The sequence below is a fragment of the Atractosteus spatula genome, chromosome 5, assembly GCF_055471065.1.
Source record: "Atractosteus spatula isolate fAtrSpa1 chromosome 5, fAtrSpa1.hap1, whole genome shotgun sequence".
Classification (NCBI taxonomy): domain Eukaryota; kingdom Metazoa; phylum Chordata; class Actinopteri; order Semionotiformes; family Lepisosteidae; genus Atractosteus; species Atractosteus spatula.
This window is the reverse complement of record NC_142710.1, coordinates 448,793-519,373: the sequence shown is the minus strand read 5'-3', so window position 1 is coordinate 519,373 and position 70,581 is coordinate 448,793. Positions and strand designations below refer to the sequence as shown.

The window sequence follows — 70,581 nt, the reverse complement described above, 5'->3', positions numbered from 1 at the left end:
ACAGAGTGAGCCCTGATTGGAGGAGCAGGGTGTCTCTCACTGACAGAGAGAGCCCTGATTGGAGGAGCAGTGTGTCTCACTGACAGAGTGAGCCCTGATTGGAGGAGCAGGGTGTCACACTGACAGAGTGAGCCCTGATTGGAGGAGCAGGGTGTCTCTCACTGACAGAGTGAGCCCTGATTGGAGGAGCAGGGTGTCTCTCACTGACAGAGTGAGCCCTGATTGGAGGAGCAGTGTGTCTCTCATTGACAGAGTGAGTCCTGATTGGAGGAGCAGAGTGTCTCTCACTGACAGAGTGAGCCCCGATTGGAGGAGCAGTGTGTCTCTCACTGACAGAGTGAGCCCTGATTGGAGGAGCAGTGTCTCTCACTGACAGAGAGAGCCCTGATTGGAGGAGCAGTGTGTCTCACTGACAGAGTGAGCCCTGATTGGAGGAGCAGGGTGTCTCACTGACAGAGTGAGCCCTGATTGGAGGAGCAGGGTGTCTCTCACTGACAGAGAGAGCCCTGATTGGAGGAGCAGTGTGTCTCACTGACAGAGTGAGCCCTGATTGGAGGAGCAGGGTGTCTCTCACTGACAGAGTGAGCCCTGATTGGAGGAGCAGGGTGTCTCTCACTGACAGAGTGAGCCCTGATTGGAGGAGCAGTGTGTCTCACTGACAGAGTGAGCCCTGATTGGAGGAGCAGTGTGTCTCTCACTGACAGAGTGAGCCCTGATTGGAGGAGCAGGGTGTCTCTCACTGACAGAGTGAGCCCTGATTGGAGGAGCAGTGTGTCTCACTGACAGAGTGAGCCCTGATTGGAGGAGCAGTGTGTCTCTCACTGACAGAGTGAGCCCTGATTGGAGGAGCAGTGTGTCACACTGACAGAGTGAGCCCTGATTGAAGGAGCAGTGTGTCTCACTGACAGAGTGAGCCCTGATTGGAGGAGCAGTGTGTCTCACTGACAGAGTGAGCCCTGATTGGAGGAGCACTGTGTCTCACTTCACTAACAGAGTGAGCCCTGATTGGAGGAGTAGGGTGTCTCACTGACAGAGTGAGCCCTGATTGGAGGAGCAGTGTGTCTCACTGACAGAGTGAGCCCTGATTGGAGGAGCAGTGTGTCTCACTGACAGAGTGAGCCCTGATTGGAGGAGCAGTGTGTCTCACTGACAGAGTGAGCCCTGATTGGAGGAGCAGGGTGTCTCTCTGACAGAGTGAGCCCTGATTGGAGGAGTGAAGAGGCCTCAGCACTGCTGAGGGTTCGAGAGACGGGTTCAGGCTGTGTGGCGCAAGGGCGAGCCGCTTTATTTTTTTTCAGAAAAAAGTCTTCAGAAAACCTTAAATACTTCCCGAGCAGAATTGCTTGAACCCCCGAATAATAATAATAAAAATAATAATTATAAGAATAATAAAAAAAAACACCCGCAAGAAAAAGATGAAACTAGGACGCCTCAGGCGATCTCCGCCAGTCTCTGCAGCAGGCCCGAGAAGCCCGCGGCATGCTGGGACAGCTCGGCCACGCGGTCCACCATCTCCTGCGCGGCGGGCACGGAGGGGTAGCTCTGGGCCGCGCCCTTGGTGGCCACGACGACGGCCTTCAGGGCCTGGCACAGCCGGCCGCCCGCGGCCGTGACCTTGGCGCGCAGGTCGGGCGAGGCCAGCAGGCGGGACAGCGTGTCGCCGATGAAGACCAGCTTGTGGGCCGTCACGATCAGGCCCTTGCCCCGCGACACGAAGACGCGCGGCGGCTGGCTGCCCCGCACGCTGGAGAAGAGGGCGTCGATGGCGTCGGCCAGGCTGGACAGGTGGGCCAGGCTCTGCGAGGAGTAGAAGGCCAGGAGCTCGGAGTCCTCCAGGGACAGGGACACGGGCAGCGGCGGGGACGGGCTGGGCTGGGGGGGACATGAGGACAGGGTCAGCAGTGGGACTCTTCATTCTGCTTGTTGCTCTCTTGCCACTGTGTCACTGTCTCACTGTGTCACTGTGTCTGTCTGTCAGTGTCAGTCTGTCACTGTGTCACTGTCTCACTGTGTCTGTCTGTCAGTGTCTGTCTGTCACTCTGTCACTGTGTCACTGTCTCACTGTGTCTGTCTGTCAGTGTCTGTCTGTCACTGTCACTGTGTCTGTGTCTAACTGTGTCTGTCTGTCACTGTGTCTGTCTCTCACTGTCTCACTGTGTCACTGTGTCTGTCTGTCAGTGTCAGTCTGTCACTGTGTCACTGTCTCACTGTGTCTGTCTGTCAGTGTCTGTCTGTCACTGTGTCAGTGTCTAACTGTGTCTGTCTGTCACTGTGTCTGTCTCTCACTGTCTCACTGTGTCACTGTGTCTGTCTGTCAGTGTCAGTCTGTCACTGTGTCACTGTCTCACTGTGTCTGTCTGTCAGTGTCTGTCTGTCACTCTGTCACTGTGTCTGTGTCTAACTGTGTCTGTCTGTCACTGTGTCTGTCTCTCACTGTCTCACTGTGTCACTGTCTCACTGTGTCTGTCTGTCACTCTGTCACTCTGTCACTGTGTCACTGTGTCTAACTGTGTCTGTCTGTCACTGTGTCAGTGCTCGGTCATACAGGAGCTCCTGCAATAATCTCTCAGACAAAAGAGTTTCATCTCCTTGACCCAGCAGTGAAACACACACACACACAGCCCTGAGCTCTGCTGTGAGCCAGCAGTGAAACACACACACACAGCCCTGAGCTCTGCTGTGAGCCAGCAGTGAAACACACACACACACAGCCCTGAGCTCTGCTGTGAGCCAGCAGTGAAACACACACACACAGCCCTGAGCTCTGCTGTGAGCCAGTGAAACACACACACACACAGCCCTGAGCTCTGCTGTGAGCCAGCAGTGAAACACACACACAGCCCTGAGCTCTGCTGTGAGCCAGTGAAACACACACACACACAGCCCTGAGCTCTGCTGTGAGCCAGTGAAACACACACACTCACAGCCCTGAGCTCTGCTGTGACCCAGCAGTGAAACACACACACACACAGCCCTGAGCTCTGCTGTGAGCCAGCAGTGAAACACACACACACACAGCCCTGAGCTCTGCTGTGAGCCAGTGAAACACACACACACAGCCCTGAGCTCTGCTGTGAGCCAGTGAAACACACACACACACAGCCCTGAGCTCTGCTGTGAGCCAGTGAAACACACACACTCACAGCCCTGAGCTCTGCTGTGACCCAGCAGTGAAACACACACACTCACAGCCCTGAGCTCTGCTGTGACCCAGCAGTGAAACACACACACACACAGCCCTGAGCTCTGCTGTGAGCCAGTGAAACACACACACACACAGCCCTGACTCTTACCCTGTGATCTGCAGAGGGGGGATCAGGCATCAGAGGGACACTCTCTGTCTGTACAGCTGGTACAGGTTCTGGTTCTGGCTTCCCCTGAAAGACCAGACGATACCAGCGGTTCAGACCGACACACTGCCTGACTGGACACTCCAGCACACGAACGAGACTCGGCGTCCGGCTCACCTGCAGCTTGACGTATCCCCCGCTGTCTCCCGCCGCGGGAGGAGGGGGAGCAGAGGACACTCCCACTGTCCCGATCCCAGCGTACTCGTTCCCGGCCTCATCCTCGGCCTGCCCGTCCGCGGGGGCGGCGGGGGGCGGGGCGGGGGGCAGGGGGAAGAGCGGGGGCGGCGGCGGCGGCAGGGGTCTCTCCTGGATCCAGCTGCCCTTGCGCCCCCCCAGGGTGCCCCCCGCGCCCGCGCCGGCGCCCAGCGGCCGCACCTCGGCCACGGGCAGCGCTGGGAGGGGCCGGCGCGACAGGGACTCCTGGGAAGGGAGGCGGGGCCGGGCCGGGCCCCGGGCCGGAGGGGCGGGGCCCTGCAGGAGGGCAATGGTGTCCTCCAGGGCCTCGCGGACCAATGAGAGCAGGGCCTCGGGGGGAGGGGCGGGGCCACAGGCGGAGAGGGCGGGCACCAGGTCGGAGAGGCGGGACCTGGCCTGGACGAGCGGCGGCGGGGGGGAGGGGGAGGGGCTCGGGCCCTCCGGGGGGGCCGGCGGGGCCGGGTTCCACACGGACAGGATCTCTGTCAGCAGCCGGGCCAGGTCCTGCGGGGTGGGGCTGAGCGAGGCGGAGCTCAGGGCGGACTGCAGCAGCGGGGCCAGCGGGGGCCTCCACGGGCCCTCGGCCGAGCCGGTGCTGGACACGGAGGGGCGGCGCGGGCCGGGCGCGTCGGGGAAGGCCAGCGCGGGCATGTCGTAGATGCCGCCCTCCTCCTCCTCCTCCGGCTCCAGGTCCGGGTCCGCTGGCGCCCGCGCGGAGGACGGGGGGGGCTCCTCGCGGACGAGCTCGGGGTCGGGGCCGGACCCCCCGCCCGGGACGGAGTACAGCTCGGACGCGCTGCCCTCCGTGGGGCTGCAGGGGCTCACCGAGATGCCCGGCAGGCTGGGGACACTGTAGACGTCCTCCTCGACCTCGTTCTGAGCCACACCGGCTGCCCCCGCCAGGGATGATGGGATATTGTAGGTGTCCTCCTTCAGGTCTGAGGTCACAGCTAGAGCAGGAACATCATAGACCTGAGGGAGAGAGAGGGGTTCATACAGACACACTGACTGACTGGACACTCCAGTACATTAACACTGCACTGAGAGAGAGGGGTTCATACAGACACACTGACTGGCTGGACACTCCAGTACATTAACACTGCACTGAGAGAGAGGGGTTCATACAGACACACTGACTGGACACTCCAGTACATTAACACTGCACTGAGAGAGAGGGGTTCATACAGACACACTGACTGGACACTCCAGTACATTAACACTGCACTGAGAGAGAGGGGTTCATACAGACACACTGACTGACTGGACACTCCAGTACATTAACACTGCACTGAGAGAGAGGGGTTCATACAGACACACTGACTGGACACTCCAGTACATTAACACTGCACTGAGAGAGAGGGGTTCATACAGACACACTGACTGACTGGACACTCCAGTACATTAACACTGCACTGAGAGAGAGGGGTTCATACAGACACACTGACTGACTGGACACTCCAGTACATTAACACTGCACTGAGAGAGAGGGGTTCATACAGACACACTGACTGACTGGACACTCCAGTACATTAACACTGCACTGAGAGAGAGGGGTTCATACAGACACACTGACTGACTGGACACTCCAGTACATTAACACTGCACTGAGAGAGAGGGGTTCATACAGACACACTGACTGGACACTCCAGTACATTAACACTGCACTGAGAGAGAGGGGTTCATACAGACACACTGACTGACTGGACACTCCAGTACATTAACACTGCACTGAGAGAGAGGGGTTCATACAGACACACTGACTGGACACTCCAGTACATTAACACTGCACTGAGAGAGAGGGGTTCATACAGTCTCAGTTCATGCCTACCTCGGATCCCAGATTGAGCATTTTGTCCCTGTTGCCAGTGGGGATTGGTCGCGGGATGTTGTAGATGCTGTCGCTGTTGTCCTGGCTCGTAGCTGTAGAGACAGCACACTGCCACCTGCTGGAGGGGGGGGTGTCATACACCTACAAATAATAAAATCCACACACATTACAAACATTGGACCATAAGAAGTATCATGAAGAAAACCACTAGGTCCTCCTAAATATCTCTCTCTCTCCTGCTCTCTGCTCCTCTCTCTCGATTCAATTCATTTCACGGTGCTTTACTGGCATGACCAATGAGTAAAATCAGTGTTGCCAAAGCAAAACAAATACGATCAAAATAAAACAAAAATCTACATTAACGGACAATTACAATAAAACCACAATCATAACATATTTACATATAGACATAAGGACATTACTGAGAGACAGGCTCACTGTTCCTCAGGCTGTGACAGGAGATCACACACTGTATTATTATTATTGAGAGACAGGCTCACTGTCTGTTCCTCAGGCTGTGACAGGAGATCACACACTATATTATTATTATTGAGAGACAGGCTCACTGTCTGTTCCTCAGGCTGTGACAGGAGATCACACACTGTATTATTATTATTGAGAGACAGGCTCACTGTCTGTTCCTCAGGCTGTGACAGGAGATCACACACTGTATTATTATTATTGAGAGACAGGCTCACTGTTCCTCAGGCTGTGACAGGAGATCACACACTGTATTATTATTATTGAGAGACAGGCTCACTGTTCCTCAGGCTGTGACAGGAGATCACACACTGTATTATTATTATTGAGAGACAGGCTCACTGTCTGTTCCTCAGGCTGTGACAGGAGATCACACACTGTATTATTATTATTGAGAGACAGGCTCACTGTCTGTTCCTCAGGCTGTGACAGGAGATCACACACTGTATTATTATTATTGAGAGACGAGCTCACTGTTCCTCAGGCTGTGACAGGAGATCACACACTGTATTATTATTATTGAGAGACAGGCTCACTGTCTGTTCCTCAGGCTGTGACAGGAGATCACACACTGTATTATTATTATTGACAGACGAGCTCACTGTTCCTCAGGCTGTGACAGGAGATCACACACTGTATTATTATTATTGAGAGACAGGCTCACTGTCTGTTCCTCAGGCTGTGACAGGAGATCACACACTGTATTATTATTATTGAGAGACAGGCTCACTGTGTGTTCCTCAGGCTGTGACAGGAGATTACACACACACTGTATTATTATTATTATTGAGAGACAGGCTCACTGTCTGTTCCTCAGGGTGACACGAGATCACACACTGTATTATTATTATTGAGAGAGGCTCACTGTCTGTTCCTCAGGCTGTGACAGGAGATCACATACTGGGCTGCCAGTTCAACTGAGTTCCCTCCTCCCTCTCCCAGTAGGATTGGGACCTGTTGTGATTCTGGCAGGTGTGGGAACTCTGGGACTAAATTTCTGAGTTTAGGGAAGAATGTTTCTCTAATCCCAGAGTATCTGTCACAGTGCAGTAGGAAGTGCACATCTGTCTCTATTTCTCCCCGCTGGCAGTGGGAGCACAGCCTGTCCTCTCTGGACAGCCAGGTCTGCCTCTGTCCAGTTTCTATGGCCAGGCTGTGGTCACTGAGCCTGTCCTCTCTGGGCAGCCAGGTTTGCCTGTGTCGCCCAGTTTCTATGGCCAGGCTGTGGTCATTGAGCCTGTCCTCTCTGGACAGCCAGGTCTGTCTGTGTCCAGTGTCTGTGTCCAGGCTGTGGTCACTGAGCCTGTCCTCTCTGGGCAGCCAGGTCTGCCTGTGTCGCCCAGTTTCTATGGCCAGGCTGTGGTCACTGAGCCTGTCCTCTCTGGGCAGCCAGGTCTGCCTGTGTCGCCCAGTTTCTGTGGCCAGGCTGTGGTCACTGAGCCTGTACTTCATCAGGGTCTGTTTCTGTTTGTTGTTTCTTATCTTGGTCAAATATTCGGCTAGTGTGTATTGTCTGTTTAGGGTTCTGTAGCATTCCAGTTTATGTTGTGTTTGTGTGTGTGTGTCCCAGTGTGTGAGATATGGCTGTGTGATCTGTGCAGTGATGTGCTTGATTCTAGCAGTGCTGTCCTGAGGCTGGCTGGTGTCGGTGTGGCTCAGGTCAGTGAGTCTCAGGACCAGCTGGCTCAGGGGGCTCCTCTCTCTGTGTGTGTCTCAGTGTGTGAGGTAGTGTTGTGTGTGTGTCCCAGTGTGTGAGGTAGTGTTGTGTGTGTGTGAGATATGGCTGTGTGATCTGTGCTGTGCTGTGCTTGATTCTAGCAGTGCTGTCCTGAGGCTGGCTGGTGTCGGTGTGGCTCAGGTCAGTGAGCCTCAGGACCAGCTGGCTCAGGGGGCTCCTCTCTGGGCTCAGCTCTTGGCTCAGCAGGGCTTTGTGGTGGTAGGAGTTTTGGTCGCTGTTTTTTAGGTGTAGCCAATACTTTAATACTCTTTTCTGTATGTTTATCAATAGTGGGTACTGGCCTAATTCGGCCCTGCACCCGTTGTTAGGTGTCTTTCTCTGCACACGGAGGATGTTTCTACAGATCTCCATGTGCAGAGTTTCTGTGGGGTGTTTGTCCCATTGGGTGTACTCCTGGTCTGTGAGGGGACCCCACACTTCACTGCCGTACAGGGCAATGGGTTGGATTACACTTTGAAATATTTGGAGCCAGATCCTTGTTGGTGGGTTGATGTTGAAGAGCCTCCTTCTTATTGTGTAGAAAGCCCTGAGTGCCTTCTCCCTCAGTGCCTTCACTGCCAGGTCAACACTCCCAGAAGAGCTGATGGTGAGACCGAGATGTGTGTAGCTGGATGTGTGCTCCAATGTGTTGTTGTTCAGTGTGAATTTGTACCTGTTTCCCTGAGGTCTGGCTTTCTTCTGGAAAACCATAACTCTGGTCTGGTCCAGATGGGCTGGCGGCGCCCAGGTGTGACAGTACTGCTCCAGCAGGGCCAGGTTCTGCTGCAGCCCCTGTTCTGGGTCCAGATGGGCTGGCGGTGCCCAGGTGTGACAGTACTGCTCCAGCAGGGCCAGGTTCTGCTGCAGCCCCTGTTCTGGGTCCAGATGGGCTGGCGGTGCCCAGGTGTGACAGTACTGCTCCAGCAGGGCCAGGCTCTGCTGCAGCCCCTGTTCTGGGTCCAGATGGGCTGGCGGTGCCCAGGTCTGACAGTACTGCTCCAGCAGTGCCAGGTTCTGCTGCAGCCCCTGTTCTGTGGGCGACAGCAGGACCAGGTCATCTGCGTAGAGCAGGAACTTGATTTCTGTGTCGTGTAGTGTGAGACCAGGAGCTGCAGACTGCTCCAACATTCCTGCTAGTTCATTGATATAGATATTGAACAGTGTTGGGCTCAGGCTGCAGCCCTGTCTCACCCCACGGCCTTGGGTGAAGAATTTAGTCCTTTTGTTTCCAATTTTCACTGCACATTTGCTCTCTGAATACATTGATTTAATGATGTCGTACACTTTGCCCCCTATGCCGCTTTGGAGTAGTTTGTCAAACAATCTCTCATGCCAAATCGAGTCAAATGCTTTTTTGAAATCGACAAAGCAGGCAAAAATTCTTCCTGTGTTTCTGGTGGACGTGTTTGTCTATCAGGGTGTAAATGTGATCAGATGTGCGGTGATCTGGCAAGAAGCCAATCTGACTCTTGCTCAGGACACTGTGTTCAGTAAGGAAGGCCAGTATTCGTGTGTTCAGGATACTGCAGAATACCTTCCCCAGGTTACTGTTCACACAGATGCCCCGGTAGTTGTTGGGATCGAGTTTATCTCCACTCTTATAGATGGGCGTGATCAGTCCTTGGTTCCAGGCCTCAGGGAAACATCCGGCTGTCATGATGAGATTGAGGAGTTTGAGATTGAGCAGGGCTTGTTGCAACTTTGGGCTGCTGTGTCTCAGCATCTCATTGTTGACTCCATCATGGCCACAGGCTCTGCGTGGTCTGAGAGCCTGGAGTTTGTCCAGTAGCTCCTGCTCAGTGATCGGGGAGTCTAAGGGGTTCTGGTTGTCTTTGACAGCCAATTCCAAACTTTCGAGTTTTTCTCTCTCTCCCTGCTCTCTGCCCCTCGTCTCCCTGTCTCTGTCCTCCTATCTCTCCTCCTCTCTCTCTGCCCTGCTCCCTTCCTCGTCTCCCTGTCTCTACACTCCTGTCTCTGCTCCTTTCTCTATCCCCTGCTCCCTTACTCGTCTCCCTGTCTCTGCTCCTCTCTCTCTATCCCCTGCTCCCTTCCTCGTCTCCCTGTCTCTGCTCCTCTCTCTCTATCCCCTGCTCCCTTCCTCGTCTCCCTGCTCTCTGCTCCTCTCTCTCCCCTGCTCCCTTCCTCGTCTCCCTGTCTCTACACTCCTATCTCTGCTCCTCTCTCTCTCCCCTGCTCTCTGCTCCTCTCTCTATCCCCTGCTCCCTTCCTCGTCTCCCTGTCTCTACACTCCTATCTCTGCTCCTCTCTCTCTCCCCTGCTCCCTTCCTCGTCTCGCTGTCTCTGCTCCTCTCTCTCTCTCCCCTGCTCCCTTCCTCGTCTCCCTGTCTCTGCTCCTCTCTCTCTATCCCCTGCTCCCTTCCTCGTCTCCCTGTCTCTGCTCCTCTCTCTCTATCCCCTGCTCCCTTCCTCGTCTCCCTGTCTCTACACTCCTGTCTCTGCTCCTCTCTCTCTCCCCTGCTCTTTGCTCCTCTCTCTCTCCCCTGCTCCCTTCCTCGTCTCCCTGTTCCTGTACTCCTATCTCTGCTCCTCTCCTTCGCTCACCTGGCTAGCGAGGTTCTCGTCGTCCGGCTCCTCGTACTCCCCCTCCTCCTCGTCCTTCTTCCTCGTCTTCCTCGTCCTGTCCCGCGCCTCTCTCCTGCTCGGGGTGGCCTCCCCGCGCCCCCCGGCCGCCGCAGCCGGAGCCCCCGGGCCGTCCTTCCTGGGGACCCCGCGGACGGGGGGCGCGGGGGGAGGGGGCTTGCGGGCAAACCTCGGGGAGCCCTGGGCCGTGCCGACCTTTGACCTGGCGCTGGGCGGGGTGCCAGGGCCGGCCTGGGGCTGGGGTCTCGGGGAGCCCCGGCGCTCGCTCCTGGGGGTCCGCGCGGCGCCCGGCACCGCGGGGGTCTGGTACAGGCCCGGGGGCTCCTGTCCCGGCCGGGGCGGCGGGGTCTGGTACGCCCCCACGTCGCCGGCGGGGGGCGCGCGGGGCACCAGGTACAGCTCCTCGGGGTCCCCCGCCGGCCGGCCGCAGGGCGCGAGGTACAGGGGCTCCGGCGCCGGGCCCCGGGCCCGCAGGGCGCCCGCGGGGACCAGGTACTCGCCGGCGGCCGGCCCCCGCAGGCCCAGCGACGGGGAGCGGGCCCGGCTGGCCCCCGCGGGGGCGCCCCAGTCCGGGCCGGGCCGCGGGCAGGAGCCCGAGCGGGAGCGGGGCCGCCCCGCAGGGGGACCCTGGTGCACCCCCACTCCTCCCCTCCCGGAGCCCTGCTGGCCCGGGCCCTGGTTCTGCTCCTGGCTGTGGGTCAAGCCCTGGCCCTGGTTCTGGATCGGGTTCTGGTGCAGGCCGTGGGTCAGGCTCTGGTTCGGGTTGAGGCCCTGGTTCTGGTTCTGGTGCAGGCCGTGGGTCAGGCTCTGGATCGGGTTGAGGCTGTGGCCCTGGCCCTGGTTCTGGTTCTGGAGCAGGCCGTGGCCCAGGCTCTGGATCGGGTTGAGGCTGTGGCCCTGGCCCTGGCCCTGGCCCTGGTTCTGGTTCTGGTGCAGGCCGTGGGTCAGGCTCTGGATCGGGTTGAGGCTGTGGCCCTGGCCCTGGCCCTGGTTCTGGTTCTGGTTCTGGAGCAGGCCGTGGCCCAGGCTGTGGTTCGGGTTGAGGCTGTGGCCGTGGCCCTGGCCCTGGCCCTGGCCCTGGTTCTGGTTCTGGGGCAGGCCGTGGGTCAGCTTGCCCGGGCCTGGCGGGGACAGATACACCGGCGACACGGCCTCCCCGCCGCTGCCCCGGGGGTCCGGCTCCGCGCCGGCGGCGCGAGAGGGGGCGCCGGGGCACAGGTAGACGGGGTCCAGCTCGCCGCTGGGATGCGCGGAGGAGGCAGGCGGGCAGGGCTGCGTGTGCAGCAGCCGCAGCCGGTTGCCGGGGGCGATGCCCTGCCGCCCGTGCAGGGAGCACAGCCACCAGCCCGGGACGTCCCCCCGGTCCCGCTCCAGGACCATCAGGATATCTCCCTTCCGGAACGCCAGCTCGTCCGGGCTCTCAGCAGCGTTGTCAAAGAGAGCTTTCGCCAGCACTGTCTGAGGACAGAGAGTACACACTGACTGAACACTGCAGTACATGAACACTGCACTGAGAGAGAGGGGTTCATACAGACACACTGACTGACTGGACACTCCAGTACATTAACACTGCACTGAGAGAGAGGGGTTCATACAGACACACTGACTGACTGGACACTCCAGTACATTAACACTGCACTGAGAGAGAGGGGTTCATACAGACACACTGACTGACTGGACACTCCAGTACATTAACACTGCACTGAGAGAGAGGGGTTCATACAGACACACTGACTGGACACTCCAGTACATTAACACTGCACTGAGAGAGAGGGGTTCATACAGACACACTGACTGGACACTCCAGTACATTAACACTGCACTGAGAGAGAGGGGTTCATACAGACACACTGACTGGACACTCCAGTACATTAACACTGCACTGAGAGAGAGGGGTTCATACAGACACACTGACTGACTGGACACTCCAGTACATTAACACTGCACTGAGAGAGAGGGGTTCATACAGACACACTGACTGACTGGACACTCCAGTACATTAACACTGCACTGAGAGAGAGGGGTTCATACAGACACACTGACTGACTGGACACTCCAGTACATTAACACTGCACTGAGAGAGAGGGGTTCATACAGACACACTGACTGAACACTCCAGTACATTAACACTGCACTGAGAGAGAGGGGTTCATACAGACACACTGACTGACTGGACACTCCAGTACATTAACACTGCACTGAGAGAGAGGGGTTCATACAGACACACTGACTGACTGGACACTCCAGTACATTAACACTGCACTGAGAGAGAGGGGTTCAGACAGACACACTGACTGACTGGACACTCCAGTACATTAACACTGCACTGAGAGAGAGGGGTTCATACAGACACACTGACTGACTGGACACTCCAGTACATTAACACTGCACTGAGAGAGAGGGGTTCATACAGACACACTGACTGACTGGACACTCCAGTACATTAACACTGCACTGAGAGAGAGGGGTTCATACAGACACACTGACTGGCTGGACACTCCAGTACATTAACACTGCACTGAGAGAGAGGGGTTCATACAGACACACTGACTGACTGGACACTCCAGTACATTAACACTGCACTGAGAGAGAGGGGTTAATACAGACACACTGACTGACTGGACACTCCAGTACATTAACACTGCACTGAGAGAGAGGGGTTCATACAGACACACTGACTGGACACTCCAGTACATTAACACTGCACTGAGAGAGAGGGGTTCATACAGACACACTGACTGGACACTCCAGTACATTAACACTGCACTGAGAGAGAGGGGTTCATACAGACACACTGACTGACTGGACACTCCAGTACATTAACACTGCACTGAGAGAGAGGGGTTAATACAGACACACGGACTGGACACTCCAGTACATTAACACTGCACTGAGAGAGAGGGGTTCATACAGACACACTGACTGACTGGACACTCCAGTACATTAACACTGCACTGAGAGAGAGGGGTTCATACAGACACACTGACTGGACACTCCAGTACATTAACACTGCACTGAGAGAGAGGGGTTCATACAGACACACTGACTGACTGGACACTCCAGTACATTAACACTGCACTGAGAGAGAGGGGTTCATACAGACACACTGACTGACTGGACACTCCAGTACAGTAACACTGGAGAGACAGAGTGATCTCTAGGTTTTAACACAAAGAGAGACGGGGGTGGGGGGGGGAGGGGTACACTCAATGGCACATCTGTCCCCCTCTGTACAGCAGCTTCTGGTCCCATTGTCTTCCCATCCTCCCTCTCCCTCCCCTGGGGGCTGAACAATACAGCCAAGCTGAGCCCCTGTCCTCCAGAGAGACCTGGAGCTCCTCACACAGACACACAGCCTGCACCTCCTCACACAGACACACAGCCCCGCACCTCCTCACACAGACACACAGCCCGCACCTCCTCACGCAGACACACAGCCCCGCACCTCCTCACGCAGACACACAGCCCCGCACCTCCTCACGCAGACACACAGCCCGGACCTCCTCACACAGACACACAGCCCGGACCTCCTCACACAGACACACAGCCCGCACCTCCTCACACAGACACACAGCCCGCACCTCCTCACACAGACACACAGCCCGGACCTCCTCACACAGACACACAGCCCCGGACCTCCTGCACAGACACACAGCCCGGACCTCCTCACGCAGACACACAGCCCGCACCTCCTCACGCAGACACACAGCCCGCACCTCCTCACGCAGACACACAGCCCGCACCTCCTCACGCAGACACACAGCCCGCACCTCCTCACGCAGACACACAGCCCGCACCTCCTGCACAGACACACAGCCCGGACCTCCTGCACAGACACACAGCCCGGACCTCCTCACGCAGACACACAGCCCGCACCTCCTCACGCAGACACACAGCCCGCACCTCCTCACGCAGACACACAGCCCGCACCTCCTCACGCAGACACACAGCCCGCACCTCCTCACGCAGACACACAGCCCGCACCTCCTCACGCAGACACACAGCCCCGCACCTCCTCACGCAGACACACAGCCCCGCACCTCCTCACGCAGACACACAGCCCGCACCTCCTCACGCAGACACACAGCCCGCACCTCCTCACACAGACACACAGCCCGGACCTCCTCACACAGACACACAGCCCCGGACCTCCTGCACAGACACACAGCCCGGACCTCCTCACGCAGACACACAGCCCGCACCTCCTCACGCAGACACACAGCCCGCACCTCCTCACGCAGACACACAGCCCGCACCTCCTCACGCAGACACACAGCCCGCACCTCCTCACACAGACACACAGCCCGCACCTCCTGCACAGACACACAGCCCGGACCTCCTGCACAGACACACAGCCCGGACCTCCTCACGCAGACACACAGCCCGCACCTCCTCACGCAGACACACAGCCCGCACCTCCTCACGCAGACACACAGCCCGCACCTCCTCACGCAGACACACAGCCCGCACCTCCTCACGCAGACACACAGCCCGCACCTCCTCACGCAGACACACAGCCCCGCACCTCCTCACGCAGACACACAGCCCCGCACCTCCTCACGCAGACACACAGCCCGCACCTCCTCACACAGACACACAGCCCGGACCTCCTCACACAGACACACAGCCCGCACCTCCTCACACAGACACACAGCCCGCACCTCCTGCACAGACACACAGCCCGCACCTCCTGCACAGACACACAGCCCCGCACCTCCTCACACAGACACACAGCCCGGACCTCCTCACACAGACACACAGCCCCGCACCTCCTGCACAGACACACAGCCCGCACCTCCTCACACAGACACACAGCCCGCACCTCCTCACACAGACACACAGCCCCGCACCTCCTCACACAGACACACAGCCCGCACCTCCTCACACAGACACACAGCCCCGCACCTCCTCACACAGACACACAGCCCCGCACCTCCTCACACAGACACACAGCCCGGACCTCCTCACACAGACACACAGCCCGGACCTCCTCACACAGACACACAGCCCGGACCTCCTCACACAGACACACAGCCCCGCACCTCCTCACACAGACACACAGCCCGCACCTCCTCACACAGACACACAGCCCCGGACCTCCTGCACAGACACACAGCCCGCACCTCCTCACGCAGACACACAGCCCGCACCTCCTCACGCAGACACACAGCCCGCACCTCCTCACGCAGACACACAGCCCGCACCTCCTCACACAGACACACAGCCCGCACCTCCTCACACAGACACACAGTCCGCACCTTCTCACACAGACACACAGCCCCGCACCTCCTGCACAGACACACAGCCCCGCACCTCCTCACACAGACACACAGCCCGGACCTCCTGCACAGACACACAGCCCCGCACCTCCTCACACAGACACACAGCCCGGACCTCCTCACGCAGACACACAGCCCGCACCTCCTCACGCAGACACACAGCCCGCACCTCCTCACACAGACACACAGCCCGCACCTCCTGCACAGACACACAGCCCCGCACCTCCTCACGCAGACACACAGCCCGCACCTCCTCACGCAGACACACAGCCCGCACCTCCTCACGCAGACACACAGCCCGCACCTCCTCACGCAGACACACAGCCCCGCACCTCCTCACGCAGACACACAGCCCCGCACCTCCTCACGCAGACACACAGCCCGCACCTCCTCACACAGACACACAGCCCGGACCTCCTCACACAGACACACAGCCCGCACCTCCTCACACAGACACACAGCCCGCACCTCCTGCACAGACACACAGCCCGCACCTCCTGCACAGACACACAGCCCCGCACCTCCTCACACAGACACACAGCCCGGACCTCCTCACACAGACACACAGCCCCGCACCTCCTGCACAGACACACAGCCCGCACCTCCTCACACAGACACACAGCCCGCACCTCCTCACACAGACACACAGCCCCGCACCTCCTCACACAGACACACAGCCCGCACCTCCTCACACAGACACACAGCCCCGCACCTCCTCACACAGACACACAGCCCCGCACCTCCTCACACAGACACACAGCCCGGACCTCCTCACACAGACACACAGCCCGGACCTCCTCACACAGACACACAGCCCGGACCTCCTCACACAGACACACAGCCCCGCACCTCCTCACACAGACACACAGCCCGCACCTCCTCACACAGACACACAGCCCCGGACCTCCTGCACAGACACACAGCCCGCACCTCCTCACGCAGACACACAGCCCGCACCTCCTCACGCAGACACACAGCCCGCACCTCCTCACGCAGACACACAGCCCGCACCTCCTCACACAGACACACAGCCCGCACCTCCTCACACAGACACACAGTCCGCACCTTCTCACACAGACACACAGCCCCGCACCTCCTGCACAGACACACAGCCCCGCACCTCCTCACACAGACACACAGCCCGGACCTCCTGCACAGACACACAGCCCCGCACCTCCTCACACAGACACACAGCCCGGACCTCCTCACGCAGACACACAGCCCGCACCTCCTCACGCAGACACACAGCCCGCACCTCCTCACACAGACACACAGCCCGCACCTCCTGCACAGACACACAGCCCCGCACCTCCTCACGCAGACACACAGCCCGCACCTCCTCACGCAGACACACAGCCCGCACCTCCTCACGCAGACACACAGCCCGCACCTCCTCACACAGACACACAGCCCCGCACCTCCTCACACAGACACACAGCCCGCACCTCCTCACACAGACACACAGCCCGCACCTCCTCACACAGACACACAGCCCCGCACCTCCTCACACAGACACACAGCCCCGCACCTCCTGCACAGACACACAGCCCGCACCTCCTGCACAGACACACAGCCCCGCACCTCCTCACGCAGACACACAGCCCGCACCTCCTCACGCAGACACACAGCCCGCACCTCCTCACGCAGACACACAGCCCGCACCTCCTCACGCAGACACACAGCCCGCACCTCCTCACGCAGACACACAGCCCCGCACCTCCTCACACAGACACACAGCCCGCACCTCCTCACACAGACACACAGCCCGCACCTCCTCACACAGACACACAGCCCCGCACCTCCTCACACAGACACACAGCCCCGCACCTCCTGCACAGACACACAGCCCCGCACCTCCTCACACAGACACACAGCCCGCACCTCCTCACACAGACACACAGCCCCGCACCTCCTCACACAGACACACAGCCCGCACCTCCTCACACAGACACACAGCCCCGCACCTCCTCACACAGACACACAGCCCCGCACCTCCTCACACAGACACACAGCCCCGCACCTCCTCACACAGACACACAGCCCGCACCTCCTCACACAGACACACAGCCCGGACCTCCTCACACAGACACACAGCCCCGCACCTCCTGCACAGACACACAGCCCCGCACCTCCTCACACAGACACACAGCCCGCACCTCCTCACACAGACACACAGCCCGCACCTCCTCACGCAGACACACAGCCCGGACCTCCTCACGCAGACACACAGCCCCGCACCTCCTCACACAGACACACAGCCCGCACCTCCTGCACAGACACACAGCCCGCACCTCCTCACACAGACACACAGCCCGCACCTCCTCACACAGACACACAGCCCGGACCTCCTCACACAGACACACAGCCCGCACCTCCTCACGCAGACACACAGCCCGGACCTCCTCACGCAGACACACAGCCCGGACCTCCTCACGCAGACACACAGCCCGCACCTCCTCACGCAGACACACAGCCCGCACCTCCTCACACAGACACACAGCCCGCACCTCCTCACGCAGACACACAGCCCGCACCTCCTCACGCAGACACACAGCCCGCACCTCCTCACACAGACACACAGCCCCGCACCTCCTCACACAGACACACAGCCCCGCACCTCCTCACACAGACACACAGCCCCGCACCTCCTCACACAGACACACAGCCCGCACCTCCTCACACAGACACACAGCCCCGCACCTCCTCACACAGACACACAGCCCCGCACCTCCTGCACAGACACACAGCCCGCACCTCCTCACACAGACACACAGCCCCGCACCTCCTCACACAGACACACAGCCCCGCACCTCCTCACACAGGCACACAGCCCGCACCTCCTCACGCAGACACACAGCCCGCACCTCCTCACACAGACACACAGCCCGGACCTCCTCACACAGACACACAGCCCCGCACCTCCTCACACAGACACACAGCCCGGACCTCCTCACACAGACACACAGCCCGCACCTCCTCACACAGACACACAGCCCGCACCTCCTCACACAGACACAGACACATCCTGGGTGTCTTCAGACAGAAAGAGTGAGAGAGACAGAAAAGAGAGTCTCACATTCTTAACCAGCCTGGTTATGCAAAGTTAGACTCCACTCATATACAGCAGGAGGACAGGCTCTGTCCTGTCAGTCTAAAAGACAAGACAGAGCCCAAATTACCACAGACAGGGCAGAGCCCAGATCAGCACAGAGCCCAAATTACCACAGACAGGGCAGAGCCCAGATCAGCACAGAGCCCAGATTACCACAGACAGGGCAGAGCCCAGATCAGCACAGAGCCCAGATTACCACAGACAGGGCAGAGCTCAGATTAACACAGATGGACAGAGCCCAGATCAGCACAGACAGCCAGCACTACGATTACCACAGACAGAGCCCAGACTAGCACAGACAGACAGAGCCCAGATTAGCACAGACAGACAGAGCCCAGACTAACCGGATGAGAACCCAGAGACGAGTGACCACAGTCAGACAGATTGCCCAGGCAGACAGAGACAGACAGGCCGTGTGACAGACACACACACCCCGACGACAGGACGGACAGACAGACAGGCCGTGTGACAGACACACACACCCAGACGACTGGACGGACAGACAGACAGGCCATGTGACAGACACACACACCCAGACGACAGGACGGACAGACAGACAGGCTGCATGGCCAGACACACAGAAGTGGGGTACACACACCCAGATGACAGATTCTGGACAGACAGATGGAGACAGACAGGACGGGTGAGGGACACACAGAAGTGGGGTACACACACCCAGACGACAGGTTCTGGACAGACAGGACGAGTGAGGGACACACAGAAGTGGGGTACACACACCCAGACGACAGGTTCTGGACAGAGACAGACAGGACGGGTGAGGGACACACAGAAGTGGGGTACACACACCCAGACGACAGGTTCTGGACAGACAGGATGTGTGAGGGACACACAGAAGTGGGGTACACACACCCAGACGACAGGTTCTGGACAGAGACAGACAGGACGAGTGAGGGACACACAGAAGTGGGGTACACACACCCAGACAACAGGTTCTGGACAGACAGGACGAGTGAGGGACACACAGAAGTGGGGTACACACACCCAGACGACAGGTTCTGGACAGACAGGACAGGTGAGGGACACACAGAAGTGGGGTACACACACCCAGACGACAGGTTCTGGACAGAGACAGACAGGACGAGTGAGGGACACACAGAAGTGGGGTACACACACCCAGACGACAGGTTCTGGACAGACGGGACACACAAAAGTGGGGTACACACACCCAGACGACAGGTTCTGGACAGACAGGACGAGTGAGGGACACACAGAAGTGGGGTACACACACCCAGACGACAGGTTCTGGACAGAGAGAGACAGGACGGGTGAGGGACACACACACCCACCGACAGAGCCATGGCGACGCGCTGCTCCGGACCCGGGTCGGCAGGTCAGGTTCGGGTCGTCCTCAGTTACAGGGGTGCCGGGAGTGGGGGACAGGAGACGGCTCTGCTTCACCCCGACACGGGGCGGGTCGTTTGGGAGGAGAGAGAGAGTCTGGAGGCGCACCCCACGTCACGTCACCCCACCTCACACACACACACACACACACACCCCCACACGCTAGGCCCTCAGCGCACCTTTCACGGGTCAGAGGTCAAGCGCCACGCGGCGGGACCCCCGAACCCCGGCCTGCGCGGACACCCCTCAACACCGGCGGGGCGGAGAAGAGAGTCGGGAAAGGGGGCACCCCGGCTTCTCCCCCCCCCCCCTTTTCGAAAAGAAGGGGAGCTGGTGTGAAGTACTTGGGCTTAATCCCGGGAAAACAGCTTCTGTTCCTGTGGGATTCTCAGGAATTCAAGGAGAGAGGCGCGAGAGCGGAAATCAGACGAATATCAGAAAGAACCGCCACCGAACAACAAAATAAAATAATAATAATAATAATAATAATATGAAGGAATAACCACCACACAGCAACGGTGATCGTACTTTAGAAAACCACCCTCCCCAAAAACCACAAGGGGGGACCGTCGTTATGTGGACGAGACGGAGCGCACGGCTCCTACGAGCTCGCCCCACGCAGCGTGGGGTCTCCACACCGGGGCAGACCGCGGCGCAGGGCGGTCAGAGCCGGTCCTGCCGGTCCGGGCCCGCATCCCTGCTGGCCCCGCAGGCGGGGGAGCCCGGTCCGGTGGACTCGGGCCTCGTTTCTGCCCGCAGCGCGTGTGCAGGCGCCGGGTCCGAGCCCCGACCTCCGACCTCTGACCCCCGACCCCCTCCCCAGACTCCACTCCACTCGCTCTCGCGCGTTTCTGTCCCCTTTTTTTGGGGGGGGGGGGGGTTGTTTTCCTGCACCGACCGCAGGAATCACAGACAGGACACGACACGACACGACACGCCACGCCACGGAGCCGCCAAACCGGGCCAGCGGCTCGCTCTCCTCAGCTCTCGAGGTGGGGGGGCACCCCGGAACAACTTTTTCTCCCAGGCAGAAGAAGCACCTAGCGGCCGCTTCAGTGAGCCCACGCACGTCCCCTCACTCCTCCGGCCGGCACAAGCGTGGAAAGCCAGCCGGGGTTATTTCTCGCCCGTGGAACCCGAGTGTCACCCCGGGCTCCCCGCGGTGGTGTGCGGGCGGAGGGACCGGGACAACTCGGGCTCGGCGCCCCCCGACCGCCCGGACCGCCGGTCCCCACGGCGAGCTCGTCCCTGTCCTCGGGTTCCTGTGTGTTTGTCCCAGGCGCGCCGGGACCGTCCACCCCCCCCCCTCTCCCCAACAACACACACACACACTCCCTCAGAGAAACCGAGCCACGTCTCCCAGTTTCGGTCCAGATCCCGCAGCCCGCCCAGCTGGCCGCTCACACACACACACACACGGCCCGGGACCGAGGAGTAGTGTCTGGGGTGTGTGTGGCGGTGGGGGGGGGGTTCCTGTGGTATTTTCTCTTTTTCTCACCCCCCTGAGTCAAGTCCCGAGTCCTTCAACGGGATCTTTTTCTGTTGTTGTTGTTAAATACCCCCAAAAAAATTCACCCCGCAGAAGTCGGCGTTTCCAGAACAAAAACTATTTCTTCTTCTTCCTCCCGCAGGTTTTGTTTTTATTTAAAAAAAAATAAATCACACACTGTTTCCCCAAACTGTCGACGCTCGGTGGCTTTTTCTGGGGGTGAAAAACAAAAAACACCGAAAAACAAAAGACCAAAGTCTCTCCTTATGTCCGCAATTACCCTCCGTCTCTCTTTCTCTCTCACGCAAAAAAAAATCCCGAGTGTCCTTTTCTTCCCCGCTCGTGTTGAAAGAGCACCACCACCACCAACAACAACAACAATAACAATAATAATAATAATAAGGAGGAGAAGACGATTCGGGACGCTGATCAATAGGTCCCGACGAGAGAAGGCTCCGTCCGGCGCACGCGAGCCGTCCCGCGGGCCCACTCCACGCTCCACGCTCCACGGCGTGTTTCCTCTCGCTCCCGTCTCGCTCTTTTTGTCCGTGTCCGCCGCCGCTCTCGGCTCCCTGCCTGCGAGCCGGGGGGAGCGGCGGTGTTGTGTTACAGGACGGTCGGGACACACGGAGCGGCGCCGTAACACACCGACAACAGGCGCCCCGAGATGTGTCGCCGGCCGGGCTCCGCTCGCGGTGCTGGGACCGAGCCCGGGTCCGAGTCCAGGCCGAGCGGGCGGCTGGGGCGGGAGGCGAGCCCAGCTCCTCTCGGGGGGGGGGGGTGAGTGATGAAGGTGATGATCATCTCTCCCCTCTCTCTCTCTTCCTCCTCCTCTCACCGCCAACCGCGCAGACGCTCACGGGGAAGGAGATCGAGATCGATATCGAGCCCACAGACAAGGTGAGGCTGGTGTGTGTATTACTGTGATCTCCTCTCTCTCACTGTGTCTCCTGTCCCGTTGTGTGTGTGTATTACTGAGGGATTCTCTGTGATCTCCTCTCTCTCACTGTGTCTCCTGTCCCGTTGTGTGTGTGTATTACTGTGATCACCTCTCTCTCACTGTGTCTCCTGTCCTGTTGTGTGTGTTTATTACTGAGGGCTTCTCTGTGATCTCCTCTCTCTCCCTGTGTCTCCTGTCCTGTTGTGTGTGTTTATTACTGAGGGATTCCCTGTGATCTCCTCTCTCTCCCTGTGTCTCCTGTCCTGCTGTGTGTGTTTATTACTGAGGGATTCTCTGCGATCTCTTCTCTCTCACTGTGTCTCCTGTCCTGCTGTGTGTGTTTATTACTGAGGGATTCTCAGTGATCTCCTCTCTCTCACTGTGTCTCCTGTCCCATTGTGTGTGTGTATTACTGTGATCTCCTCTCTCTCACTGTGTCTCCTGTCCTGTTATGTGTGTTTATTACTGAGGGCTTCTCTGTGATCTCCTCTCTCTCACTGTGTCTCCTGTCCTGTTGTGTGTTTATTATGGAGGGATTCTCAGTGATCTCCTCTCTCTCACTGTGTCTCCTGTCCTGTTGTGTGTGTTTATTACTGAGGGCTTCTCAGTGATCTCCTCTCTCTCACTGTGTCTCCTGTCCTGTTGTGTGTTTATTATGGAGGGATTCTCAGTGATCTCCTCTCTCTCACTGTGTCTCCTGTCCTGTTGTGTGTGTTTATTACTGAGGGCTTCTCAGTGATCTCCTCTCTCTCACTGTGTCTCCTGTCCTGTTGTGTGTTTATTATGGAGGGATTCTCAGTGATCTCCTCTCTCTCACTGTGTCTCCTGTCCTGTTGTGTGTGTTTATTACTGAGGGCTTCTCTGTGATCTCCTCTTTCTCTCTCACTGTGTCTCCTGTCCTGTTGTGTGTGTATATTACTGAGGGCTTCTCTGTGATCTCCTCTCTCTCTCTGCGTCTCCTGTCCTGTTGTGTGTGTTTATTACTAAGGGATTCTCAGTGATCTCCTCTCTCTCACTGTGTCTCCTGTCCTGTTGTGTGTGTGTATTACTAAGGGCTTCTCAGTGATCTCCTCTCTCTCTCACTGTGTCATCTGTTCTATTTGTCTCTCCTTCATTTCTCTATACTATTATTTATGAGATCAGACAGATAATTATCATGCCACGCTGTTGACACACGGAGTAACTAAACGCAAACAAGGAAACCAACTGACCGCACTCGCGGACGTTACATTACAAAAAACAGATGATATAACACGTAGTTCAGGTGGGGAGCTGCGTCAGCAGGCGCAGGCTGCAAAGGAACAAGTAGTAGGTTTATTCCCTACTGAAAAGAGAAGAAAGAAAACACAACGTTTCGGCCGTGGAGTTTCTTCACACGCTCTCTCAAGAAATATTTTTTTAGCTACGCATGTTTTATAGATGTTACGGTAAATCCCACCGCGCAGGAAGGCCATCAGCGCGCGGGGCTGCCGAGGTCCTAAAGCCCGCGAGCTTCCTCCCTGTCGCGCGGCTGCCGCTGCGCTGGAGGCTCAGCTGCCCCACCCGCCGCGAGGCAGCTGTTCAGCCCAGGCACGAGGCTCGTCCCTGGGCACGCCCAGGTCAGCACTACTACTGCACTACTACTACATTACTGCTGCACTACTACTGCACTACTACTACATTACTGCTGCACCACTACTAGACTGCAACTGCACTACTGCTGCACCACTACTAGACTGCAACTGCACTACTACTGCACTACTACTACATTACTGCTGCACTACCACTGCACTACTACTACATTACTGCTGCACTACTACTGCACTACTACTACATTACTGCTGCACCACTACTAGACTGCAACTGCACTACTACTGCACTACTACTACATTACTGCTGCACTACTACTGCACTACTACTACATTACTGCTGCACCACTACTAGACTGCAACTGCACTACTACTGCACTACTACTACATTACTGCTGCACTACTACTGCACTACTACTACATTACTGCTGCACCACTACTAGACTGCAACTGCACTACTACTGCACTACTACTACATTACTGCTGCACCACTACTAGACTGCAACTGCACTACTACTGCACTACTACTACATTACTGCTGCACTACTACTGCACTACTACTACATTACTACCGCACTACTACTGCACTTCTACCACACTATTACTACTGCACTACTACTGCTACTGCTGCACTACTGTTGCAGTGCTCGTCAGACTCGGCGGCTGGCCAGCTGTAAGTACCGGGGCGTGATCCCCCTTCTCTCCCCCTCGCGCCTGTCTTTCTGCCCCCCTCCTCCACCCCATCTCCCCCCCTGCAGCTGCCCCCGCCCAGGCCACCAGGCGGGAGAAGACGGACTTCGCTGTGGCTCCCCCCCCCCCGTCACGATCCTCACGACTCCTCTCAAGGGGGCCCGGACCCTTCGGGTTCCAGCTGATCTCGTGCGCCTGCCCCCCGTTTACTCCCTCAGTAGTTAAGCGCGGCGCTCCGGGGAGCCCGCCTACCAGCGGCTCCAGCAGAGGCCCGACGGCCAGCGCCCGGCCTCGTCACCCTGCTGCTATCCCCCGGGCCCGTCCCGGATCCCGCTCCGCATCCGAGCATCAGTGAGTTGATCAGTGGGATGGATCCCCTGGAGCCCCCCCTTTGGACCATCTGGACCTGTTTGGCCCCCCCGAGCACCGGATCACCCCTGATGTCCTTCTCCACTCACTCACTCCCGGATGAGACCTACGCCCCAGACCGCCCCCCCCCCGGGGTGTTTAATTCCTGGGCGCGGTTAGTCCTCGTGACGCCAGACCCTCCCAGCCAGCCGCTGAAAAACCCACCCCTGTCGCCCGGTGGGGGGCCAGAGCCGGCCCCCCGCAAGCTGGAGCTTCCCGGCCTGTCTGTGGGCGCGGAGGAGGAAAGTCTCGCCAGCGCCAGTATCGCCAGTATCAGGCTCCGAGAACACGGGAAGGGAGCTCTTCCCGCAGATCCGGGAGAGAGGCAGCGCCCCCCCCCTGCCCCCCGCGCCAGGGTGCAAACGCCCTCTGCCCCAGCAGGCAGTGCTCCGCCCGAGCGCTGCCCGGGAAATCCCACCCTCGCCACCAACGCAGCGACCGTTTCTGGCCCCCTCTGCGGAGGGAGGGGGAGAATCCCGTGGGCCCGCGACGACACGGCACCCCCCCAGCGCGTTCGGTTCATCTAACGTGACCACGTCCGCCTGGTGGGGGTACTGCGCGTACCCCCCGAGATGTGTGTACAGAGCGTGTCTGAATGCTTGCTGTGAGGACGCGATATGCATGTGTCTGTCAACAGGGGCCCCCAGTCCTGGCCCTGGGAGCTCACACAACTACTACACAACTACCACACTACTGCTGCACTACTACTACTGCTACCCCCCCGAGATGTGTGTACAGAGCGTGTCTGAATGCTTGCTGTGAGGACGCGATATGCATGTGTCTGTCAACAGGGGCCCCCAGTCCTGGCCCTGGGAGCTCACACAACTACTACACAACTACCACACTACTGCTGCACTACTACTACTGCTCCCCCCCCGAGATGTGTGTACAGAGCGTGTCTGAATGCTTGCTGTGAGGACATGATATGCATGTGTCTGTCAACAGGGGCCCCCAGTCCTGGCCCTGGGAGCACACACAACTACTACACAACTACCACACTACTGCTGCACTACTACTACTGCTACCCCCCGAGATGTGTGTACAGAGCGTGTCTGAATGCTTGCTGTGAGGACGCGATATGCATGTGTCTGTCAACAGGGGCCCCCAGTCCTGGCCCTGGGAGCTCACACAAATTCTACACAACTACCACACTACTGCTGCACTACTACTACTGCTACCCCCCTGAGATGTGTGTACAGAGCGTGTCTGAATGCTTGCTGTGAGGACGCGATATGCATGTGTCTGTCAACAGGGGCCCCCAGTCCTGGCCCTGGGAGCACACACAACTACTACACAACTACCACACTACTGCTGCACTACTACTACTGCTACCCCCCGAGATGTGTGTACAGAGCGTGTCTGAATGCTTGCTGTGAGGACGCGATATGCATGTGTCTGTCAACAGGGGACCCCAGTCTTGGCCCTGGGAGCTCACACAACTACTACACAACTACCACACTACTGCTGCACTACTACTACTGCTACCCCCCCGAGATGTGTGTACAGAGCGTGTCTGAATGCTTGCTGTGAGGACATGATATGCATGTGTCTGTCAACAGGGGCCCCCAGTCCTGGCCCTGGGAGCACACACAACTACTACACAACTACCACACTACTGCTGCACTACTACTACTGCTACTCCCCCGAGATGTGTGTACAGAGCGTGTCTGAATGCTTGCTGTGAGGACGCGATATGCATGTGTCTGTCAACAGGGGCCCCCAGTCCTGGCCCTGGGAGCTCACACAACTACTACACAACTACCACACTACTGCTGCACTACTACTACTGCTACTCCCCCGAGATGTGTGTACAGAGCGTGTCTGAATGCTTGCTGTGAGGACGCGATCATGTGTCTGTCAACAGGGGCCCCCAGTCCTGGCCCTGGGAGCTCACACAACTACTACACAACTACCACACTACTGCTGCACTACTACTACTGCTCCCCCCCCGAGATGTGTGTACAGAGCGTGTCTGAATGCTTGCTGGCACCCTTCCCTCCTCCGTTTGGGGACCCGGGAGACGCAGCGGTCCGCAAGCCGTGATCAAGTCAGCCGAGGGCTCGTCGGGAACAGAAACGAGGAAGGGGCGAGGCGCCGGCCCGAGGACTGGAAACCGCCGCCGGCGAGGCGTCTCCATGTCAACAGATGTCAGAACAAAGGCCTTGCACGGGCTTGAACGAGCCTTTATTGCCCCTGAGGGAACCGACCCGTCAGGGGCTCACACAGACAGCACACAGCGCGAGCGGCAGTGACACAGTTCCGCGTTCGGCATACACCTGGAAGAATCGCCACGCAGCGAGGTGTGTTTATTGAAGACCCCCCTGGGTGAAGCTCGAGCTGCCTTGCCCCCCCCCCCCCCCGCGGCGCGGGAAGTCTTCTGCGCGGGCACAGTGCGCCGACAGCGATCTGCATCCTGCTCGTCTCCCGCCAGGCGCCGATCGGGACAGGAGTCTAAGTCAGGGCAGCAGGGAGGTCACCTCTGACGGCTGGCAGCGCTGACCTGGGCTCACTTTCCGGCCCGGGGGTGCCGTCTGTGTGGAGTTTGCGCGTTCTTCCCCTATTCACGTGGGTTTCCTCCCCCTGCCCCGAAGAGATGCTGGTGGGCTAACGGGCGTGGTGCGAGTGTGGGCATCTGGTGGGTGGGTGTGGGTGTCTGTGCCTCTGTCTAGTGTGAGTGTATTCGTCTGTGTCTGGTGTGAGTGTGGTGTGAATCTGTGCGTCTGTAGGAGTGTGTGAGTGTGTGTGTGCTTGTGGCTTTGTCTGTGTCTGGTGCAAGTGTGTGTGTCTGGTGTATGAGTGTGTGTTTCACTGTGTCTGGTGTGAGTGTGTGTGTCTATGTGTGCTTGTGGCTTTGTCTGTGTCTGGTGTGAGTGTGTGTGTCTGGTGTATGAGTGTGTGAGTGTGTGTGTGCTTGTGGCTTTGTCTGTGTCTGGTGTGAGTGTGTGTGTCTGGTGTATGAGTGTGTGTGTCTGTGTGTGCTTGTGGCTTTGTCTGTGTCTGGTGTGAGTGTGTCTGGTATGTGAGTGTGTGTGAGTGTGTGTCTCCTGGGCATGTCTGTCCCTCTGCTCTGTGAAGGACAGGTGTCCTGTCTTGCCCCTGTTGCTTGCTGGGATGGACTCCAGCTGCCCGTGACCCTGTACTGGACAGGGCAGACAGAAGATGGCTGTGTGCGAGTCCCAGTCATGAAGGTTCTCTACGGGAGAAGCCTGACTGCAGCATTAGACTGCTCTTTCTGACTGTCACTCTGACTGCAGAAATGTATCATTTGTCTTCGATCTCTCACTGTCCAGAACCCGTGCCTTGTAGATCAGACAGTGCAGACTAGACGACGGACTCCTTCGTGCTCACAGGAACTCTCTCACTGACTCGAGCCCGGGGAGGGGCGACTGTCTGGCATCGAATACCAATACCCTGGCGGTGGGAGAGACGCGGAGAGGACATGCAGACTCCACAGAGCAGGACACGGATCCGGGATGCAAGCAGGGGACCTACGACCTGTGAGGGACGTGTAAAGAACGCGCGGACTCCACCCAGGAGGAGCCTCTGGCTGGAATAATAATAATTATAATAATTGCTTACACTTATATAGCGCTTTTCTGGACACTCCACTCAAAGCTCTTTACAGGTAATGGGGATCCCCTCCACCCCCCCCCAGTGTGCAGCCCCACCTGGATGATGCTCCAGTACTCTCCCCACACTCCAGCTCTCAGTGGGGAGGAGAGCAGAGTGATGAGGCCAGTTCAGAGAGGGGGGTGATCAGGAGGCCATGACTGGTAAAGACCAGGGGGAGTCTGTCCAGGACACTGGGGTCACACCCCTACTCTCTTCGAGAAACGCCCTGGGATTTTTACTGACCACAGAGAGTCAGGACCTCGGTTTTACATCTCATCCGAAGGACGGATTTTGATGGAATCAAACCCCGGAGGTATCCTCCGGAGTTCGGAGGTATGCCGAACGTGGACAGAACACGCAGACTCCACACAGCCGGGGGCCCCAGTCTAGAATTGAAGCCCGGAGCTGCTGAACGCCCGAGCCTCCCCGCAGGGGGAGAAACAAAGACTTCGAGATTCAGAAATCACGACATGTCTCTTCACACGAGGATGGGAGAGAGGATCACATGAGGGCCTGGACGCAGGTGCAGCCCACGGTCACGGAGAAGAAGCCCTGCTCCAGCCGGTACTGCCCGCCGGCACAGCTGCGCCGGAACACCACCGGGATGCTGTGGTTGAGAGGAACGGAGTTGAAGTGGCGCAGGCCTCCGCAACTGGACAGCGTAGAGGATCTGTCCACACAGCGCGTGGTGTTACACACCGCCACCTGCACGCGGCTGGGGAACATGTTCACGTCCTTGTGCACTCTGGACAAGACAAAGACACACACAATGAGACAGGCGCAGGGCTGGGGAATATGTTCACGTCCTCGTGCACTCTGGACAAGACAAAGACACACACACTGAGACAGGCACAGGGCTGGGGAACATGTTCACGTCCTCGTGCACTCTGGACAAGACACAGACACACACACTGAGACAGGCGCAGGGCTGGGGAATATGTTCACGTCCTCGTGCACTCTGGACAAGACACAGACAGACACACTGAGACAGGCGCAGGGCTGGGGAACATGTTCACGTCCTCGTGCACTCTGGACAAGACAAAGACACACACACTGAGACAGGTGCAGGGCTGGGGAACATGTTCACGTCCTCGTGCACTCTGGACAAGACACAGACACACGCACACTGAGACAGGCACAGGGCTGGGGAACATGTTCACGTCCTCGTGCACTCTGGACAAGACACAGACACACACACTGAGACAGGCACAGGGCTGGGGAACATGTTCACGTCCTCGTGCACTCTGGACAAGACACAGACACACACACTGAGACAGGCACAGGGCTGGGGAATATGTTCACGTCCTCGTGCACTCTGGACAAGACAAAGACACACACACTGAGACAGGCGCAGGGCTGGGGAACATGTTCACGTCCTCGTGCACTCTGGACAAGACACAGACACACACACTGAGACAGGCGCAGGGCTGGGGAATATGTTCACGTCCTCGTGCACTCTGGACAAGACACAGACAGACACACTGAGACAGGCGCAGGGCTGGGGAACATGTTCACGTCCTCGTGCACTCTGGACAAGACAAAGACACACACACTGAGACAGGTGCAGGGCTGGGGAACATGTTCACGTCCTCGTGCACTCTGGACAAGACACAGACACACGCACACTGAGACAGGCACAGGGCTGGGGAACATGTTCACGTCCTCGTGCACTCTGGACAAGACACAGACACACACACTGAGACAGGCACAGGGCTGGGGAACATGTTCACGTCCTCGTGCACTCTGGACAAGACACAGACACACACACTGAGACAGGCACAGGGCTGGGGAATATGTTCACGTCCTCGTGCACTCTGGACAAGACAAAGACACACACACTGAGACAGGCGCAGGGCTGGGGAACATGTTCACGTCCTCGTGCACACTGGACAAGACACACACACACACAGTGAGACAGGCACAGGGCTGGGGAACATGTTCACGTCCTTGTGCACTCTGGACAAGACAAAGACACACACAATGAGACAGGCACAGGGCTGGGGAACATGTTCACGTCCTCGTGCACTCTGGACAAGACACAGACACACACACTGAGACAGGCACAGGGCTGGGGAATATGTTCACGTCCTCGTGCACTCTGGAAAAGACACAGACAGACACACTGAGACAGGCGCAGGGCTGGGGAATATGTTCACGTCCTCGTGCACTCTGGACAAGACACAGACAGACACACACACTGAGACAGGCGCAGGGCTGGGGAACATGTTCACGTCCTCGTGCACTCTGGACAAGACAAAGACACACACACTGAGACAGGTGCAGGGCTGAGGAACATGTTCACGTCCTCGTGCACTCTGGACAAGACACAGACACACACACACTGAGACAGGCACAGGGCTGGGGAACATGTTCACGTCCTCGTGCACTCTGGACAAGACAAAGACACACACACTGAGACAGGCACAGGGCTGGGGAACATGTTCACGTCCTCGTGCACACTGGACAAGACACACACACACACTGAGACAGGCGCAGGGCTGGGGAACATGTTCACGCCCCCGTGCACTCTGGACAAGACAAAGACACACACACTGAGACAGGCGCAGGGCTGGGGAATATGTTCACGTCCTCGTGCACTCTGGACAAGACACAGACACACACAATGAGACAGGTGCAGGGCTGGGGAACATGTTCATGTCCTCGTGCACTCTGGACAAGACACAGACACACACACTGAGACAGGCACAGGGCTGGGGAACATGTTCACATCCTCGTGCACTCTGGACAAGACAAAGACACACACACTGAGACAGGCGCAGGGCTGGGGAACATGTTCACGTCCTCGTGCACTCTGGACAAGACACAGACACACACACTGAGACAGGCGCAGGGCTGGGGAACATGTTCACGTCCTCGTGCACTCTGGACAAGACACAGACACACACTGAGACAGCCACAGGGCTGGGGAACATGTTCACGTCCTCGTGCACACTGGACAAGACACACACACACACACACACACACAAACACACACTGAGACAGGCACAGGGCTGGGGAACATGTTCACGTCCTCATGCACACTGGACAAGACACAGACACACACTGAGACAGGTACAGGGCTGGGGAACATGTTCACGTCCTCGTGCACACTGGACAAGACACACACACACACTGAGACAGGCACAGGGCTGGGGAACATGTTCACGTCCTCATACACTCTGGACAAGACAAAGACACACACACTGAGACAGGCACAGGGCTGGGGAACATGTTCACGTCCTCGTGCACACTGGACAAGACACACACTGAGACAGGAGCAGGGCTGGGGAACATGTTCATGTCCTCATGCACACTGGACAAGACACACACACACACTGAGACAGCCACAGGGCTGGGGAACATGTTCACGTCCTCATGCACACTGGACAAGACACACACACACACTGAGACAGGCACAGGGCTGGGGAACATGTTCACGTCCTCATACACTCTGGACAAGACAAAGACACACACACTGAGACAGGCACAGGGCTGGGGAACATGTTCACGTCCTCGTGCACACTGGACAAGACACACACTGAGACAGGAGCAGGGCTGGGGAACATGTTCACATCCTCGTGCACACTGGACAAGACACAGACACACACTGAGACAGCCACAGGGCTGGGGAACATGTTCACGTCCTCATGCACACTGGACAAGACACAGACACACACTGAGACAGGCACAGGGCTGGGGAACATGTTCACTTACTCATACACTCTGGACAAGACAAAGACACACACACTGAGACAGGCACAGGACTGGGGAACATGTTCACGTCCTCATACACTCTGGACAAGACAAAGACACACACACTGAGACAGGCGCAGGGCTTGGGAACATGTTCACGTCCTCGTGCACTCTGGACAAGACACATACACACACCGAGACAGGCACAGGGCTGGGGAACATGTTCATGTCCTCGTGCACTCTGGACAAGACACACACACACCGAGACAGGCACAGGACTGGGGAACATGTTCACGTCCTCGTGCACTCTGGACAAGACACATACACACACCGAGACAGGCACAGGGCTGGGGAACATGTTCATGTCCTCGTGCACTCTGGACAAGACACACACACACACACACACACCGAGACAGGCACAGGACTGGGGAACATGTTCACGTCCTCGTGCACTCTGGACAAGACACATACACACACCGAGACAGGCACAGGGCTGGGGAACATGTTCACATCCTCGTGCACACTGGACAAGACACACACACACACACACACACACACACACACACACACACACACACCGAGACAGGCGCAGGGCTGGGGAACATGTTCACGTCCTCGTGCACTCTGGACAAGACACAGACACACACACTGAGACAGGCACAGGGCTGGGGAACATGTTCACGTCCTCGTGCACTCTGGACAAGACACAGACACACACAGTGAGACAGGCACAGGGCTGGGGAACATGTTCACGTCCTCGTGCACACTGGACAAGACACACACACACACACAGTGAGACAGGCACAGGGCTGGGGAACATGTTCATGTCCTCGTGCACACTGGACAAGACACACACACACACTGAGACAGGCACAGGGCTGGGGAACATGTTCACGTCCTCGTGCACACTGGACAAGACACACACACACACACACACACACACACACACACACACACACACACACACACACACACACACACACACAGTGAGACAGGCACAGGGCTGGGGAACATGTTCATGTCCTCGTGCACTCTAGACAAGACAAAGACACACACACTGAGACAGGCACAGGGCTGGGGAACATGTTCACATCCTCGTGCACACTGGACAAGACACAGACACACACAGTGAGACAGGCACAGGGCTGGGGAACATGTTCATGTCCTCGTGCACTCTAGACAAGACAAAGACACACACACTGAGACAGGCACAGGGCTGGGGAACATGTTCACGTCCTGGTGCACACTGGACAAGACACACACACACACCGAGACAGGCGCAGGGCTGGGGAACATGTTCACGTCCTCGTGCACTCTGGACAAGACACAGACACACACAGTGAGACAGGCACAGGGCTGGGGAACATGTTCACGTCCTCGTGCACTCTGGACAAGATAAAGACACACACCGAGACAGGCACAGGGCTGGGGAACATGTTCACGTCCTGGTGCACACTGGACAAGACACAGACACACACACTGAGACAGGCACAGGGCTGGGGAACATGTTCACGTCCTCGTGCACTCTGGACAAGACACAGACACACACAGTGAGACAGGCACAGGGCTGGGGAACATGTTCACGTCCTCGTGCACTCTGGACAAGACACAGACACACACATTGAGACAGGCACAGGGCTGGGGAACATGTTCACGTCCTCGTGCACACTGGACAAGACACAGACACACACTGAGACAGCCACAGGGCTGGGAAACATGTTCACGTCCTCGTGCACACTGGACAAGACACACACACACACACACACACACACACACACACACACACATACTGAGACAGGCACAGGGCTGGGGAACATGTTCACGTCCTCGTGCACACTGGACAAGACACACACACACACACACACACACACACACACACACACACATACTGAGACAGGCACAGGGCTGGGGAACATGTTCACGTCCTCATGCACACTGGACAAGACACACACACACACACACACACACACACACACACACACACACTGAGACAGGCACAGGGCTGGGGAACATGTTCACGTCCTCATGCACACTGGACAAGACACAGACACACACTGAGACAGGTACAGGGCTGGGGAACATGTTCACGTCCTCGTGCACACTGGACAAGACACACACACACACTGAGACAGGCACAGGGCTGGGGAACATGTTCACGTCCTCGTGCACACTGGACAAGACACACACTGAGACAGGAGCAGGGCTGGGGAACATGTTCACATCCTCGTGCACACTGGACAAGACACAGACACACACTGAGACAGCCACAGGGCTGGGGAACATGTTCACGTCCTCGTGCACACTGGACAAGACACACACTGAGACAGGAGCAGGGCTGGGGAACATGTTCACATCCTCGTGCACACTGGACAAGACACAGACACACACTGAGACAGGCACAGGGCTGGGGAACATGTTCACTTACTCATACACTCTGGACAAGACAAAGACACACACACTGAGACAGGCACAGGACTGGGGAACATGTTCACGTCCTCATACACTCTGGACAAGACAAAGACACACACACTGAGACAGGCGCAGGGCTTGGGAACATGTTCACGTCCTCGTGCACTCTGGACAAGACACATACACACACCGAGACAGGCACAGGGCTGGGGAACATGTTCACGTCCTCGTGCACTCTGGACAAGACACAGACACACACACTGAGACAGGCACAGGGCTGGGGAACATGTTCACGTCCTCGTGCACACTGGACAAGACACAGACACACACAGTGAGACAGGCACAGGGCTGGGGAACATGTTCACGTCCTCGTGCACTCTGGACAAGACACAGACACACACAGTGAGACAGGCACAGGGCTGGGGAACATGTTCACGTCCTCGTGCACTCTGGACAAGACACAGACACACACACTGAGACAGGCACAGGGCTGGGGAACATGTTCACGTCCTCGTGCACACTGGACAAGACACAGACACACACAGTGAGACAGGCACAGGGCTGGGGAACATGTTCACGTCCTCGTGCACACTGGACAAGACACACACACACACACAGTGAGACAGGCACAGGGCTGGGGAACATGTTCATGTCCTCGTGCACTCTGGACAAGATAAAGACACACACTGAGACAGCCACAGGGCTGGGGAACATGTTCACGTCCTCATGCACACTGGACAAGACACAGACACACACTGAGACAGGCACAGGGCTGGGGAACATGTTCACATCCTCGTGCACACTGGACAAGACACAGACACACACTGAGACAGGCACAGGGCTGGGGAACATGTTCACGTCCTCGTGCACACTGGACAAGACACACACACACACTGAGACAGGCACAGGGCTGGGGAACATGTTCACGTCCTCGTGCACACTGGACAAGACACACACACTGAGACAGGCACAGGGCTGGGGAACATGTTCACGTCCTCGTGCACACTGGACAAGACACACACACACACACACACACACACACACACACACACACAGTGAGACAGGCACAGGGCTGGGGAACATGTTCATGTCCTCGTGCACTCTAGACAAGACAAAGACACACACACTGAGACAGGCACAGGGCTGGGGAACATGTTCACGTCCTCGTGCACACTGGACAAGACACAGACACACACAGACACATTAAGACAGGCGCATGGCTGTCGAGACAAACAGATCCCCTTACACAATGACTCAGCTGTTGCATACACACACTTAACATGAACAAGAACATGAACATGCGCATACTCACCGGTAGGTCCAGGGCGAGAGGGACCTATTGAACGGGTTGAGGAGCTGAGGTGGTTCTGGGAGGGTGAGCAAGGAGCTCATGGTCCGATTCAGATCCTCACCAGAACAGCAGCTCTCCACACAGGTCTCATTCTGGTGAGAGAATGACCACAGGGGGCAGACCAAGAGCAGGGCACACTGGAACACAGGAACAGACAGATACTGTCAGTGGAGCTACAGTACAACCATCCTGTTACAGTATGAGCTACAGTCCTGTACAGTAGACCAGTCCTGTTACAATAGGAGCTACAGTCCCAGTACAGTAGAACAGTCCAGTTACAATAGGAGCTACAGTCCCAGTACAGCAGAACAGTCCAGTTACAATAGGAGCTACAGTCCCAGTACAGTAGAACAGTCCAGTTACAATAGGAGCTACAGTCCCAGTACAGCAGAACAGTCCAGTTACAATAGGAGCTACAGTCCCAGTACAGTAGAACAGTCCAGTTACAATAGGAGCTACAGTCCCAGTACAGCAGAACAGTCCAGTTACAATAGGAGCTACAGTCCCAGTACAGTAGAACAGTCCAGTTACAATAGGAGCTACAGTCCAGTACAGTAGACCAGTCCAGTTACAATAGGAGCTACAGTCCCAGTACAGTAGAACAGTCCAGTTACAATAGGAGCTACAGTCCCAGTACAGTAGACCAGTCCAGTTACAATAGGAGCTACAGTCCCAGTACAGTAGAACAGTCCAGTTACAATAGGAGCTACAGTCCAGTACAGTAGACCAGTCCAGTTACAATAGGAGCTACAGTCCCAGTACAGTAGAACAGTCCAGTTACAATAGGAGCTACAGTCCCAGTACAGTAGACCAGTCCAGTTACAATAGGAGCTACAGTCCAGTACAGGAGAACAGTCTGTTCCAATAGGAGCTACAGTCCAGTACAGGAGACCAGTCCAGGACGCGCATGAAGGAAAGATCAGGAAGAAACCCTGAGCAGTAGAAACTCCCGCGGGGTCTCACCTGTAAAGTCCTGTCTGCCATGGCAACGAGACGCTCGCACGAGGACGGAAGCGCGGAGGTCGGAGTGCAGCGGTGGGGCTCGCGCTCGCCATGGCCGGCTTTTATGCTCCCGGCGCGAGGCCGTGCTCCGGAGCAGTGACGTCACGCGGGGGGAGGGGGGGCTCGAGGCGGCTTTCCAGCGCGGAGCCGCGGCGTTCCGGGGCTCGCGCGCCCTCACGTCACGGCCGCCGCCGCCCCGGCCCGCGCGAACACCAACGCTCCCGGGACCCACGCAGTGGAAAAAGCAACAGCCCCGCTCGTGCCGCTCGTGGGGGGAAACACCGCTCCCCTTTGTGCACGTGCTGACGGAAAGGTCAAGCGCGAGGGTTCTCCTGTCGGCCCTGATTCACGCGCTAAAGGTCACGCTGACTTGACCCCCGCATCCCCGACCCCCGCGCGCGTCCCGTTTCACGGATCTCGGAAAATCCTGCTGCATTATTCAGGACCTGTGTGTCGTGTCAGAAGTCTATTTTTGTTCTGCTGTTTCCAGAACTGTGTCTCACAGCTGTGCCGTGTAAACATCGGGCAGGTTCGAAATATTCATTTCATTCATCTCTCCCTGATCTCAGAATGCCCTCCATTAGTTCCACCGTGTCATCGAAGATCAGGGGGGGGTGGGGGTGTGGAGCCGACCCCATCCAGGGCAGGTGAGGAGGGAGAGGGAGAAGTGAGAGGAGCAGGACGAGAGAGAGAGAGAGAAACAGACGCTGGGGCCGCGGCTCCCGTCCCCAGGCTAAGGACACGCAATCTCTACACTTGCTAACATGGAGGAGACTGACCCAGCTGTTCAGACAGACCGGAACGTGGCCTTGACAAAGATGCAGAGGCCACCAGTGGAAACTATATTTACACAGAGGGGGGTGGGGGTGTGGAACAAGCTGCCCAGCCATGTTGTTGAAGCCGATACCCTGGCTTCTCTCAGGACACAGCTGGATGAGCTCCTCCAGTCAGGACAGGAGGCTCTTCTTTACACAGAGGGGGGTGGGGGTGGGGAACAAGCTGCCCAGCCCTGTTGTTGAAGCCGATACCCTGGCTCCTCTCCAGACACAGCTGGGTGAGACCCTCCAGTCAGGACAGGAGGCGCTTCTTTACACAGAGGGTGGTGGGGGTGGGGAACAAGCTGCCCAGCCATGTTGTTGAAGCCGATACCCTGGCTTCTCTCCAGACACAGCTGGGTGAGCTCCTCCAGTCAGGACAGGAGGCTCTTCTTTACACAGAGGGGGGTGGGGGTGGGGAACAAGCTGCCCAGCCATGTTGTTGAAGCCGATACCCTGGCTCCTCTCCAGACACAGCTGGGAGAGCTCCTCCAGTCAGGACAGGAGGCTCTTCTTTACACAGAGGGGGGTGGGGGTGGGGAACAAGCTGCCCAGCCATGTTGTTGAAGCCGATACCCTGGCTTCTCTCCAGACACAGCTGTGAGAGCTATTCCAGTCAGGACAGGAGGCTCTTCTTTACACAGAGGGGGGTGGGGGTGGGGAACAAGCTGCCCAGCCATGTTGTTGAAGCCGATACCCTGGCTCCTCTCCAGACACAGCTGGGAGAGCTCCTCCAGTCAGGACAGGAGGCTCTTCTTTACACAGAGGGGGGTGGGGGTGGGGAACAAGCTGCCCAGCCATGTTGTTGAAGCCGATACCCTGGCTTCTCTCCAGACACAGCTGTGAGAGCTATTCCAGTCAGGACAGGAGGCTCTTCTTTACACAGAGGGGGGTGGGGGTGGGGAACAAGCTGCCCAGCCCTGTTGTTGAAGCCGATACCCTGGCTTCTCTCAGGACACAGCTGGGTGAGCTCCTCCAGTCAGGACAGGAGGCTCTTCTTTACACAGAGGGCGGTGGGGGTGGGGAACAGACAGTGGGATGAGATCCTGCGGTCAGTTAGGTACGAATGACCAAGCGGGTCAGCGGGGCTGGACGGAGTCCTCTCGTCTGTGACCCCTCTCACTGGGGGGGTGCAGCACCCGCGCTTGGCTCCCGGCCTCCCGCACCCCCAATAATCCGATCGGTTCGCCCGATCAGCAGCGAGGCGCCCCAGAACTCCAGCCCCCCCCCCCCCCCCCCATCCCACCAGCTCCCGTAATCAGCTCCAGGCAACACAAGCACCAGACACGGCTTCCGTTTCTCCCAGAAAACACTGCTTTATTCCTTCCGGTGTCAGCTGGAGCCGGGCCAGCCACGGCGCCGCCTAGATGAAGTGGATCCAGGCCGAGTCCTGCTGGGCCGGGGCCAGGGAGGGAGGACGCCAGCAGAGGGCGTAGTTGGCGCCGCCGTGGCTGTCCCAGTACTCCTGCCCCCCGACGCGGTAGCAGACGGCAAACTCGAGGCGCGGGGGGGGGGCGCCCGGGCCGGGGGGGGCAGGGGGCAGGGGCAGACGGAACTGGAAGCGATCTGTGCTGAGGGAAACTGGGAGAGAAGGAGAGAGAGGGGTTAATACAGAGGACACACAGGGGAGACAGAGGGGTTAATACAGAGAACACACAGGGGAGACAGAGGGGTTAATACAGAGAACACACAGGGGAGACAGAGGGGTTAATACAGGCGACACACAGGGGAGACAGAGGGGTTAATACAGGCGACACACAGGGGAGACAGAGGGGTTAATACAGAGAACACACAGGGGAGACAGAGGGGTTAATACAGAGAACACACAGGGGAGACAGAGGGGTTAATACAGGCGACACACAGGGGAGACAGAGGGGTTAATACAGAGAACACACAGGGGAGACAGAGGGGTTAATACAGGCGACACACAGGGGAGACAGAGGGGTTAATACAGAGAACACACAGGGGAGACAGAGGGGTTAATACAGGCGACACACAGGGGAGACAGAGGGGTTAATACAGGCGACACACAGGGGAGACAGAGGGGTTAATACAGAGAACACGCAGGGGAGACAGAGGGGTTAATACAGAGAACACACAGAGGAGACAGAGGGGTTAATACAGAGAACACACAGGGGAGACAGAGGGGTTAATACAGAGAACACGCAGGGGAGACAGAGGGGTTAATACAGAGAACACACAGAGGAGACAGAGGGGTTAATACAGAGAACACACAGGGGAGACAGAGGGGTTAATACAGGCGACACACAGGGGAGACAGAGGGGTTAATACAGAGAACACACAGAGGAGACAGAGGGGTTAATACAGACGACACACAGGGGAGACAGAGGGGTTAATACAGAGAACACACAGAGGAGACAGAGGGGTTAATACAGAGAACACACAGGGGAGACAGAGGGGTTAATACAGAGAACACACAGGGGAGACAGAGGGGTTAATACAGAGAACACAGAGGAGACAGAGGGGTTAATACAGAGAACACACAGGGGAGACAGAGGGGTTAATACAGAGAACACACAGAGGAGACAGAGGGGTTAATACAGAGAACACACAGGGGAGACAGGGGTTAATACAGAGAACACACAGGGGAGACAGAGGGGTTAATACAGACGACACACAGGGGAGACAGAGGGGTTAATACAGAGAACACACAGAGGAGACAGAGGGGTTAATACAGACGACACACAGGGGAGACAGAGGGGTTAATACAGAGAACACACAGAGGAGACAGAGGGGTTAATACAGGCGACACGGGGAGACAGAGGGGTTAATACAGAGAACACACAGGGGAGACAGAGGGGTTAATACAGAGAACACACAGGGGAGACAGAGGGGTTAATACAGAGGACACAAAGGGGAGACAGAGGGGTTAATACAGACGACACACAGGGGAGACAGAGGGGTTAATACAGAGGACACACAGAGGAGACAGAGGGGTTAATACAGAGGACACACAGGGGAGACAGAGGGGTTAATACAGAGGACACACAGGGGAGACAGAGGGGTTAATACAGAGAACACACAGAGGAGACAGAGGGGTTAATACAGAGGACACACAGGGGAGACAGAGGGGTTAATACAGAGGACACACAGAGGAGACAGAGGGGTTAATACAGAGGACACACAGGGGAGACAGAGGGGTTAATACAGAGGACACACAGGGGAGACAGAGGGGTTAATACAGAGGACACACAGAGGGGTTAATACAGGCGACACACAGGGGAGACAGAGGGGTTAATACAGACGACACAGGGGAGACAGAGGGGTTAATACAGGCGACACACAGGGGAGACAGAGGGGTTAATACAGAGAACACACAGAGGAGACAGAGGGGTTAATACAGACGACACAGGGGAGACAGAGGGGTTAATACAGAGAACACACAGGGGAGACAGGGGTTAATACAGAGAACACACAGGGGAGACAGAGGGGTTAATACAGAGAACACACAGGGGAGACAGGGGTTAATACAGAGAACACACAGGGGAGACAGAGGGGTTAATACAGAGAACACACAGGGGAGACAGAGGGGTTAATACAGAGAACACACAGAGGAGACAGAGGGGTTAATACAGACGACACAGGGGAGACAGAGGGGTTAATACAGACGACACACAGGGGAGACAGAGGGGTTAATACAGAGAACACACAGAGGAGACAGAGGGGTTAATACAGAGAACACACAGGGGAGACAGAGGGGTTAATACAGAGAACACACAGAGGAGACAGAGGGGTTAATACAGACGACACAGGGGAGACAGAGGGGTTAATACAGACGACACACAGGGGAGACAGAGGGGTTAATACAGAGAACACACAGAGGAGACAGAGGGGTTAATACAGACGACACAGGGGAGACAGAGGGGTTAATACAGGCGACACACAGGGGAGACAGAGGGGTTAATACAGAGAACACACAGAGGAGACAGAGGGGTTAATACAGACGACACAGGGGAGACAGAGGGGTTAATACAGAGAACACACAGGGGAGACAGAGGGGTTAATACAGAGGACACACAGAGGAGAGAGAGGGGTTAATACAGACGACACACAGGGGAGACAGAGGGGTTAATACAGAGAACACACAGAGGAGACAGAGGGGTTAATACAGGCGACACGGGGAGACAGAGGGGTTAATACAGAGAACACACAGGGGAGACAGAGGGGTTAATACAGACGACACACAGGGGAGACAGAGGGGTTAATACAGAGGACACACAGAGGAGACAGAGGGGTTAATACAGAGAACACACAGAGGAGACAGAGGGGTTAATACAGAGGACACACAGGGGAGACAGAGGGGTTAATACAGAGAACACACTGGGGAGACAGAGGGGTTAATACAGAGGACACACAGGGGAGACAGAGGGGTTAATAAAGAGAACACACAGGGGAGACAGAGGGGTTAATACAGAGGACACACAGGGGAGACAGAGGGGTTAATACAGACGACACACAGGGGAGACAGAGGGGTTAATACAGGCGACACACAGGGGAGACAGAGGGGTTAATACAGACGACACACAGGGGAGACAGAGGGGTTAATACAGAGAACACACAGAGGAGACAGAGGGGTTAATACAGGCGACACACAGGGGAGACAGAGGGGTTAATACAGAGAACACACAGGGGAGACAGAGGGGTTAATACAGACGACACACAGGGGAGACAGAGGGGTTAATACAGAGAACACACAGAGGAGACAGAGGGGTTAATACAGGCGACACACAGGGGAGACAGAGGGGTTAATACAGAGAACACACAGAGGAGACAGAGGGGTTAATACAGGCGACACACAGGGGAGACAGAGGGGTTAATACAGAGAACACACAGAGGAGACAGAGGGGTTAATACAGAGAACACACAGGGGAGACAGAGGGGTTAATACAGAGAACACACAGAGGAGACAGAGGGGTTAATACAGAGAACACACAGGGGAGACAGAGGGGTTAATACAGAGAACACACAGAGGAGACAGAGGGGTTAATACAGAGAACACACAGGGGAGACAGAGGGGTTAATACAGAGAACACACAGAGGAGACAGAGGGGTTAATACAGAGAACACACAGGGGAGACAGAGGGGTTAATACAGAGAACACACAGGGGAGACAGAGGGGTTAATACAGAGAACACACAGAGGAGACAGAGGGGTTAATACAGAGAACACACAGGGGAGACAGAGGGGTTAATACAGAGAACACACAGAGGAGACAGAGGGGTTAATACAGAGAACACACAGGGTAGACAGAGGGGTTAATACAGAGAACACACAGGGGAGACAGAGGGGTTAATACAGACGACACACAGGGGAGACAGAGGGGTTAATACAGGCGACACAGGGGAGACAGAGGGGTTAATACAGGCGACACAGGGGAGACAGAGGGGTTAATACAGAGAACACACAGAGGAGACAGAGGGGTTAATACAGGCGACACAGGGGAGACAGAGGGGTTAATACAGGCGACACACAGGGGAGACAGAGGGGTTAATACAGAGAACACACAGAGGAGACAGAGGGGTTAATACAGAGAACACACAGGGGAGACAGAGGGGTTAATACAGAGAACACACAGAGGAGACAGAGGGGTTAATACAGAGAACACACAGGGGAGACAGAGGGGTTAATACAGAGAACACACAGAGGAGACAGAGGGGTTAATACAGAGAACACACAGGGGAGACAGAGGGGTTAATACAGAGAACACACAGAGGAGACAGAGGGGTTAATACAGAGAACACACAGGGGAGACAGAGGGGTTAATACAGACGACACACAGGGGAGACAGAGGGGTTAATACAGGCGACACAGGGGAGACAGAGGGGTTAATACAGGCGACACAGGGGAGACAGAGGGGTTAATACAGAGAACACACAGAGGAGACAGAGGGGTTAATACAGGCGACACAGGGGAGACAGAGGGGTTAATACAGGCGACACACAGGGGAGACAGAGGGGTTAATACAGAGAACACACAGGGGAGACAGAGGGGTTAATACAGAGAACACACAGAGGAGACAGAGGGGTTAATACAGAGAACACACAGGGGAGACAGAGGGGTTAATACAGAGAACACACAGAGGAGACAGAGGGGTTAATACAGAGAACACACAGGGGAGACAGAGGGGTTAATACAGAGAACACACAGAGGAGACAGAGGGGTTAATACAGAGAACACACAGGGGAGACAGAGGGGTTAATACAGAGAACACACAGAGGAGACAGAGGGGTTAATACAGAGAACACACAGGGTAGACAGAGGGGTTAATACAGAGAACACACAGGGGAGACAGAGGGGTTAATACAGACGACACACAGGGGAGACAGAGGGGTTAATACAGGCGACACAGGGGAGACAGAGGGGTTAATACAGAGAACACACAGAGGAGACAGAGGGGTTAATACAGGCGACACAGGGGAGACAGAGGGGTTAATACAGAGAACACACAGAGGAGACAGAGGGGTTAATACAGAGAACACACAGGGGAGACAGAGGGGTTAATACAGAGAACACACAGAGGAGACAGAGGGGTTAATACAGAGAACACACAGGGGAGACAGAGGGGTTAATACAGAGAACACACAGGGGAGACAGAGGGGTTAATACAGAGAACACACAGAGGAGACAGAGGGGTTAATACAGAGAACACACAGGGGAGACAGAGGGGTTAATACAGAGAACACACAGAGGAGACAGAGGGGTTAATACAGAGAACACACAGGGGAGACAGAGGGGTTAATACAGAGAACACACAGGGGAGACAGAGGGGTTAATACAGGCGACACAGGGGAGACAGAGGGGTTAATACAGAGAACACACAGGGGAGACAGAGGGGTTAATACAGGCGACACAGGGGAGACAGAGGGGTTAATACAGAGAACACACAGGGGAGACAGAGGGGTTAATACAGGCGACACACAGGGGAGACAGAGGGGTTAATACAGGCGACACAGGGGAGACAGAGGGGTTAATACAGAGAACACACAGGGGAGACAGAGGGGTTAATACAGGCGACACACAGGGGAGACAGAGGGGTTAATACAGACGACACACAGGGGAGACAGAGGGGTTAATACAGAGAACACACAGGGGAGACAGAGGGGTTAATACAGGCGACACAGGGGAGACAGAGGGGTTAATACAGAGAACACACAGAGGAGAGGCAGAGGGGTTAATACAGGCGACACAGGGGAGACAGAGGGGTTAATACAGGCGACACAGGGGAGACAGAGGGGTTAATACAGAGAACACACAGAGGAGAGGCAGAGGGGTTAATACAGATGACAGGGGAGACAGAGGGGTTAATATAGACAACACACAGAGGAGACAGAGGGGTTAATACAGACGACACACAGGGGAGACAGAGGGGTTAATACAGACAATACAGGGGAGACAGAGGGGTTAATACAGGCGACACAGAGGAGACAGAGGGGTTAATACAGAGAACACACAGAGGAGACAGAGGGGTTAATACAGACGACACACAGGGGAGACAGAGGGGTTAATACAGACAATACAGGGGAGACAGAGGGGTTAATACAGGCGACACACGAGCAGACAGAGGAGTTAATACAGAGAACACGCAGAAGAGAGGCAGAGGGGTTAATACAAATGACACAGGGGAGACAGAGGGGTTAATATAGACAACACGCAGAGGAGACAGAGGGGTTAATACAGACAACACACACAGACAGCACACAGAAGTTACACAAGGAAGACTCACAGTGAGTGATGTCAGGAGGCAGGTAGCTGGCAGAGACCTCGCTGTAGGAGCTCCAGTGGTCATTAGTGTACCGGACCACAACATCCTTGTGGAAAGACATGTTCTGGACACGCACTGTGCCAGACAGACAGACAGGCTGAGCACACACAGACTCCAGACACACTCCCTGAGACCGAACCAGCAGATCAAAATCAGGCCTGGTCACTGGGGCCTGGAACTGCAACACAGCAGACTGAGAGAGAGAGAGGGGTTAATACAGACACACTGACTGACTGGACACTCCAGTACATTAACACTGCACTGAGAGAGAGGGGTTAATACAGACACACTGACTGACTGGACACTCCAGTACATTAACACTGCACTGAGAGAGAGGGGTTCATACAGACACACTGACTGACTGGACACTCCAGTACATTAACACTGCACTGAGAGAGAGGGGTTAATACAGACACACTGACTGGACACTCCAGTACATTAACACTGCACTGAGAGAGAGGGGTTCATACAGACACACTGACTGACTGGACACTCCAGTACATGAACACTGCACTGAGAGAGAGGGGTTCATACAGACACACTGACTGGACACTCCAGTACATTAACACTACACTGAGAGAGAGGGGTTAATACAGACACACTGACTGACTGGACACTCCAGTACATTAACACTGCACTGAGAGAGAGGGGTTCATACAGACACACTGACTGACTGGACACTCCAGTACATTAACACTGCACTGAGAGAGAGGGGTTCATACAGACACACTGACTGGACACTCCAGTACATTAACACTGCACTGAGAGAGAGGGGTTCATACAGACACACTGACTGGACACTCCAGTACATTAACACTGCACTGAGAGAGAGGGGTTCATACAGACACACTGACTGGACACTCCAGAACATTAACACTGCACTGAGAGAGAGGGGTTCATACAGACACACTGACTGACTGGACACTCCAGTACATTAACACTGCACTGAGAGAGAGGGGTTCATACAGACACACTGACTGGACACTCCAGTACATTAACACTGCACTGAGAGAGAGGGGTTCATACAGACACACTGACTGACTGGACACTCCAGTACATTAACACTGCACTGAGAGAGAGGGGTTCATACAGACACACTGACTGACTGGACACTCCAGTACATTAACACTGCACTGAGAGAGAGGGGTTCATACAGACACACTGACTGGACACTCCAGTACATTAACACTGCACTGAGAGAGAGGGGTTCATACAGACACACTGACTGACTGGACACTCCAGAACATTAACACTGCACTGAGAGAGAGGGGTTCATACAGACACACTGACTGGACACTCCAGAACATTAACACGGTCACCTCTGCCCATGAAGGTGTCTTCCTCTCTGTGTGTGGTGCGTTGGGAATGACGTGCATCACCAGGCCAGGAGAGTCGCTCTCAGACTCACTGTCCTGGTCCTGTGAGTCATGTGACTGACTGCAGGCCGAGAGCAGAGACAGTGTGAGTCCCGGATCGCCGGCTCCTTCCTCCCCCTGCCCGCTGCTCCTCTCCCTCACCTGTAGCGGCACACGGTGATGAGCTCCAGGCCCAGCGTGTCGGCGAAGCGTACTCTCTTCCTGGTCTCGGGGCTGTGGCCGCGTCGGGTCGGCTCCCCGGAGGGGTGGGCCGGCACCGAGCGGGCCCGGCGCCGCGGCGACAGTGGGGAGGGCGGGGCCAGGAGGTCGCGACCCCGGCTCCTTTCGGCCAGGCCGGCGGCGCAGGTCAGGGGTCGCGGGATCCTTCCCCGCGTCGCGGTGACACCGAGGTCCGCTGGTCCGTTCATGGCCCGCCGATCCGTGTGTGCGGTTCCGTGTGTGTGTGTGTGCGTCCTCGATGCCTCCTGCGCGGCTGTGCGTCTCCCAGTGTCTCCCGGTCCGTGTCTCCTGTCCTCCTCCGTGCGTGTGAGCCCGGGTCTCTCCTCTCCTGTCAGCCCCAGGGCGGTCCTGCAGTCTGAGCTCTCCTCTCTCCTCTCTCCTCTGTTATCAGCCCCAGGGCGGTCCTGCAGTCTGAGCTCTCCTCTCTCCTCTGTTATCAGCCCCAGGGCAGTCCTGCCCTCTGAGCTCTGCACATCTCAGTATCGACGAGGTGTTTACCAGCACAGTGCGGCTCCCTCCCCCTCCTCCATACTGCCTGTGTCTCTGATCTTCCTCTCCTCTCTCCTCTCTCCCTGTGTCTCCCTCTCCCCCTGTCTCTCTGATCCTTCTCTCCTTTCTCCTCTCTCCCTGTGTCTCTCCCTGTCTCTCTCTCTTCCTCTCCTTCTCTCTCTGTGTTTCTGATGTCTCTCTCCCTCTGTCTCCTCTCTCCCTGTCTCTCCCTCTCCCTGCCCTTCCCTCGTCCTGTGCTTCTCCCTCATTAATAAGTAATTGCAGATAAGTACACTTAAAAAGTTAAAAGCTTTCCTGAGACAAAGATCTTTCCCCTCCTGTGTCACTCAGTCCAGGGGTCTCCAGTCCAGTCAGTCTGGGGATCTCTGGTCCTGGAGAGCAAAGGGTGGAGGGGGTGGGAAACAGGCACTTTACACAGAGGGGGGTGGGGGTGGGGAACAAGCTGCCCAGCCGTGTTGTTGAAGCCGATACCCTGGCTCCTCTCCAGACACAGCTGGGTGAGACCCTCCAGTGAGGACAGGAGGCTCTTCTTTACACAGAGGGGGGTGGGGGTGTGGAACAAGCTGCCCAGCCATGTTGTTGAAGCCGATACCCTGGCTTCTCTCCAGACACAGCTGGGTGAGCTCCTCCAGTCAGGACAGGAGGCGCTTCTTTACACAGAGGGGGGTGGGGGTGTGGAACAAGCTGCCCAGCCATGTTGTTGAAGCCGATACCCTGGCTTCTCTCCAGACACAGCTGGGTGAGACCCTCCAGTCAGGACAGGAGGTGCTTCTTTACACAGAGGGTGGTGGGGGTGGGGAACAAGCTGCCCAGCTGTGTTGTTGAAGGCAATACAGTGGTTCCGCTCCAGAAACGGCTGGAAAAGATCAAATCAAATCCGAGTTTATTGACCAAATGCACAACAATACAGCGTGCAGCAGTAGTTGCTGGCATTGAAATGTCTTTTCTACGAGCTCACAAAAATCACAAAATTAAGGTTACGAAAATAAGGTTACATGATAATAGATAATAATGTAATAGAAACTGAATAAAACTCAATATGAACAGAGCTGCTCTGTGTCCAGGCTGTGTGCAGGACAGTGTGTCCCAGTAGTGCAGTGTGCTGGATACAGTGGAAACTGTGTCCCTGTAGCCAGTACAGGTGACTTGCTGAAGGAGCTGCAGCTTGGCTGTTTAGCAGTCTTACTGCCTGGAGGTAGAAGCTGTTCCCTGATCTGTTGGACTTGGACCGAATGCTTCGGTGCCGTTTACCGGATGGTAGGAGGGAAAACAGTTTGTGACTGGGATGACTGGGGTCCCTGAGAATGGACCTGGCCTTCTTCAGACATCTAGCTGAGTAGATCTCCTGGATGTCTGGTAGCTCACAGCCGGTGATGAGCTGCGCTGACTTCACCACCCTCTGCAGTACTTTGCGATCCCGGGCGGAGCAGTTCCCACACCAGGCAGTGATGCAGCCAGTCGGGATGCTCCCAATAGTGCACCTGTAGAAGTTGGCCTGGATATGTGACGGCATGCCGAACTTCTTTAGCCTGCGGAGAAAGAACAGGCGCTGCCGTGCTGTCTTGACCACGGTGTTGGTGTGGTGGGTCCAGGTTAAGTCCTCTGAGATGTTAACTCCCAGGAACTGAAAACTGCTGACCCTCTCCACTGCAGTCCCATTGATGTAGATAGGTGTGTGCTCTCCTCCCTGGTGTTTCCTATAGTCCACAGTCATCTCCTTAGTCTTACTGATGTTAAGAGAGAGGTTGTTCTCCTGGCACCATGCTGCCAGGGTTTCAACCTCCTCCCTGTACGCAGACTCCTCACCATCTGTGATCAGGCCGATGACTGTTGTATCGTCCGCAAACTTGATGATGGAGTTTGAGTCATGCCTGGCGACACGGTCATGAGTAAATAAGGAGTAGAGGACAGGGCTAAGCACACAGCCTTGGGCGGCTCCAGTGTTTAGAGTCAGGGTAGAGGACATGTTGGTGCCCACCCTCACCACCTGCGGACGTTTCGTCAGCAAGTCCAGGATCCAGTTACAGAGGGAGGTGTTCAGTCGCAGGTCCTGGAGCTTGATGACAAGCTCTGAGGGCACTATGGTATTGAATGCTGAGCTCTAATCAACAAACAGCATTCTCACACATGTTCCTTTCTGATCCAGGTGTGAGAGGGCAGTATGGAGGGCAGTGGCTATAGCACCCTCTGTGGACCTGATCTGGCGATACGCACACTGCAGTGGGTCTGGGGCGTCAGGCAGTGAGGAGATGTGTGCTTTGACCGGCCGCGAAGCACTTCATGATACCTGATGTGAGTGCAACAGGGCGGTAGTCATTCAGGCAGCTGACTCTGGGTTTCTTAGGGACAGGGATGATGGTGGTTTTCTTACAGCAGGAAGGAACTATAGACTGAGCTAGGGAGAGGTTGAATATGTCCGAGAAGACATCTGCCAGCTGGTCTGCTCATGCCTTCAGAACACGGCCTGATGGGATGGCATCAGGGCCAGGAGCCTTGCGTGGATCGGCCTTTTTAAAGACTTTACACACATCCGCTCTGGATATGATCGGTGGGTTTCCGTCTGGGATTTCTGGAATCTTCCTGGCTGGATCTGCGTGGCTGACCTCAAACCGAGCATAGAATGAGTTTGGCTCATCAGGAAGAGAGGCAGACTGTTGTGCGACAGAGCTGGGTTGTGTTTTGTAGTCTGTGATGGTGCGTGTACCACTCCACATGGTCCGTGTGTTGCAGCCGTGATAACATGACTCTAATTTTACTCTGTAGTTGTATTTAGCTCTCTGAATGATCTTGAATTAATTCAGATCTCTGAATTAATGAGCTGCTGATCGCTGATTGGGGGGTATGGCCTCCTCATTGTAACTGAGGGCGGAGTGGTGGCTCTGTGGCTGGGAGGTTGCTAGTTCAAATCCCACGGCTGGCAGAGGAATCCTACTCCGCTGGGCCCCTGAGCGAGGCCCTTAACCCCAGCTGCTCCAGGGGTGCTGTATAAATGGCTGACCCTGCGCTCTGACCCCCAGCTTCTCTCCCTGTCTGTGTGTCTCCTGGAGAGCAAGCTGGGGTCTGTGAAGAGACACAGTCCTTATGCAAGAGACTGTATAGGGACAGTGAAGTGTGACCTTATCTGTTCTTATGTTAAAGGCAACAGCACTATTTTTTTCAGTCACACCTTCTCTCTCGCTCAGAAGTGCAGTCTCTGAAGCGGAACTGGCCAGACTGCGCCGCAGTTTAAAAACCTCTGTATTTGCACACATTAACAACGTTTTAACAAACAGATCGTGCGATCATTGTATCGCAAGCGACCCGCCAGCATGCAGCTAATAGTGCAGCCACCAGAGGTCGCTCGTGCTTATTTTCCGCTCACTGGCCATAAAGAACATAATATACGTCCCCCCCTAGAACTACTTTTCACCGCTGGCGAAAGGTTAAAGCGGCATAAAACATAACCACCGTGCGGCACCTACACAGCAGCTGAGGACGTGACGCGACAGAACCTCTCGCGTGGGTCTGTGGACAAGGACCCTGGTCACGCTCTCGGTGGAAATAAACTCCGGTGCCCGAGTGCTTCTCGGAGTACGATTATGGGATTGGAGCGGTTCAAGTTTGGCTTCCCCGGCTGGAACCGTGCTGTGCTGGATCTCCGGGACGTGGCAGTAAATGCTAACGCTGTCTCAGGCGACTCCTGTGCTTCAGTCTCCTTTGTATCGTAAAGGATTAAATTTCCGTTTGCGCGTTAATCCCGTGTCCCGTGGTTTCGGTGGTTTACGGTAGTGGGCGAGCTGGACTCCGCGGGGTCGGAGCTGCGTGGACAGGACGCCCGTGGACCTGCTGTCGGACCTCGACGCCGCCGACTCGAGGGTGACTCTTCGTGGGTAAGAAGAAGGGACGGGTTATTCGCGTGTTATTTCGCGTGTCGAGCGGCTGAGGCGAGGTCCACACGGACGGGCGGAAGGCGGTGTGTGTGTGTGGGGGGGCCGCACCGCGCGTGGCCCCCGGGCGCCAGGGTCGCGTCACCAGCGGCGACCAGGGCAGCCGCCGGGCCGGAGTGACGTCACAGCGCGGCGCCTTGCCCTGCCCTCCCTTCTCCCGCCGCGCTGGCCGAGCTCGTCAGACCGCCGGGTTACAAGCCAGCACACACACACCCACACACACACACACCCCTGCGCCTCATGGCTGATACCACGGCCAGGGCCGCCGGTAATCATTAACGAGGCGGGGCAGCAGCCGCGGCTGTCCTCGCTCCAGCTGCTCAGGGCGGCGAGCCGACTCTCACGCGTCTGTCCCGGCCAGGAGGCCAGCTGGGGGCGCCGCGCTCTGAGCCCGTCACAGGTCTGCACCTTCCAGATCATTCATCCTCCAGCCGCTGTGTCCACAACAGGGTCAGGAGAGCTGGAGTCTGTCAGCACTGTAAGCTAGAGGGTACAGAGACAGGGTACAGCCTGGACACACACACACACACACACCAGACACAGAGACAGGGTACAGCCTGGACACACACACACACCAGACACAGAGACGGGGTACAGCCTGGACACAGAGACACACGCACACCGGACACAGAGACAGGGTACGGCCTGGACACAGAGACACGCGCACACCAGACACAGAGACAGGGTACGGCCTGGACACAGAGACACGCGCACACCAGACACAGAGACAGGGTACGGCCTGGACACAGAGACACACGCACACCAGACACAGAGACAGGGTACAGCCTGGACACACACACACACCAGACACAGAGACAGGGTACAGCCTGGACACACACACACACCAGACACAGAGACAGGGTACAGCCTGGACACAGAGACACACACACACCAGACATAGAGACAGGGTACGGCCTGGACACACACACACACCAGACACAGAGACAGGGTACAGCCTGGACACAGAGACACACACACACCAGACATAGAGACAGGGTACGGCCTGGACACACACACACACCAGACACAGAGACAGGGTACAGCCTGGACACAGAGACACACACACCAGACACAGAGACAGGGTACAGCCTGGACATACACACACACCAGACACAGAGACAGGGTACAGCCTGGACACACACACACCAGACACAGAGACAGGGTACGGCCTGGACACACACACACACCAGACACAGAGACAGGGTACGGCCTGGACACACACACACACCAGACACAGAGACAGGGTATGGCCTGGACACACACACACACACACACACACACACACACACACACACGCCTGGACACACACACACCAGACACAGAGACAGGGTACAGCCTGGACACACACACACACCAGACACAGAGACAGGGTACAGCCTGGACACACACACACACCAGACACAGAGACACACCAGATATAGAGACAGGGTACGGCCTGGACACACACACACACCAGACACAGAGACAGGGTACAGCCTGGACACACACACACACCAGACACAGAGACAGGGTACAGCCTGGACACACACACACACCAGACACAGAGACAGGGTACAGTCTGGACACACACACACGCTTTAGAACCTGGGAAGATCACGGCCTGTTCAATCAGCATGTTGAACTGCAGCCGCGCGCTCGGTCTCTCTCAGGTGCAGCTCCTCCCCTGTCCAGCAGATGGCGCTGTCGGGCTGGGTGTGCCTGGTGACCGGAGCCTCCCGGGGGATCGGGAAGGGGGTGGCCCTGCAGCTGTCTGAGGCGGGAGCGACCGTCTACGTTACCGGCCGCAACGAGCGCGCTCTCAGAGAAGCCGCCTCGGAGGTGAGGTCCTGGTACCTCGGAGGTGAACTCCCAGTGCCTCGGAGGTGAGGTCCTGGTACCTCGGAGGTGAACTCCCAGTGCCTCGGAGGTGAGGTCCCAGTGCCTCTGAGGTGAGGTCACCGTGCCTCGGAGGTGAGGTCCTGGTACCTCGGAGGTGAACTCCCAGTGCCTCTGAGATGAGGTCACCGTGCCTCGGAGGTGAGGTCACCCTGCCTCGGAGGTGAGGTCCTGGTACCTCGGAGGGGAGGTCCCAGTGCTTCTGAGGTGAGGTCACCGTGCCTGGGAGGGGAGGTCCCAGTGCCTCAGAGGTGAGATCCCAGTGACTCGGAGATGAGGTCCCAGTGCCTCAGAAGTGAGAGCACAGTGCCTCTGAGGTGAGGTGTGAGGTCCCAGTGCCTCTGAGGTGAGGTGTGAGGCCCAGTGCCTCAGAAGTGAGAGCACAGTGCCTCTGAGGTGAGGTGTGAGGTCCCAGTGCCTCTGAGGTGAGGTGTGAGTTCCCAGTGCCTCAGAAGTGAGAGCACAGTGCCTCTGAGGTGAGGTGTGAGGTCCCAGTGCCTCTGAGGTGAGGTGTGAGTTCCCAGTGCCTCAGAAGTGAGAGCACAGTCCCTCTGAGGTGAGGTGTGAGTTCCCAGTGCCTCTGAGGTGAGGTGTGAGTTCCCAGTGCCTCAGAAGTGAGAGCACAGTCCCTCTGAGGTGAGGTGTGAGTTCCCAGTGCCTCAGAAGTGAGAGCACAGTGCCTCTGAGGTGAGGTGTGAGGTCCCAGTGCCTCAGAGGTGAGGTGTGAGTTCCAAGTGCCTCGGAGGGGAGGTCACGGTGTCTTGCTGAGACGCACATTGGGGCCTCAGGAACAAGTAGTAGGTTTACTCCCTGCTGAAAAGAGAAGAAAGGAAACACAACGTTTCGGCTGTAGAGCCTTCTTCAGGTTCTTCTTCCACTCCTGAAGAAGCTCCACAGCTTCAGAATCCTGTCAATCACCTGGACCCTCCTCCATAGTGACTGGTCACCCTTCCTGTCAGTCACCTGGACCCTCCTCCATAGTGACTGGTCACCCTTCCTGTCAGTCACCTGGACCCTCCTCCCTCCTCCATAGTGACTGGTCACCCTTCCTGTCAATCACCTGGACCCTCCTCCCTCCTCCATAGTGACTGGTCACCCTTCCTGTCAGTCACCTGGACCCTCCTCCCTCCTCCATAGTGACTGGTCACCCTTCCTGTCAATCACCTGGACCCTCCTCCATAGTGACTGGTCACCCTTCCACCTGGACCCTCCTCCTCCTTGGTGACTGGTCACCCTTCCTGTCAATCACCTGGACCCTCCTCCATAGTGACTGGTCACCCTTCCTGTCAGTCACCTGGACCCTCCTCCCTCCTCCATAGTGACTGGTCACCCTTCTTGTCAGTCACCTGGACCCTCCTCCCTCCTCCATAGTGACTGGTCACCCTTCCTGTCAATCACCTGGACCCTCCTCCATAGTGACTGGTCACCCTTCCACCTGGACCCTCCTCCCTCCTCCATAGTGACTGGTCACCCTTCCTGTCAGTCACCTGGACCCTCCTCCATAGTGACTGGTCACCCTTCCTGTCAGTCACCTGGACCCTCCTCCCTCTTCCATAGTGACTGGTCACCCTTCCTGTCAATCACCTGGACCCTCCTCCCTCCTCCATAGTGACTGGTCACCCTTCCTGTCAATCACCTGGACCCTCCTCCCTCCTCCATAGTGACTGGTCACCCTTCTTGTCAGTCACCTGGACCCTCCTCCCTCCTCCATAGTGACTGGTCACCCTTCCTGTCAATCACCTGGACCCTCCTCCATAGTGACTGGTCACCCTTCCACCTGGACCCTCCTCCCTCCTCCATAGTGACTGGTCACCCTTCCTGTCAGTCACCTGGACCCTCCTCTTCCCTCCTCCATAGTGACTGGTCACCCTTCCTGTCAGTCACCTGGACCCTCCTCCCTCCTCCATAGTGACTGGTCACCCTTCCTGTCAGTCACCTGGACCCTCCTCCCTCCTCCATAGTGACTGGTCACCCTTCCTGTCAGTCACCTGGACCCTCCTCCCTCTTCCATAGTGACTGGTCACCCTTCACCTTCCACCTGGACCCTTCTCCCCCCTCCAATTGCAGGTGGAGGCGCGGGGTGGGCAGTGCGTGCCGGTGGTGTGTGATTCGTCGAAGGACGATGATATCAAGCAGCTGTTTGAGAGAATCGCGTGGGAGCAGAAGGGGCGGCTGGACATCCTGGTCAACAATGCGTATGATGGAGTCCAGGTCAGTTACAAAACAGCAGTCCTTCACATTCAGCTTTATTACTCAGAACAGTGATCACTGATGTTGGACTTTTACACACAGCCAACGGTGAGAGAACGATGTCACACACACACAGCCAATAGTGAGAGAACGATGTCACACACACACAGCCAATAGTGAGAGAACGATGTCACACACAGCCAGTAGACTGAGAACAGAGTCACACACACAGATAATAGTGAGAGAGCACAGTCACACACAGTCAGTAGGGTGAGAGCAGAGTCACACACAGTCAGTAGGGTGAGAGCAGAGTCACACACACAGCCAATAGAGAGAGAACAGAGTCACACACACAGTAGGGTGAGAGCAGAGTCACACACAGCCAGTAGGGTGAGAGCAGAGTCACACACACAGCCAATAGAGAGAGAACAGAGTCACACACACAGTAGGGTGAGAGCAGAGTCACACACAGCCAGTAGGGTGAGAGCAGAGTCACACACACAGCCAATAGTGAGAGAGCAGAGTCACACACACAGCCAATAGTGTGACAGTAGAGTTATGCACACAGCCAATAGTGAGAGAGCAGAGTCACACACAGCCAGTAGAGTGAGAGCAGAGTCACACACAGCCAATAGGGTGAGAGCAGAGTAACACAGCCAATAGGGTGAGAGCAGAGTCACACACACAGTCAATAGAGTGAGAACAGAGTCACACACAGCCAGTAGGGTGAGAACAGAGTCACACACAGCCAGTAGGGTGAGAACAGAGTCACACACAGCCAATAGTGAGAGAGCAGAGTCACACACACAGTCAGTAGGGTGAGAGCAGAGTCACACACACAGTCAATAGAGTGAGAACAGAGTCACACACAGCCAGTAGGGTGAGAACAGAGTCACACACAGCCAGGAGGGTGAGAGAAGAGTTGTACACAGATAATAGTGAGAGAGCAGAGTCACACACACAGTCAGTAGGGTGAGAGTAGAGTCACACACAGATAATAGTGACAGAGCAGAGTCATACACACAGTCAGTAGTGAGAGAGGAGAGTCATACACACAGCCAAAAGGGTGGGAGGTATCTCAGAATGGTGAGGATCATGTTTGTCCTTCCAGGCTGTTTTTGACTACTCAGAGAAAAAATTCTGGGAGATGGACCCCTCAGTCTGGGACTCTATGAACAATGCTGGACTAAGGTACAAATCCTACCATAGGATATCCATTTATAATTTCTGTCTCAGTGGGGGAGCAGTACGTGCTGTTTCTCACTCAGTGTGTCTCTAATGCTGTGTCTCAGTCAGTGTGTCTCTCCTGCTGTGTCTCAGTCAGTGTGTCTCTCAGTATGTCTCTCCTGCTGTGTCTCAGTCAGTGAGTCTCTCAGTGAGACTCTCCTGCTGTGTCTCAGTCAGTGAGACTCTCCTGCTGTGTCTCAGTCAGTGAGTTTCTCCGGCTGTGTCTCAGTCAGTGAGTCTCTCAGTGAGTCTCTCAGTGAGTCTCTCCTGCTGTGTCTCAGTCAGTGAGTCTCTCAGTGAGTCTCTCCGGCTTTGTCTCAGTCAGTGAGTCTCTCCTGCTGTGTCTCAGTCAGTGTGTCTCTCCGGCTTTGTCTCAGTCAGTGAGTCTCTCCTGCTGTGTCTCAGTCAGTGAGTCTCTCAGTGAGTCACTCCTGCTGTGTCTCAGTCAGTGAGTCACTCCTGCTGTGTCTCAGTCAGTGAGTCTCTCAGTGAGTCTCTCCTGCTGTGTCTCAGTCAGTGAGTCTCTCAGTGAGTCTCTCCGGCTTTGTCTCAGTCAGTGAGTCTCTCAGTGAGTCTCTCCAGCTGTGTCTCAGTCAGTGAGTCTCTCAGTGTGTCTCTCCTGCTGTGTCTCAGTCAGTGAGTCTCTCAGTGTGTCTCTCCTGCTGTGTCTCAGTCAGTGAGTCTCTCAGTAAGTCTCTCCTGCTGTGTCTCAGTCAGTGTGTCTCTCAGTATGTCTCTCCTACTGTGTCTCAGTCAGTGAGTCTCTCAGTGAGTCTCTCCTGCTGTGTCTCAGTCAGTGAGTCTCTCAGTGAGTCTCTCCTGCTGTGTCCCAGTCAGTGAGTCTCTCAGTGAGTCTCTCAGTGTGTCTCTCCTGCTGTGTCTCAGTCAGTGAGTCTCTCAGTGTGTCTCTCCTGCTGTGTCTCAGTCAGTGAGTCTCTCAGTGAGTCTCTCCTGCTGTGTCTCAGTCAGTGAGTCTCTCAGTGTGTCTCTCCTGCTGTGTCTCAGTCAGTGAGTCTCTCAGTGTGTCTCTCCTGTGGTGTCTCAGTCAGTGAGTCCCTCAGTGAGTCTCTCCTGCTGTGTCTCAGTCAGTGAGTCTCTCAGTGAGTCTCTCCTGCTGTGTCTCAGTCAGTGAGTCTCTCAGTGTGTCTCTCCTGCTGTGTCTCAGTCAGTGAGTCTCTCAGTGTGTCTCTCCTGCGGTGTCTCAGTCAGTGAGTCTCTCAGTGAGTCTCTCAGTGAGTCTCTCAGTGTGTCTCTCCTGCTGTGTCTCAGTCAGTGAGTCTCTCAGTGTGTCTCTCCTGCTGTGTCTCAGTCAGTGAGTCTCTCAGTGAGTCTCTCGTGCTGTGTCTCAGTCAGTGAGTATCTCAGCGTGTCTCTCCTGCTGTGTCCCAGTCAGCGTGTCTCTCCTGCTATGTCCCAGTCAGTGAGTCTCTCAGTGAGTCTCTCAATGTCTCTCCTGCTGTGTCTCAGTCAGTGAGTCTCTCAGTGAGTCTCTCCTGCTGTGTCTCAGTCAGTGAGTCTCTCAGTGAGTCTCTCCTGCTGTGTCCCAGTCAGTGAGTCTCTCAGTGAGTCTCTCAGTGTGTCTCTCCTGCTGTGTCTCAGTCAGTGAGTCTCTCAGTGAGTCTCTCCTGCTGTGTCTCAGTCAGTGAGTCTCTCAGTGAGTCTCTCCTGCTGTGTCTCAGTCAGTGAGTCTCTCAGTGAGTCTCTCAGTGTGTCTCTCCTGCTGTGTCTCAGTCAGTGAGTCTCTCAGTGTGTCTCTCCTGTGGTGTCTCAGTCAGTGAGTCTCTCAGTGTGTCTCTCCTGCTGTGTCTCAGTCAGTGAGTCTCTCAGTGAGTCTCTCCTGCTGTGTCTCAGTCAGTGAGTCTCTCAGTGTGTCTCTCCTGCTGTGTCTCAGTCAGTGAGTCTCTCAGTGTGTCTCTCCTGTGGTGTCTCAGTCAGTGAGTCTCTCAGTGTGTCTCCCCTGCTGTGTCCCAGTCAGTGAGTCTCTCAGTGTGTCTCTCCTGCTGTGTCTCAGTCAGTGAGTCTCTCAGTGTGTCTCTCCTGCTGTGTCTCAGTCAGTGAGTCTCTCAGTGTGTCTCTCCTGCTGTGTCTCAGTCAGTGAGTCTCTCAGTGTGTCTCTCCTGCTGTGTCTCAGTCAGTGAGTCTCTCAGTGAGTCTCTCCTGCTGTGTCTCAGTCAGTGAGTCTCTCAGTGTGTCTCTCCTGCTGTGTCTCAGTCAGTGAGTCTCTCAGTGTGTCTCTCCTGCTGTGTCTCAGTCAGTGAGTCTCTCAGTGAGTCTCTCCTGCTGTGTCCCAGTCAGTGAGTCTCTCAGTGTGTCTCTCCTGCTGTGTCTCAGTCAGTGAGTCTCTCAGTGAGTCTCTCCTGCTGTGTCTCAGTCAGTGAGTCTCTCAGTGAGTCTCTCCTGCTGTGTCCCAGTCAGTGAGTCTCTCAGTGAGTCTCTCAGTGAGTCTCTCAGTGTGTCTCTCCTGCTGTGTCCCAGTCAGTGAGTCTCTCAGTGTGTCTCTCCTGCTGTGTCTCAGTCAGTGAGTCTCTCAGTGTGTCTCTCCTGTGGTGTCTCAGTCAGTGAGTCTCTCAGTGTGTCTCTCCTGCTGTGTCTCAGTCAGTGAGTCTCTCAGTGTGTCTCTCCTGCTGTGTCTCAGTCAGTGAGTCTCTCAGTGTGTCTCTCCTGCTGTGTCTCAGTCAGTGAGTCTCTCAGTGTGTCTCTCCTGCTGTGTCTCAGTCAGTGAGTCTCTCAGTGAGTCTCTCCTGCTGTGTCTCAGTCAGTGAGTCTCTCAGTGTGTCTCTCCTGCTGTGTCTCAGTCAGTGAGTCTCTCAGTGTGTCTCTCCTGCTGTGTCTCAGTCAGTGAGTCTCTCAGTGTGTCTCTCCTGCTGTGTCTCAGTCAGTGAGTCTCTCAGTGAGTCTCTCCTGCTGTGTCTCAGTCAGTGAGTCTCTCAGTGTGTCTCTCCTGCTGTGTCTCAGTCAGTGAGTCTCTCAGTGTGTCTCTCCTGCTGTGTCTCAGTCAGTGAGTCTCTCAGTGTGTCTCTCCTGCTGTGTCTCAGTCAGTGAGTCTCTCAGTGAGTCTCTCCTGCTGTGTCCCAGTCAGTGAGTCTCTCAGTGTGTCTCTCCTGCTGTGTCTCAGTCAGTGAGTCTCTCAGTGTGTCTCTCCTGCTGTGTCCCAGTCAGTGAGTCTCTCAGTGAGTCTCTCAGTGTGTCTCAGTCAGTGAGTCTCTCAGTGTGTCTCTCCTGCTGTGTCTCAGTCAGTGAGTCTCTCAGTGAGTCTCTCCTGCTGTGTCTCAGTCAGTGAGTCTCTCAGTGTGTCTCTCCTGCTGTGTCTCAGTCAGTGAGTCTCTCAGTGTGTCTCTCCTGCTGTGTCTCAGTCAGTGAGTCTCTCAGTGTGTCTCTCCTGCTGTGTCTCAGTCAGTGAGTCTCTCAGTGAGTCTCTCCTGCTGTGTCCCAGTCAGTGAGTCTCTCAGTGTGTCTCTCCTGCTGTGTCTCAGTCAGTGAGTCTCTCAGTGTGTCTCTCCTGTGGTGTCTCAGTCAGTGAGTCTCTCAGTGTGTCTCTCCTGCTGTGTCCCAGTCAGTGAGTCTCTCAGTGAGTCTCTCCTGCTGTGTCTCAGTCAGTGAGTCTCTCAGTGTGTCTCTCCTGCTGTGTCTCAGTCAGTGAGTCTCTCAGTGTGTCTCTCCTGCTGTGTCTCAGTCAGTGAGTCTCTCAGTGTGTCTCTCCTGCTGTGTCTCAGTCAGACATATGTAAAATGGAGTCAGCCTGCTGGGAGGACCTGCAGGACCAGGTTCGAGAGCCCTGACGCAGACGTCTGAGCGCAGTTCTGGCTGTCTCCTGCAGGGGTCACTATGTCTGCAGTGTGTATGCTGCGCGGCTCATGGTGCAGGCGGGCCGGGGGCTGCTGGTGGTGATCTCCTCCACTGGGGGGCTGCAGTACTGCTCCAGCGTCCCCTATGGAGTCGGCAAGGCAGCGGTGAGGCAACCACTGTACTCCCTCACTCCTTCATCTTCTCACCCTCTCACTCCCTCCCTCTCACTCTCGCACTCTCACCCTCTCACCCCCTCACCCTCTCAGTGTGTCTGTATGAACCCCTCTCTCTCAGTCCAGTGTTAATGTACTGGAGTGTCCAGTCAGTGTGTCTGTATGAACCCCTCTCTCTCAGTGCAGTGTTAATGTACTGGAGTGTCCAGTCAGTCAGTGTGTCTGTATGAACCCCTCTCTCTCAGTGCAGTGTTAATGTACTGGAGTGTCCAGTCAGTCAGTGTGTCTGTATGAACCCCTCTCTCTCAGTGCAGTGTTAATGTACTGGAGTGTCCAGTCAGTCAGTGTGTCTGTATGAACCCCTCTCTCTCAGTGCAGTGTTAATGTACTGGAGTGTCCAGTCAGTGTGTCTGTATGAACCCCTCTCTCTCAGTGCAGTGTTAATGTACTGGAGTGTCCAGTCAGTGTGTCTGTATGAACCCCTCTCTCTCAGTGCAGTGTTAATGTACTGGAGTGTCCAGTCAGTCAGTGTGTCTGTATGAACCCCTCTCTCTCAGTGCAGTGTTAATGTACTGGCGTGTCCAGTCAGTCAGTGTGTCTGTATGAACCCCTCTCTCTCAGTGCAGTGTTAATGTACTGGAGTGTCCAGTCAGTGTGTCTGTGTGAACCCCTCTCTCTCAGTCCAGTGTTAATGTACTGGAGTGTCCAGTCAGTCAGTGTGTCTGTATGAACCCCTCTCTCTCAGTGCAGTGTTAATGTACTGGAGTGTCCAGTCAGTCAGTGTGTCTGTATGAACCCCTCTCTCTCAGTGCAGTGTTAATGTACTGGAGTGTCCAGTCAGTGTGTCTGTATGAACCCCTCTCTCTCAGTGCAGTGTTAATGTACTGGAGTGTCCAGTCAGTGTGTCTGTATGAACCCCTCTCTCTCAGTGCAGTGTTAATGTACTGGAGTGTCCAGTCAGTCAGTGTGTCTGTATGAACCCCTCTCTCTCAGTGCAGTGTTAATGTACTGGAGTGTCCAGTCAGTCAGTGTGTCTGTATGAACCCCTCTCTCTCAGTGCAGTGTTAATGTACTGGAGTGTCCAGTCAGTCAGTGTGCCTGTATGAACCCCTCTCTCTCAGTGCAGTGTTAATGTACTGGAGTGTCCAGTCAGTCAGTGTGTCTGTATGAACCCCTCTCTCTCAGTGCAGTGTTAATGTACTGGAGTGTCCAGTCAGTGTGTCTGTATGAACCCCTCTCTCTCAGTGCAGTGTTAATGTACTGGAGTGTCCAGTCAGTCAGTGTGTCTGTATGAACCCCTCTCTCTCAGTGCAGTGTTAATGTACTGGCGTGTCCAGTCAGTCAGTGTGTCTGTATGAACCCCTCTCTCTCAGTGCAGTGTTAATGTACTGGAGTGTCCAGTCAGTCAGTGTGTCTGTATTAACCCCTCTCTCTCAGTGCAGTGTTAATGTACTGGAGTGTCCAGTCAGTCAGTGTGTCTGTATGAACCCCTCTCTCTCAGTGCAGTGTTAATGTACTGGAGTGTCCAGTCAGTCAGTGTGCCTGTATGAACCCCTCTCTCTCAGTGCAGTGTTAATGTACTGGAGTGTCCAGTCAGTCAGTGTGTCTGTATGAACCCCTCTCTCTCAGTGCAGTGTTAATGTACTGGAGTGTCCAGTCAGTGTGTCTGTATGAACCCCTCTCTCTCAGTGCAGTGTTAATGTACTGGAGTGTCCAGTCAGTCAGTGTGTCTGTATGAACCCCTCTCTCTCAGTGCAGTGTTAATGTACTGGAGTGTCCAGTCAGTCAGTGTGTCTGTATGAACCCCTCTCTCTCAGTGCAGTGTTAATGTACTGGAGTGTCCAGTCAGTCAGTGTGTCTGTATGAACCCCTCTCTCTCAGTGCAGTGTTAATGTACTGGAGTGTCCAGTCAGTCAGTGTGTCTGTATGAACCCCTCTCTCTCAGTGCAGTGTTAATGTACTGGAGTGTCCAGTCAGTGTGTCTGTATGAACCCCTCTCTCTCAGTGCAGTGTTAATGTACTGGAGTGTCCAGTCAGTGTGTCTGTATTAACCCCTCTCTCTCAGTGCAGTGTTAATGTACTGGAGTGTCCAGTCAGTGTGTCTGTATGAACCCCTCTCTCTCAGTGCAGTGTTAATGTACTGGAGTGTCCAGTCAGTCAGTGTGTCTGTATGAACCCGTCTCTCTCAGTGCAGTGTTAATGTACTGGAGTGTCCAGTCAGTCAGTGTGTCTGTATGAACCCCTCTCTCTCAGTGCAGTGTTAATGTACTGGAGTGTCCAGTCAGTGTGTCTGTATGAACCCCTCTCTCTCAGTGCAGTGTTAATGTACTGGAGTGTCCAGTCAGTGTGTCTGTATTAACCCCTCTCTCTCAGTGCAGTGTTAATGTACTGGAGTGTCCAGTCAGTGTGTCTGTATGAACCCCTCTCTCTCAGTGCAGTGTTAATGTACTGGAGTGTCCAGTCAGTCAGTGTGTCTGTATGAACCCGTCTCTCTCAGTGCAGTGTTAATGTACTGGAGTGTCCAGTCAGTCAGTGTGTCTGTATGAACCCCTCTCTCTCAGTGCAGTGTTAATGTACTGGAGTGTCCAGTCAGTCAGTGTGTCTGTATGAACCCCTCTCTCTCAGTGCAGTGTTAATGTACTGGAGTGTCCAGTCAGTCAGTGTGTCTGTATGAACCCGTCTCTCTCAGTGCAGTGTTAATGTACTGGAGTGTCCAGTCAGTCAGTGTGTCTGTATGAACCCCTCTCTCTCAGTGCAGTGTTAATGTACTGGAGTGTCCAGTCAGTCAGTGTGTCTGTATGAACCCCTCTCTCTCAGTGCAGTGTTAATGTACTGGAGTGTCCAGTCAGTCAGTGTGTCTGTATGAACCCCTCTCTCTCAGTGCAGTGTTAATGTACTGGAGTGTCCAGTCAGTGTGTCTGTATGAACCCCTCTCTCTCAGTGCAGTGTTAATGTACTGGAGTGTCCAGTCAGTGTGTCTGTATGAACCCCTCTCTCTCAGTGCAGTGTTAATGTACTGGAGTGTCCAGTCAGTCAGTGTGTCTGTATGAACCCCTCTCTCTCAGTGCAGTGTTAATGTACTGGAGTGTCCAGTCAGTCAGTCAGTGTGTCTGTATGAACCCCTCTCTCTCAGTGCAGTGTTAATGTACTGGAGTGTCCAGTCAGTCAGTGTGTCTGTATGAACCCCTCTCTCTCAGTGCAGTGTTAATGTACTGGAGTGTCCAGTCAGTGTGTCTGTATGAACCCCTCTCTCTCAGTGCAGTGTTAATGTACTGGAGTGTCCAGTCAGTGTGTCTGTATGAACCCCTCTCTCTCAGTGCAGTGTTAATGTACTGGAGTGTCCAGTCAGTCAGTGTGTCTGTATGAACCCCTCTCTCTCAGTGCAGTGTTAATGTACTGGAGTGTCCAGTCAGTCAGTGTGTCTGTATGAACCCCTCTCTCTCTCTGGCAGTGTGACAGGTTGGCTGCAGACTGTGCTGTAGATCTCAGAGGTCGGGGGGTGGTGTCGGTCAGTCTGTGGCCGGGAGCAGTCAGGACAGAGCTGGTCATTCAGAACGTGATGGATCCACAGCCACGGAGTGAGGAGCATCAGAAGGTGAGTTGCTAATTACAGTTGGTAATTAATGAACACAATAATTAATAACACAATACTGTGGAGCTGCAGAGGACCACAGGATAGAGGGAGAGGAAGAGGGGTGTGGAGGAGAGGAAGAGGAGGTGTAGGGAGAGGAAGAGGAGGATGGAGGGAGATGGAGGGATTGGGAGGAGAAGAAGAGGAAGAGGAGGGTGTAGGGAGAGGAAGAGGAGGGTGTAGGGAGAGGAAGAGGAGGTGTGGAGGGAGATTGATTGGGAGGAGAAGATGAGGGAGAGGAGGTGTGGAGGAGAGGAAGAGGAGGTGTGGAGGGAGATGGAGGGATTGGGAGGAGAAGAAGAGGGAGAGGAGGTGTAGGGAGAGGAAGAGGAGGTGTGGAGGGAGATGGATTGGGAGGAGAAGATGAGGGAGAGGAGGTGTGGAGGAGAGGAAGAGGAGGTGTGGAGGGAGATGGAGGGATTGGGAGGAGAAGAAGAGGGAGAGGAGGTGTAGGGAGAGGAAGAGGAGGTGTGGAGGAGAGGAAGAGGAGGTGTGGAGGGAGATGGAGGGATTGGGAGGAGAAGAAGAGGGAGAGGAGGTGTAGGGAGAGGAAGAGGAGGTGTAGGGAGAGGAAGAGGAGGATGGAGGGAGATGGAGGGATTCGGAGGAGAAGAAGAGGGAGAGGAGGTTATGCTTTTGTGGCCGATGATGAATGAGCACCACCTGCTGGCAGGACCTCTGAACTGCAGCTGCTGCAGTCTGGCAGATCTCTCTGAATTCCTCCTCTCTGTCCCTCTGTCCTCTGCTCCTGCCCGTCAGATCAGGGAGGGTTTGTCCACGGGAGAGACCCCAGAGCTCAGCGGGAGGTGTATTGTGGAGCTGGCCAAAGGTACACACTCGTCTCTTACACTGTCCCTCTGTCTCACTCACTCGTCTCTTACACTGTCCCTCTGTCTCACTCACTCGTCTCTTACACTGTCCCTCTGTCTCACTGCACTGCGCTACAGTGTCTCCCTGTCTCACTGCTCCACACTGTCTCACTGCACTACAGTCTCCCTGTCTCACTGCACTGCGCTACTCTGTCCCTGTGTCTCACTGCTCCACACTGTCTCACTGTGCTGTCTCACTGTGCCGTGTGTCTGCTGCCTCTTGATCCACTTTAATGTTTATTTTCTCTTTTCCTTACAGATAGAGACTTGATGGCTCTGACAGGGAAGGTTCTGATGACCTCAGATCTTGCAAGGCGCTATAATATTCGGGATGTTGATGGTATGAGTATGATTATTAATAAGACGCAGAAGACGAGTGTAGTTTCTCTCGGTGTGTCTGTATTAACCTCTCTCTCTCTCTCTCTCTCTCTCAGGGCGCAGTGTGTTTGACAACTTGTCCATCAGTTTTCTCGTCTCTCAAGTGCCCTACCTCTCCTGGCTGTCCTCCTTCATCCCTTCTTTCCTGCGTCTTCCCAAGTTTGTTCTCACTCTGCTCCATGGACGGTTCTGACCCAGTAACCCCACTGACCCCCTGTCCATCGGCACGCTGACCTCTGACCCTCACACTGACCCCCTGTCCATCGGCACGCTGACCTCTGACCCTCACACTGACCCCCCTGTCCATCGGCACGCTGACCTCTGACCCTCACACTGACCCCCTGTCCATCGGCATGGTGACCTCTGACCTTCACACTGACCCCCTGTCCATCGGCACGCTGACCTCTGACCCTCACACTGACCCCCTGTCCATCGGCATGGTGACCTCTGACCTTCACACTGACCCCCTGTCCATCGGCACGCTGACCTCTGACCCTCACACTGACCCCCTGTCCATCAGCACAATGACTCTGCCTGTCCTGTCTGTCCAACACCAGGTCAGCTCACCCTGAAGGCTTCCAGTGACTAATAAACAGCATTTTATTTGTCATTAATCCAGTATTGTTCTAGACGTAATGTATTATACTTTGCATTAAAGAAGCTGAAGTAAAGTGTGCTGTACTGCACTAGTTTTACACTTTAAACGTGCGAGTGGTGTTTTTTACAGTTTTATTAAGTTTTACACGGTAATCACAGTAGGAGTTTTGCATTTTACATTTCTTTCCTTAAGAGAATAACGGTGAAATTGATCATGAAAACCAGGTACAGTGACGGCTACATCAGAGTTCTGTCGGGTTTTAAAGTGTAAATATAATAGTGGTCTAACAGTTCTGATCTGTGGAGCTGCTCCGAACTGTACTCGTGCTTTCAGTGTCTTCTCCACCGTCCTTTCAAACACTCCAGCTCACCTTTCAGGATGAATGTGAACTTCTCTGAGGAGTTCAGCTGGAGTGTGGGGAGCGTTCTGGCGCACTATGGCTGCCGTCGCATCACCCAGGTGGGACTGCACACTGGGGGGGGCGGAGGGGATCCCCATTACCTGTAAAGAGCTTTGACTGGAGTGTCCAGAAAAGCGCTATATAATTATTATTATAATTATAATTATAATTATCAAGTAACAGCTCCCAGAGACGCAGGGAGGCGGGTTCATCACACACGCACACACCCCATCGCAATCAGCTTTCTGTCCAGCGTCAGGACAGGCTGCGATGAGCGAGCCCAACAGGCAGGAGTCCTGAGACGCACACGAGAGGATGGGGATCTGTCTGTGAAAGATACACATCTTGAACTTGAACACAGGGAGAGCTCCTGAGCGCAGACAAGAAGTCCTGAACGCAGGTGAGAGAGCTAATGAAAACAGGTGAGAGCTCCTGAACACAGAAGAGAGAGCTCCTGAACACAGGGAGTTCCACACAGAAGGTGCCTGGAGGAACCTCAGACCCACAGACACCACACAGACTCCACACAGAAGGCGCCTGGAGGAACCTCGGACCCACAGACACCACGCAGACTCCACACACAAGCACCTGGAGGAACCTCAGACCCACAGACACCACGCAGACTCCACACAGAAGACACCTGGAGGAACCTCAGACCCACAGACACCACGCAGACTCCACACAGAAGATACCTGGAGGAACCTCAGACCCACAGACACCACGCAGACTCCACACAGAAGATACCTGGAGGAACCTCAGACCCACAGACACCACGCAGACTCCACACAGAAGACGCCTGGAGGAACCTCAGACCCACAGACACCACGCAGACTCCACACAGAAGAAACCTGGAGGAACCTCAGACCCACAGACACCACGCAGACTCCACACAGAAGACGCCTGGAGGAACCTCAGACCCACAGACACCACGCAGACTCCACACAGAAGATACCTGGAGGAACCTCAGACCCACAGACACCACGCAGACTCCACACAGAAGATACCTGGAGGAACCTCAGACCCACAGACACCACGCAGACTCCACACAGAAGACGCCTGGAGGAACCTCAGACCCACAGACACCACGCAGACTCCACACAGAAGAAACCTGGAGGAACCTCAGACCCACAGACACCACACAGACTCCACACAGAAGACGCCTGGAGGAACCTCAGACCCACAGACACCACGCAGACTCCACACAGAAGATACCTGGAGGAACCTCAGACCCACAGACACCACGCAGACTCCACACACAAGCACCTGGAGGAACCTCAGACCCACAGACACCACGCAGACTCCACACAGAAGACGCCTGGAGGAACCTCAGACCCACAGACACCACGCAGACTCCACACAGAAGACGCCTGGAGGAACCTCAGACCCACAGACACCACGCAGACTCCACACAGAAGATACCTGGAGGAACCTCAGACCCACAGACACCACGCAGACTCCACACACAAGCACCTGGAGGAACCTCAGACCCACAGACACCACGCAGACTCCACACACTCCCCTCCGCACAAAGGGGCCCCTGCTCTAGACTCGAGCCGGTGGAGGTGATAACTGAAGACCCAGCGCGGTTACACTGCCATGCCCGCTCGGAATCACACTCACTCCCGTTTAGAAACAGCTCGCAGGTTTCAAGACCGACGTGGTGACGTCTGCCGTTGTGGGCGAGGTCACGTCCCGTCCCAGGCGCCGGCGCTGCATGACCTGCCTTGACTGCGGTTCCCAGCTCCTGCAGGAACATCCCGCGGGCGGCGATAAACAATGAACAGCCTAAATGAAACCAAAATAAACGTGCCCCATCCGTAACAGGCAGAAATATGCGCTTTAATATACGAGACGGATGGGTGTGTGTATATGCGTTGGTTGCATGTCTAGGATTAATGTTTTGATGTGCATTTATTCCACGTTGAGTGTCGTTGTGTATGGTGATGCCCGAGACAAACTGCCGCCCCTGTGGGTGGACAATAAAGCTATATCTTTCCTTCTCTCTTAAAACCCAAACCTCCTCCAGGAATACCTTCACAAGATGGCGGCCCTCACAGCGCCCCATCACGTTCTGCAACTGCCCTATTCCCCTCTACGTTACCTGGAGCACGTACTCCCATCGTGACCCCGCCCCCTGACCCCGCTCGCCCCGCCCCCCCCCTCCCAACTCGTCGGTCCCGGCTGCCCCGCGCCGCTGCGCCTTTAATGGCAAGCGGGCCCCGCCCCCCGCCGTCACCCCGGGAGACCGAGGCCTAGCTGCCCGAGTTTCCTGCTCCCGCCCGGCCTCGCGTAGCGGCTCAGAACAAAAACACGGCGAGCAGGAGAGAGAGGGACGCAGCGAGCGCCCGGCCGAAAACACGACCCCCCCTCCCCCCCTCAACAGAAGCACAAAAACGAGGACGCAGGCGGCCGCCGCCCGCTTTGGAGTTTAAACTCGGGACTTTTATTTAACTTTTTTTTTTTTGCTTCTTTAAGAAAAAACACGCCAGCACTCCGGAGCGGAGGGGGGCGGAGGGACGCGCACACACACACACGCAGACGGTCTCCCGTGTTTTGGAAGAGCAGCGGAGCGACGCCAGCCGCTGTCCGGCCCCCGCAGGCCCCCGCACCGCTCGGCGGAGACGCGGCTTCTCCTCGGCGGGGCTCCGGCGGAGGGGAGACGGCCGGGAGAGCCGGAGACGCCGCGACCGCAGCCTCCCCGTGAGTCCGGCTCCGCCGCCCCGCTGTCCGCGCACACACGGCGCCGGGACAATAGTGAGCCAGACCCGGGGGCCTCGGGCTGGCTGGGGTGCTTGTTGTTGTTGTTGTTGTTGTTTTGGGGGTACTGCGCTCTGGCGGGGGGGACGCGGCCGTGATGGCGATTTTGTGGCGTGTCTGTGTGTCCGAGTGTCCGCGGGGGGAGCAGGCTCGCAGGGGCTGTCCGGACGGGGCCTCTCGCTCACCTGCCCCCCCCCAGGACCCCCGGGCCAGTCCGGTCTGGGGGGGCTGGGGGCGCCCCGGGGGTGTCCGTGGCGAGTGTGTGTGTGTGTGAAATAGTGGCCCGATGACCGTGTGTCCGCCTCCCTCCGCCCCCGTGTCCGGAGCAGGGGCTGTCCGCCCCGGTGCCCACCCGGCCGTGGAACTCTCTCGCGGGGTGAATCGTCTTCCGGGGGCCGAGCGGAAACAGCTGCTTCTGCTGGGGGGGGAGGGGGGGGTGTTTGTGTCCGTGAGCTGTGCGTGGGAGGGGATTCCGTGACTGGTTTCGCCCGCGGCCGTGCTCCGCTAGCGTGACTTTGAAGCGGTATCCTTCTATAACCTGCGTCAGAGGGAAAACAAACATGTTGTTCTTGGAAAAGTACGGGTCTACGGCTTGTTGGTGAGGTGTACGAAGAGATCGGACGATCAGAAAGTTACCCGTTAGTCGTTCCGAGGGTCTCAGACAGCTGTGTCCAGTTCAAGAACACGGCTGGGCAGCTTGTTCCCCACCCCCACCCCCCTCTGTGTAAAGAAGAGCCTCCTGTCCTGACTGGAGGGTCTCACCCAGCTGTGTCTGGAGAGAAGTCTGGGTATCGGTTTCAACAACATGGCTGGGCAGCTTGTTCCCCACCCCCACCCCCCTCTGTGTAAAGAAGAGCCTCCTGTCCTGACTGGAGGGTCTCACCCAGCTGTGTCTGGAGAAGCCAGGGTATCGGCTTCAACAACATGGCTGGGCAGCTTGTTCCCCACCCCCACCACCCTCTGTGTAAAGAAGAGCCTCCTG

The 70,581-nt window shown here is 56.0% G+C and overlaps 5 protein-coding genes across 8 annotated transcripts in view; 2 read left to right on the top strand and 3 right to left on the bottom strand.

Moving 5' to 3' along the window:
• Positions 1 to 1,097: 1,097 nt before the first annotated feature.
• efs (embryonal Fyn-associated substrate) lies at positions 1,098 to 20,459 on the bottom strand. The gene is made up of 6 exons (XM_088915206.1): positions 19,870 to 20,459; positions 10,133 to 11,629; positions 5,374 to 5,514; positions 3,468 to 4,517; positions 3,294 to 3,377; positions 1,098 to 1,872 (listed from the first exon to the last, which is right to left on the bottom strand). The coding sequence occupies exons 1-6, from the start codon at positions 19,879 to 19,881 to the stop codon at positions 1,432 to 1,434; spliced, it is 3,225 nt and encodes a 1,074-aa protein (XP_088771332.1). The 5' UTR covers positions 19,882 to 20,459; the 3' UTR covers positions 1,098 to 1,431.
• Positions 20,460 to 29,132: 8,673 nt separating this feature from the next.
• On the bottom strand, positions 29,133 to 37,068 carry LOC148833228 (interleukin-25-like). Its single transcript, XM_088916088.1, has 3 exons — positions 37,048 to 37,068; positions 36,046 to 36,221; positions 29,133 to 29,376 (listed from the first exon to the last, which is right to left on the bottom strand). The coding sequence occupies exons 1-3, from the start codon at positions 37,066 to 37,068 to the stop codon at positions 29,133 to 29,135; spliced, it is 441 nt and encodes a 146-aa protein (XP_088772214.1).
• A 2,196-nt stretch (positions 37,069 to 39,264) lies between these two features.
• On the bottom strand, positions 39,265 to 47,467 carry LOC148833227 (protein phosphatase 1 regulatory subunit 3E-like). The gene is made up of 4 exons (XM_088916083.1): positions 47,202 to 47,467; positions 47,004 to 47,121; positions 45,646 to 45,877; positions 39,265 to 39,482 (listed from the first exon to the last, which is right to left on the bottom strand). The coding sequence occupies exons 1-4, from the start codon at positions 47,465 to 47,467 to the stop codon at positions 39,265 to 39,267; spliced, it is 834 nt and encodes a 277-aa protein (XP_088772209.1).
• A 3,716-nt stretch (positions 47,468 to 51,183) lies between these two features.
• Positions 51,184 to 66,548, top strand: dhrs1 (dehydrogenase/reductase 1). Of its 3 annotated transcripts, none has more exons than XM_088916080.1 (9): positions 51,184 to 51,658; positions 53,365 to 53,533; positions 55,658 to 55,801; positions 56,892 to 56,971; positions 60,825 to 60,957; positions 64,418 to 64,561; positions 65,357 to 65,426; positions 65,726 to 65,806; positions 65,901 to 66,548. In XM_088916080.1, the coding sequence occupies exons 2-9, from the start codon at positions 53,390 to 53,392 to the stop codon at positions 66,035 to 66,037; spliced, it is 933 nt and encodes a 310-aa protein (XP_088772206.1). In that variant the 5' UTR covers positions 51,184 to 51,658; positions 53,365 to 53,389; the 3' UTR covers positions 66,038 to 66,548. The 3 variants fall into 3 exon arrangements, with proteins under 3 accessions (XP_088772206.1, XP_088772208.1, XP_088772207.1); XM_088916082.1 differs by having other exon boundaries at positions 51,533 to 51,658; positions 53,390 to 53,533; XM_088916081.1 differs by lacking the exon at positions 51,184 to 51,658 and adding an exon at positions 52,030 to 52,193.
• Positions 66,549 to 69,151: 2,603 nt separating this feature from the next.
• The window catches only part of LOC148833225 (homeobox and leucine zipper protein Homez-like), a 5,866-nt gene continuing 4,436 nt past the window's right edge, over positions 69,152 to 70,581 (top strand). For both annotated transcript variants that reach the window (XM_088916073.1, XM_088916072.1), the window contains exon 1: positions 69,152 to 69,542. The gene's annotated coding sequence lies outside the window, so the exon portion shown is untranslated. The remainder of the gene's footprint in view (positions 69,543 to 70,581) is intronic.

Bases quoted from the DNA above. Each gene is read 5' to 3' on its own strand.
- LOC148833228 (XM_088916088.1), bottom strand. From the start codon at position 37,068: ATGGCAGACAGGACTTTACAG. The intron at 36,222-37,047 runs GTGAGACCCCGC...CCTGTGTTCCAG, and splicing joins TGGCAGACAGGACTTTACAG to TGTGCCCTGCTCTTGGTCTG. The intron at 29,377-36,045 runs GTGAGTATGCGC...TGTCTTGTCCAG, and splicing joins CTCTCGCCCTGGACCTACCG to AGTGCACAAGGACGTGAACA.
- LOC148833227 (XM_088916083.1), bottom strand. From the start codon at position 47,467: ATGAACGGACCAGCGGACCTCGGTGTCACCGCGACGCGGGGAAGGATC. The intron at 47,122-47,201 runs GTGAGGGAGAGG...CTCGGCCTGCAG, and splicing joins ATCACCGTGTGCCGCTACAG to TCAGTCACATGACTCACAGG. The intron at 39,483-45,645 runs GTGAGTCTTCCT...CTTCTCTCCCAG, and splicing joins GCCTCCTGACATCACTCACT to TTTCCCTCAGCACAGATCGC.
- dhrs1 (XM_088916080.1), top strand. From the start codon at position 53,390: ATGGCGCTGTCGGGCTGGGTGTGCCTGGTGACCGGAGCCTCCCGGGGG. The intron at 55,802-56,891 runs GTCAGTTACAAA...TTGTCCTTCCAG, and splicing joins ATGCGTATGATGGAGTCCAG to GCTGTTTTTGACTACTCAGA. The intron at 65,807-65,900 runs GTATGAGTATGA...TCTCTCTCTCAG, and splicing joins TAATATTCGGGATGTTGATG to GGCGCAGTGTGTTTGACAAC.
- efs (XM_088915206.1), bottom strand. The intron at 4,518-5,373 runs GTAGGCATGAAC...TCTCTCCCTCAG, and splicing joins TGCTCAATCTGGGATCCGAG to GTCTATGATGTTCCTGCTCT. The intron at 1,873-3,293 runs GTAAGAGTCAGG...TGTCCCCCCCAG, and splicing joins CCCCCTCTGCAGATCACAGG to CCCAGCCCGTCCCCGCCGCT.